This window comes from Indicator indicator, chromosome 9 (genome assembly GCF_027791375.1).
Source record: "Indicator indicator isolate 239-I01 chromosome 9, UM_Iind_1.1, whole genome shotgun sequence".
Taxonomy (NCBI): domain Eukaryota; kingdom Metazoa; phylum Chordata; class Aves; order Piciformes; family Indicatoridae; genus Indicator; species Indicator indicator.
In genome coordinates this window covers 3,965,515-4,036,652 of record NC_072018.1, presented here as the reverse complement: position 1 = coordinate 4,036,652, position 71,138 = coordinate 3,965,515, and the positions used below count along the sequence as shown (strand labels likewise).

At 42.4% G+C, this 71,138-nt stretch overlaps 1 protein-coding gene across 8 annotated transcripts; it reads left to right on the top strand.

The window, feature by feature from the left end:
- Positions 1 to 11,813: 11,813 nt before the first annotated feature.
- On the top strand, positions 11,814 to 49,364 carry AFTPH (aftiphilin). 8 transcript variants are annotated; one of them, XM_054383889.1, is made up of 10 exons: positions 11,826 to 13,583; positions 24,721 to 24,872; positions 25,369 to 25,495; positions 25,820 to 25,876; positions 27,562 to 27,684; positions 34,292 to 34,352; positions 36,021 to 36,104; positions 40,694 to 40,817; positions 47,680 to 47,682; positions 49,191 to 49,364. In XM_054383889.1, exons 1-10 carry the CDS (start codon positions 11,826 to 11,828, stop codon positions 49,333 to 49,335), a joined length of 2,634 nt encoding a protein of 877 aa, XP_054239864.1. In that variant the 3' UTR covers positions 49,336 to 49,364. The 8 variants fall into 8 exon arrangements, with proteins under 8 accessions (XP_054239871.1, XP_054239864.1, XP_054239866.1 ...); XM_054383896.1 differs by lacking the exon at positions 47,680 to 47,682 and having other exon boundaries at positions 11,814 to 13,583; XM_054383891.1 differs by lacking the exon at positions 36,021 to 36,104.
- Positions 49,365 to 71,138: the final 21,774 nt, after the last annotated feature.

The following is a 71,138-nucleotide window of genomic DNA, read 5'->3' as shown; positions in this document are numbered from 1 at the left end:
CTCCTTGCAGCGGGCGGTGTCCCGTAGCAGTTCCGGGCGGGGGGGGCAGCCGGCCTGCGGGGAGTGCCCCGCGGCGTTGTGAGGTTAGCGGGGCCGCAACTGGAAGAGAGGGCTCGGCTGTGCCGTGCAAGAAGTTAAGCTGTTCCGTGTGTTTGGTTTTTCCTGATAAGCTTTTTTCTTTTTTAAGGGACGTAAAGTGTGTCAGTTGCCAAATGCACCTGAAGATGACACGCTAAAGCAGAGTTTTTATTTTATTTTTCAGAAGGCGGCCAGCCATTCTGAAATGGGACATTTCTGAAATGCTTCTGAGGCCCTGACAATTAAGTTTGCTACTATAAGTGGTTACCTGATGAACCAAAATATTATTTTTCCTTAGAGAAGACAGTTTCTTAAAGGTTTAAACCTTGAGTCAGTAAGTTGCCTTCTTGATAGTGACAGCTCCTTCCTTCCAGCTCCAGCACAGAAATGGAAGCCTTCATAATGTCAGTGCTTCTTTTAAAGCAAACCTCAATTGCCAAATGAATGGAGTGTGTAGAAGCATTGTTGACAAGAGCTGCACAGTTTTGATCATTTAAGTTTTGTTTTCATGCATGGTTTACACATAATGTGCTTCATTGGAACTGGTTTGGGTTTGTGGTGAAGTGCTGGTTTTTAACTGGGCTGGCTCTTGGAGGTTGAACAAAATTTAAAATATTTTTCCTTGTTTTATTCTCTGGACCTATCAGCTGGACTTGGAAAACAATTAGCCTACTGTAAACATAAAAACGTTATGTTGCATTGTTGGTGCACACAGAAGTTTGTGTGCATGCTCATGCAGCTAATATGTAGGTCCTCTTCCTAAAGTTGGAGCTGTACTTGAAGGAACAGAACATTAATTGGAATAGGCAGGGGAAGAGGTGAAATACGTGTGCTTGGTTAATTTGGGGTTATTTTGAACCAGTTCTTTCCACACAGAAGGAAATAAATAGCATAAATTTGAGGATCTGAGCATTTAAACTTAAAAATACATATTAACTGTGTCTTCAGAGAAGCTAAATCTGTTATGGTTTTTCCATTCCTCATGATGTTTGCATAAAGTACATGTTGCACGACCTTCTCAGGTCACGTGAAAGTATGACCTCTTCTTTTTACTTCCTTAACTTGTTTATAAGTAAGCAGTTGAAGGATCTCAGCCGCAGCAGATCAGTTTGTGCTGCCTGGTTGTTTTGGTTTTGCTTGGATCATGGTTTTGCTTTGTGAAGGATTTAATAGTCTATGAAGTTCAGAGAGATACGCAGTGGATTGTATTTGTGCTGCATGTTTCTGTTGAGGAAGGCGGCGTGTGATCTTACGTTTATACTTAAAAGATTTCTTTAGCAACTTACTAAGTTAATGCCATAATTTTAACACCCTCATTACATAAAGTAATATTCTTAAACTTTCCATACTTTGAAAAGACTCATCTTTCACAGTGGAAATAATAGAACAGCTTAGTTGGACTTCTGTCAACTCTACCCTTTCCTCTTGAAATATTCATAGAGCTCTCCTTGCACATCTGTGGAGGTATCAATTGGAAACCCAGCAGTAAAGAAACTGTTGCTAGATCTAGTCATTTTCACCACTCAGCAGCATAATCTTCTTTCAGATGCTCATTATCTTTTCTGACAAAATGTTCATTCCTTTCTGTGCTATTGAATTGCTTGACAATTTAAACTCCTTTGTGAACGTTTCTGTGTAATGACATGCTAACCTTTTTGTGGGGATTCAAAATACTCTTAACTTTTCTGGTCGACCTCTTAAGAGAAGTGCCTTAGATCTTACTGGTTGCTAGGTTTCAGAAATACTCTGTTAATTTTATTTTACCTCTGTGCAGAAAACACAGTGTGAGCTGCTCCTATGCACACAAAAACGCCTTGAAGTGTGCCTTGTTTGAAAACTGGCAGTCTCATTTCCAATAGATTTTTCTTCCATGCTAGTAATGTCTTTAGCAATTAAAGTTACTGCAAGAACTCTTTCTGTATCAGTGCCAGTTGCAAGATGATGTATTTAGTTTGTTTCCATAAGGTAAATGATTTGGATTTGTTTTAGAACCACGAGGAAGGCAAATCTTGTCTTCACTTCAGGATGTTAGAAAGTACGTACCAGGAGAAAGGAAATATGAAACCTCAGGTTCATTTATCTATGGAAAAGTGATGGAAAATAAATTTTATCCTTTGGAGTATTAGGTAGCCCTCCTATATTGAGTTCTTAGTAGAGGTGGGATAAATGATGAATAATGTAAGCCTGTTCTTGCTAAGTGTGCTTAACTTGCTTCACTCAGATTTTTAAAAAAAAATGTTTCTCACCTACTTGTTTTCTGCACGTTGAAGAAAACATTTATTCACTTCAAAACAAGCAGAAGTTTGCAGTAATGGAACGAGGACCTGTGGTCGTTCTCTCTGTGCAGCTGTGTTTCCTCTGCCAAGTTGTGGGACAATCTTTCTTGTAAGAGTGCACTGCTGAGCAGCTGTAATCTGCTCTTTCCTGTAGTCTATGGGAAATTTGAAAGGTTTTGAATGGAAGACATACTGCTGGGTAAAGACATCTCTAAGAACACTTGACCTGAGGTAATCTAGTTCTAATACTTGCTAATCCAACATCTTTTCATCTTAATTTAGCACAAGTTCCCAGCTAACATGTTTCAGGGTAACATCCAGAAATAAATTTACTCACTTGAGTTGAAAATTGTTCTAAAAGGAATTTAAGATATTAGAAAAACTCGATATCCCAGTTATATGTTACCTATGATATCTGTCTTTACACATTGTGTGGGTGTTTGCTCTACATGGGACACAAATGTTGTGTTCTTGCAGAATGAGATTTTATACCTGGTTGTCTTTCCCAGCCAAGCATGTTTGTCTGTATGAATTAAAGCTGTTCTTATTCTTTATAACATTTCCCCCATTGTTTATGGATTTAGGTACAGTATCTGCAGTTGTTAAAGCAAGTCAGCAGACTTTGAGTTGAAACTGGTGATTTTTGCTTCTAGTGACTTTATAAAAATAAGCTGGACCTTTGATTTTTGGGGAGGTCATGCTGTTCTTGATTAAAAAAAAAAGAGTTGAATCCACACAAGATTTAAATTAATACTTTTTAAATTCACAGCTAAGCTACAAGGAAATAGGAAGAAGTTGAACAGCACAACTACTGAAACTACACGTTTGACTGCTTCTTTATGTAAGAAGGGCTGCCCAGGGAGGTGGTTGAGTTACCAACCCTGGCTGTGTTTAAAGGTCATTTGGATGTGGTGCTTGGGGATGTGGTTTAGGGGGTAAGCTTTGTAGAGTGGGGTTATCGGTTGGACTTGGTGATCCTGAGGGTCTTTTCCAACCTGGATGTTTCTGTGGTTCTGGGAAGATTTAAAGGAAGACACCTGTATCCCAGATCTGTTTAGATTTCACATTTGTGCCACCTATGTGTCTTCCTGTAGTGCCACTTGTCTTAGTCTTCGTGTATTGTCAGGGATGAGAGGAAGAGAGGCACTGTCAAATAATCTTGTGTAGTCTGGATTCTCTGATGCCTGGTGTTTATTGCTGGCCTGGATAGGGCAGAAGGACAGGATGAAGCAGCTGCCTGAGAAACCACAGAAATGTACAGTGGTATTGATTAACTCCAAATGCTGGGTAATAAGAAATGAGGCTTAGAGACATTTGCCTTATTGGAATTGGAGAGCATTGTTTTCCTCGACTCATACATATCCAAGTGAAAAAAAAAAACCACAAACGTTCTGAAACTCTTGCTTTGGGTAATGGACCTTCTGGCTGTAGCAATGTTAGACTGAAAATCGAAAACATTGGTTTCTTGGAGGCTTTATGAAGTAAAGATTTTCTTGCTGTGTTTTGTTTGTTGTTAAGCTTACTTTTTTTTTTAAATTAAGTTATTAAAGCAATTTAAGAACACATTGACTTCAGCCAGGACAGTGACTCTCCCCAGAGTGGATATAAGTTACAGAAATGCTATTTGAACAGGCAGGATCACCTCACTTAGAATGGCCCTTCTAGAAGTAAGTTCTCAGATGCAAAAAGACTTGTCAATCTGTTTTTCCCTTGTTCATAAGCCAATGAATAGGTAAAGTTAGAGGACAGCTTTTACTACTGACAGCTATCATACTACTGTAATGAAGAGCCTGAATCTGGGTCTTATTGTGGTATATTTGTGATCTGCTTGAGGAATTCCCTTGCAGTAGAAGAGTTAAATGTTATTGGAAGGACCTGGTGCTGGCACCTAATGACTTGAATGCATCTCCTTGCTGTAGGCCATTTCAGTAACATTGCTGGTTCTGTCACAGAGATCTTGATCATGCCATTTCTAATTATATTCTTTTCTTTATGCTTTAAGTGGTGGGTTGCTTAACTCTGCTTCTCTTTCAGAATAATCCACAGCTGAGAGGTTATCCATTGCTTTGCTAGTGTTTACCTTAAGTTAAAGGGAGCATTCTGCTCAACAAGGAGTTTTTTATTCTTTTGAATTTACATGCCTGGAGTATTTCTTTGGTTACGCTTTTTGTTTATGGCCTCTCATTTTTTTAGGTCTTATGTAAGAGCCAAACATGCTATTTTCAGTGTTGCTTTAGAAGATAGGCAGAGAAGGAGCTATTTATACCTGCTTTTGTGTTTTGTAATTACATTGTTCTCTTTGCTGCTCTGTCTTTGTTAGACTGTTACTATTATCCTGTGAAAAGGCAATGAAGAGGGATGTGATCTGTGTTTGAGGAAAGCAGATATTGTTCCCTATTTACTGCAAGTGAATAATATGATACCCTGGTTTTTGATAGTCTTTTAGAGTGACTTGAGATAAAAGAAAGATATGCATTTTGTCTTTCCAAATCCTTGCCCTGTCAGAACTTAAGTCAGCTACTGCTAATATCCTTTCTGCCATTACTGATTTCTATTTTCTCTCATCTTTTGAGTGTTTTAAATTAGCCCAAATTACAGTCTTAAATTCCTGTGACCTTAGAAAAGAGGTTTAAACCTTCAGTAGTACAATTGAATCTTACCTAATTAATAAGCAATTTTATTTTTTACTTCAAAGTAAAATGTCGTTGTGTATTTGCAAATGTATTGGGGAATTGCATTTCTAGTATGTCTTTAACAGTGGTCTTCCTTTTATGATACTGAAATTCATGAAATGACTTCATAATGAATATCAAAGAATGAATACAAAAAACATGTGGAAGCAAGAAGTTGACTAGCGTTTTCAGCTTTTTGGTTTTGCTTTTTATATATGAAAGGTAAAAGACTGCAGAAAACAGCATCTGAAAAAAAAATACAGTTATTTTTTCTGGAAAATGTTGCCCAATACAAATAGTGTGACAAGCAGGTCCAGAGAAGTGATTGTTCCTCTGTACTCAGCACTGATGAGGCCACACCTTGAGTCCTGCGCTCAGTTTTGGGTCCTTCATTGAAAGAAGGACATTGAGGTGCTGGAGCAGGTTCAGAGAAGGGCAGAGAAGCTGGTGAAGGGTCTGGAGAACAGGTCTTGCAAGGAACAGCTGAGGGAACTGGGCTTGTGTAGTCTGAAGAAAAACTGAGGGGAGACCTACAGCTCTGTGAAATGAGATGGGTGTTGGTCTCTTCTTCCTTTAATAAGTGATAGGATGAGATGAAATGCCCTCAGATTGTGCCAGTGAAGATTTAGGTTGGAAAGTAAATGAAACTTTTTGACTGAAAGAGTTTAGCACCAGACTTGGTACGAGTTAGGTAATGATTAGACTCAGTGATCTTAATGATCTTTTCCAACAGAAATGATTCCATGATTTTATGATTCTAACTGCATGTCATGAGGGATTGATGGAAATCCATCATCACACTAATATCAACGTAAATCTCTAATTGTGACTAAAACAATCCAGTATAAACAGGAACCCTTAAATTCTGTCACACTGATGCCAGAAACCTGAGTTTTTGTGTTACGAACCACAAAAGTAGCCACTTTATTATGCACAAGCAAAAACTGTTATAATTTTCTTCAAAGAAGAATCCTTACTATATAGTGTGCCGAAAAATTCGTGGTTTTCACTTGGTTAAAATTTCACATAGGAATGTTTTAAGTGAGGTGCAAAAGTACGTGTTCGTTTCATAGTTGACCTTTCAGTTTGGGAGCCAATTCCATAAAAGAAGGGGAGATAAAAGAAAGATAAAATAATCTGCATATAAATCATAGATTTGTTCAAGTTCTGCTTTGAATTAAATTGACTTTCTGGGCTGATCACTTGAAATAGCAGCTTTAGAAAATTATGTAGCCTACTGTATTGAGCAAGAATATGGCTGAACTGGGTATAAAGAGGTACAAAAGATGAAGGCAGAGTTCCATCTCTTAGGCCCTATTTGAGATGATGAACAAAGTGGGGATTAACTGAAGGAACTAATGAACAAAGGTGGTGTTCTGTCAGACCTGTGGGTTTTCACCATCTTAACGTTCCAATGGATTACAGCAAATGTGGTTCACTAGGTTATGGTTGGCAGAGGGAACACTTTTGGAAGTCGAGAAGGGGAGTTGTAATGAAATTCTTTCTGAAGAAAACTATATTAAGGTGCAAAATTCCCATGCTGTTTTTATATTGCAAGGAGAATTGGGAATACGTTCCATTTGAAAAAAATAAATTATCACTAATTAGTCAAGTGGAAGGGGAATACTAGTATGACTATTTTCCTTTTGTTATGTTTTGAGTGTGGTATTGAGTTCTGTAAACAGCAGTCAAATTGTGTGATGATAAGAACCTTATGCTCATATATAACACAGATTGATACGTTTTAGAGCTCTTTTACCTTAGTTTTTAAAATACAGCTGTAACATCACCAGAAATAGCTGGCATAGGGTCGTTATTCTGAAGAAAAGGAGGCTGAGGGGAGGCTTTCTTGCTCTCTAAAACTACCTGAAAGGAGGTTGGAGCCAGTTGAGGTGGCTGTTGGTCTCTTCTCCCTGGTAGCAAGTGATAGGAGGAAGATACCAAAAGAAGCTTCTTGACTGAAAGAGTTCTTAAGCACTGGAACAGGCTCCCCAGGGAGGTAGTTGAATCCCCATCCCTGGAGGTGTTTTAAAGAGGCAGAGATGTGGTGCTGAGGGACATGGTTTAGCCCTGGATTTGGCAGAGTTAGAGAATGGTTGGACTCTACAATTTTAAAGGTCTTTTCCAACCAAACAATTCTATGAAAAATCCAATTTATACTCGAGTTCATACAACTGATGCTGTGACTTCTTAAGGGATTAAACTGACTAAATATGTAGATTATCGAACCTATGATCAGATTTTTTTTAAGTGCAGAAGAAAATGCAGATCCTATTTTGACAACTGTTACTGAAATTGACCTTAAGCAGAGTATTGTGCTACTGGATTGTGCAGATGGTCCCTGTGATGTTGTAGACATGCTTTGAAATGAAAAAAATAAGGGAAGTTTCTTCTCCACTATGGTAGAAGTTTCAAGAGAGAAAATTTTCAGATGATCAGAGATATTCCTGCTTGTTTGGGCTTTGGAAGCCTGCTTCAGCCTGCAGGCAGTCTCTTCATATTATCTTTGTCCTGTGCTTGTCCCCACTCTTCTTGTTCCTTCCCTCCCTTTTTAATATTAACTGTAAAGAAAAGGAGCCTTGTAGGTGAATTCCCTTTCACTGTGGTTCAGTTTCTCTGAGTCCTGCATCCTGTCTTCTTTTTAGGTTATCCTTGCCTCAAAGTATTTTCTCAACTATCATGATTTATTTTTAGCTGAAGTTAAGGTAATAATAGAGTAAGTGGTCAACAACAAAAAAGAAGATAGAGTTGTTATGATGGATAATATATAGACATATGTCCAGTGAAGGTTAAGAATTGAATTTTGTTGGCATTTCTTGCATGGGATCTTGTGATGATGCAGTTACTAATACAAACCTAGACGTGGTATTTCAAATAACTCAGGTGAAAGCCAAGTTCTAGAAGCCTATAAATCTGAAAAGAATAAAAAATCAAGTACACAGACTTTTGGTGAAACCTACAGACAAATTGTGTTGTGGGAAAGTTGAGAGGTTTTTTTTTTTCCCAAGGCTTCTAATTCATAGTGTTAGGATGTGTCTTTGAGATAAAGCAAAAACCCCCACGTTTTAGTTTGGCTTCATTGTTTAGTCTGAATTGTGATGATGACTGTGGGGTTTTAATTTAGTTTAAGTAATATTGACCTATATAATGCATAAGTTAGGAGGCTTATCAACATCCCCTTATACCTAATTCCTGCCCATAAAGCTGTGGTAACCTAGGAAGACCACTGAGCTGGCAGTTCTTAGCCAAGCAAAAGAGTTGCAGCCGATCAAAGTACTTTTCAGAACTTTAAAAAAAACTTGAAGCTCTAGGAGTACAATGTGGATTTTCTTTATTACTGAAACAGCAAAATTATCCTTTGATGTAATTTTCTATGTGCAGGGCTGTAGGTTTTTATGTGCTTTCAAGCTGGAAACTAATTTGAGATTCCTGTTTCCTGTTTTTTCTTCCCCTTCTCAAGAATTGTCAATAAAAAGTTTCTGGGAGAGGTGAAGCTGGTCTGCCTAAGTGTAATTCTTTTTTACTTGAATATAGTTGCTTATATGAATTGATTATTCTAAAACTGTTTCAAAAGAAGAAATTCAGACAAATCAGATTGTGTGCATATAAAAATGCTTTGGGGTTAAAATTGGATCTTTAGTACTCATACTGCACTGAAAGCTTCGAGGCTTACATCTTGGTTTAAAAATCAAATGTGTTAGCTTCTTGGCTTTTGACTTGTGTCAGCACACAAGCATTTAACTTTCTTAAGCGTGTTTTATAGGCTGCCTGTAATTGCAATATTGAGGGATTCAGATTTCTATGGGTTTAGTTATATGGCCTTTTCTTTGCAGTGTAAATCAACATGCTGTAGAACTGTCATTTTCTATGTTAATAATCTTTTCTTTCTAAATGGCTTTAGAGATGTGTTTGAGGGCTTTTACATCTCTGTCTAATAAATAATGAAACATCTTACAGGATCACAGAATTGTCAGGGTTGGAAGGGACCATCTAGTTCGAACCCACCTGCCTTGGGCTAGGGATACTTCCCACTAGATCAGGTTGCCCAGAGCCACATCCAGCCTGGCCTTAACAAAGTCCAGGGATGAGGCTTCCACCACCTCCATGGACAATGTGTTACAGTGTCTCACCACCCTTACGGTGAAGAACTTCTTCCTAACATCAAATCTAAATCTCCCCTTCTCTAGCTTGGATCCATCCCCCCTAGTCCTATCACTACCTGACATCCTAGAAAGTCCCTCACCAACTTTCTGTAGGCCCCCTTCAGATACTGGAAGGCCACAATAAGGTCTCTCACAGCCTTCTCTTCTCCAAACTGAAAACCCCAACTCTCTCAGCTTGTCTTCATAGGAGAGGTGCTCCAGCCCTCTGGTCATCCTCATGGCCCTTCTCTGGACACGTTCCAGTGCTGTTCACTCATGTTGAGCTTGCTGTCTACCAAGATCCCCAGGTCCCTTTCCACAGCGCTTCTCTCCAGCCAGGTGGATCCCAGGCTGAGCTGCACTCCCAGGTTCCTTATTCCTAAGTGCAAGATCCCGCACTTGTCCCTGTTGAACTTCAGAAGGAAGGTTTTTGCTAGTCCACTCCTTCAGTAATCTGTGTGAACACAAAATTGCACTCTGCAGACATCTTGGAAAGGATCTTTATGTTCATATGTGAAATGAAACAGCAATTGCTAGACCTTTATTTAAAAGGGAAAGTGCTCTTGAAAGGTGAGGCCTTTGAGATAACAAAGTGAAGCTCTTCTCTCAAATACCTTCTTAAGCAGCTGGTGGTGAGTAAGCCTACATGGGAGCTTTTTGACAACTTATTCTTTATTCTAAACAAAATTTCTATGCAGTCGTCTTCAGTTTGCATGTGATAAGCATTATGTGCTTTTGCAACTGCAAAATGCCCATTAAAACAAACAAACAAACAAAAAAAATTAGATGTGTTAGTCACCTTAAAAATGTCAGACTTCCCTGGGAAATGCCAAGGGAGTTGTGTGGCTCAAGTGGTGTGCGGTCTGTCATGCTTAGGGACAACTGCAGAGCTTCATTTGTTGTTTGTACAACCTTTCGTGTGCTGCTTTTAGGTACAGAGTTGTTTGCTAAAGGTGTGGAAGTTAAGAGTTAGGCTTTATCTGAGTTTCAGAACTAGTAAAGTTCACATTTACTCTGGTGGTTAGAAATTAAAATACTTGCTAATACAGGTTGTTGCCACTCTTCCTGTAGATGATGCTTGTTGTTACAGTTTGTTCCTGACAAGTGTCATTTGAACCGGAAAGCACTCCAGTATAGCTCTCAGTTGAAGGGCTCTAAAGTATGAACTGGTTAAGTGATGTGTACAGCTGTGAATCCATACAGACTAGTAGTAATTACATACAATAATGAAAACAATCAGGAACACTCTTTAGGAAAGAATTTTTTATCCATACCTTGCATATTATTGCAATGCTTTGGAAAGATAGAAACAGATTAAGGATTTTATCTGGGCTGTGGGAATACTTTCCTTCCCCTCCCCCCCTGCCCCATGATTTAGTGATTTATATTTAAATTTTTCATGGATAATCATGCTGCTCTCTACTTTCACGAATAAGCTTTGATGAAGATGTTTATTTTGCTCTAGGCTTTGCTGGTGCCACATAATGGCATTTCCCAACTAGCAGGTCATAAGACAAAAGCAGGCTGGTGGCAGCAGCTGTGGAGACAGCTTTTGGCTCATAATTATGATATCCAAAGAATGAGGAGATGTAACAGCCACCAGTGAATTGGTAGAAAGAAACTTGAAACAGCAAGGCAGCAGATCACAGCTAGCGATTGTTAACAGCACTTCCTTCCTCTGCTGCTTCACAGCTTATGGAAACATCCTCCAAGTCTTTGACACTACTGAAGGTGCCTTGTGTACATGACAGTGGTGGCATAGTCCATGGAGTGACTTGGATTTCTGTCACACAGCTTCCCACAGAAAATGTGTGTGGTAAAAGGTGGCCGAGGGACATTTCATGAATTGGTGGTGACAGGAGGTAGAGAATTGATGGGTTAAAACTATCAGTGTGTTGCACAACACCTCAAGACAAGTTTCGTGTTCTGGCGATTCAGGACTGTTTACTACATGATCACGTTCCCAGCAGTTTTAAGAAGAGATTTAAACTGTCCCCAGTAGATTCTGTGTGACTTCTAAAACTAAAGCTGGAGTGGGCCCAGAGAAGGGCAATGAAGATGGTAAAGGGTCTGGAGAACAGGTTTTGTGAGGAGTGGCTGAGGGAACTGGGGTTGTTTAGCCTAGAGAAAAGGATGCTGAGGGGAGGCCTTTTTCTCTACAACACCTAAAAGGAGCTTGCATTGAGGTAGGTGTTGGTCTCTTCTCTGTAGTAATAAGTGATAGGACAAGAGGAAATGGCCTCAGTTTGCCCCAGGGGAGGCTTGAGTTGGGTATGAGAAGAAGCTTCTTCGCTCAAAGAATGGAACAGGCTCTCCAGGGAGGTGGCTGCATTCTCATCCCTGGAGGTGTTTCAGAGAGGCAGAACTATGGTGCTGAAAGGCATGGTTTAGCTCCAGACTTCATAGAGTTAGAGAATGTTTGGACTTGAATCTTTTCCAACCAAAACAATTTTGTGATTCTGAAATAATTGGTTAGAAACTGAGCTTGGGGAATGTCTCTTATCTAATATGAATATTGACCTATGCACGTGCTTTTAAAATCAAATGCCTAACAGTAAAAGTAAGAAACATGAAATGACAAAAGCTAGCCAAATTCTAATATGCTCTTTTTCCCCCCCCGTTACAGAAATACATTAACTTTGAAGTGGAACTAAACAATGGAACCAGATATTATTCGAATGTACTCCTCATCCCCTCCACCACTAGACAATGGAGCTGACGATGATGATGAAGATGAATTTGGAGAGTTTGGAGGATTTTCTGGCGTTAGCACATCTGGTGTAGGTTTTTCTGATTTTGATACACCAGACTATGGTCATCCAAAGGAAGAGTTTATACCCACAAACCATTTCATCCCACTTCATGATTATTCTGACAATGTAGCTAGCATTGCAGCTTTCACATCTGTTAAAAATGTTAAAGATAAAGACTGTATTGCAGAGCTTCCTACTCTTACTAAGGAACATCCTGACATGTCAGCTACTAGTACCAGCAAAGAAAAATCCAAGTGTAGAAATTCAGGTACTGCTCTAGAAGATGTAAACAAAAGAGAGGCACAAAGAGACAGCAGTGGGAAATTAGGAGGGTTTTCATCTCATGTGGTTAGAACTGGTAGAGCAGTTGAGAGCCAGAATGAGCAAGCAGATGCATGTAATGGTGAGAAACTTCCATGTCTAGAGATTCTAACAAATGGATTTGCAGCATCAGACCCTGTAAATCCTCAGGGAATAGAAGATCTAGACAGTGACCCAAAGGGACTGAAAACTGTTAGTGCCCTTAGTACTGAGCAAAATTTGAACTCAATGCCTAGCTCAGGTGAAGACTTTGCCGACTTTGCTACATTCTCAAACAAAAAAACAATCCATTTAGAGGGAACAGGACCTACCATATACAGTGTTGTTAATGAAAGAGACTGTCTGAGCATTCAGGAGAACAACAGAATAAGCAGAGTAACTCATACTGAAGAAGAGGTTTGCATTTCAGAAAATACTTGTGAACAGGGTCACTCAGCACTGGAAGATAATGAATTTGCAATTTCTCAAACAACTGGAAGTTCAATATGCACTACTGCAAATGGAGAACACAGTGAGAGAAGGCAACATGGCATAGAGAATGGCAAAGATTTTACTAGGCCTGATGACTCTTTGGAAACAGAGGACAACAAGGTTGATAAGATCCAAAGCCTGGGCTGTGATCTTGCAGGAGAAAAATTGGATGACTCTGAAGATCTTAAGAATGGTGGAAGCAGTGCTGAAGTTGTGGCTTGCAGTAACATGCATGATGATGATGATTTTGGTGATTTTGGTTCAGTCAGCAGTGCATCTCCCACCTTTGTTAATGTTCAAGAATCAGGAAATGCTCTGGATTTAGAAGGAACTCCCAAGCAGCCTGCATACATTAGTGAACCTAATGACGAGTTTGGTGAATTCAGGGACACAAGTACTGTTTCTCAGCAGCCAGCAAGGCTGGATCAAGCTGAACTAAATGAGACTGCTGAAATTTTAAAATGTCATACCACCAGTAAAACTTCTGGCTTAGACTTCCAGCAAACTACTGAGGTAGAAGGTGGTGATAATAGTGAATTTGGAGACTTTGATACAGTGCCAAAACCTCAAGACGAGAGTGCTGATTTTCAGGACTCTGATGACTTTGCAGACTTCAGTTCAGCAGGTTGTAACCAGGCTACAGACTGGAATGCTTTTGAAGATGAACAAGAAGACAGCTGTTCTTGGGCTGCCTTTGGAGATGAGCAAGCTGGTGAATCTCATCACAGAAAAGAGACGTGGCAGTCACATAGGACAGATGCATCAGCCGGGATCGATGGTTCAGTATTACACACAACTGATAATTTTGCTTTAGCATCTTCCCAAGGAACTACCAGTAAGCAACCTCAAGAGCCAGCACCTTCAGTTCAGGTAAGGGTGTCCTTGATTCTGTTCAGTCTTGTTCTGTGCTTGTGCATATGGCTCTGTCTTGTTCCTGCTTCTGCATTCAACAAATGTTTGCGTAGTCCTTGTTTGTCTTGTGGGAGAGATTTAATTTGTGGGGTAACAGGCTGGTATGAAACTCGTATGTTGTGTTTGCAGTTTGGATCTTTAGCACTGTTGCTTCCTGCAGAAAAATGGTATGGGTATGCTGGAATTTGTATCCATTCATTTTCACAATTATATTGTGGTCCTGTACATGAACTGATCAAAGAAATAAGCCATCATAAACATTTAAGAGGTTGTAATAGTTCTCCATTTGCTTCAAAGTTTAGTGCCTCTGAGGGGGAGCTCTGATGTTGCCATTTCATAAAATACTGCTGTGACTGGATACTGAAATTACTGGTTCCCAAAATTTTTCATCACTGTTCTCTATCGTGTTTTCAAAATCTGATTAAAAATGATGACTTGATTTGTAAATAGTTTCACTTGTTTGCTTCAAGCAGAGAGCATGATAAAATATGGTCTGTGGAGTCCTCTCCCTGGTATTCCAGGTTCTGGGAGGTTAACCATTTAAAAGCTATTTAAAAGTAAGTCCCTGTTATATATTAATTGTGGGAAGCTCCACATTACAACAATATAACAGATGCAGGACTGATGACTTCTTAAAGCTGCTGTTATTTCTAATTAGGAGCTATGGGTGATGTGGACCAGTTTCTTACCCTCACACTCTAGTTGATAGGCATGTAGTAATTCCCAATTAATTCCTTCCTACGACTTTTCACCAGTCATATTTGACATCTGTGCCTGTTCATACACAATTATTTTTTTTACTGAGTCTTTAATAATTGCTTTTACGGAAGTCAGGATAGCAATTTCAGTTTAAAATTCTCTTTGATGCTTCTTTTTATTCATGTCATCCCATGTGAGTAGAGTATGCTCTGTCTTTCTGAAGAGTGCAGCAACACCAGCAATAAAGGGTGTTAGTAGTAATATGTGTCTGAAAGTTTTGGCTCTTCTCTGGCAATAAAAGGGAATGAAGGAAGTCCTTTCTTCCAGGACCTTGCACAGGCCATGACAGCCTTGCCTTGTTCGGTTTCTTACCAGTGTGAGGTGAAATGGCTGTTCAGAGGAAGGTTGTGCCAACTGGAGCTCTGCAAGCATCAGCAAATAAAATGGAGCTTTTGGGACTCCGTGCTGATTTCTTGTCACAGTAAAAGATGTGAGCCTCCTGATGCTTCCTGCTTGCAGTTTTGTGCAGTGATTAACCGAATTTTCAAGTGGCCTCACAAGCCAAAAAAAGGCAAGGGAACACGCGGGTGGATTTTTTGTGAATCTGCAAAACTTTGCTCATCACCACATCGATGTGTGGGTCCACTGTTCAAGTTGAAACTACAAACCTATTGTTACCTGTTCTGCTGGTCATTCACCCATAGAATTGGAGAATACTCAGGTCATGGGTGCAATTAATCTAAATTGTTCCTGTTGACACTTGAAAGACTATCCAGAATCTGGCAAAGAAGTGATTCTAGTAAATCATCCATTTTTATGGTTAGTCGTGCTAGTAAGACATAGTCTGAAGGTTTCAAAAATTAATTTTATATTTACAATATTCTGTAATTTTATGGTGGATTTTCAGTAGAAAACGCTTCCCAATGTAGATGTTTTTAGAAGCAGAATCTTCAGAGGTTCTGTAAGTGACATCCCTCCCCAAGTCTGCCATAACAAAAGATAAAAGCCGCATCACAGTGGAGGCTCTTTGGTGGTCTGTCATAAAACCCTACAGTAGTTTGGTAAGATTGTAATGCCAGATTTAAGGCAAGTATTTTTGCATTCTTTATACTACAGCCAGTTGTCACTGGCTGCCTCCCCTGCTTGCTCAGAGAATGTATCACACAAATAAGCTGTAGAAGTTGTTGAGCTAGAAATGTTTTCTCTGTTGCCACAATTTTCTTAGCTTTCCAGAGCCAGTTGCCCCTTTTTTATTCAGTTAACTGTTAAAACGATAGTCACACGCTTTCAAAACTTACTTTCTATTCTGTAATCGCTTTAAATTTTGGAAGCATCTATTGAAATCTTTTTATATGAACTAAAAAAAAAATAAAAAAGGCAAGCTTTGTTTTTAGTAGTAGTTCTGGTTTTAAGCCATTGAGCCACATGTTAATAAATTGCAATTAGAAACTTAAAGATGACTTGAGTCAACGTGAGTTGGCAGTCCCAGTGCTTTGAGTGCAGAGTCTGAGAAAAATTAAACTCAGATTTTGATCGGCTTCCTTACTTTTGTGTAAGGGGATGTTGCTGAGGTCAAACCACAAAATGCGGAATTTTAAAGCATTTGCTGATCTGGATGGAGCTGTTTGATGCAAAAGCAGAAGCACATGCAAAATATGGCTAGGGAGAGATAAGCAAACAAATGTTTGTGGGTTTTGGTTGTTTGGTTTTGGTTTTTTTTATGACCCTGACCAAAGAAGGATCACTTGCATATGTTTCTGGCAATCTAAAAAGCACTTTCTGTAGCAACCTAAAGTGAGCAAGTTGTGCAGGTGAGAAATACTGCATGTATTAGACACTTGAGATAGATGTGAAAATTGAGACCTCAGCTTAGGCTGATGGTGAGCTGGGATCATTTACAAGATACTGTATATGCTTGATGTGTGATGTTGAGGCTAGGAGCATCAATGTAACGTGGCAGTGAGCATAGAAAGAGAAGGACTCTAATGTGATTCTTTACTTTCAGCTTTCTGCTTTTGTATACTTGACCAATATCATTACTGTTTAAATGTAGAATTGATGGATAGAGCCATTTTCATCCATCCAGAATCCAACACGAGAGTTATTCACCAGTAGCTTATGTTCCTTTGCGTGTTTTTCTTTGTTTACTTAGATTGTGTATTGTGGAGGAGGCAGCAAAATTTGTTGCTTTCTGAATGTGATCTTGATTGCAAGGTGTATGTCAGGCAAACTGTTTTAAAAAGATTGTTGATTTAATATAATGTTTAATTAGAAGTTAGACTTTGCTTGAATTCAACTAATTGTTCCAGGTTTTCTTATTTCCTTTAATATTCTATATTTTGTAAGGGGGAAAAAGATCAGCAAAGTGACCTTGTATAATGTGACATGTAGTGGCAAAGGGATCATTCTGTCTTTTCTCCTTGGCCTTTGGGCTTAACCTGTCTGAATCCGCACACAATCTGCAGTAGGATTTGTAGCATGCTGGCCTCTTCTTTCAGTATTGCTGCGGGGTAGGAGGGGGATGGAAAAGGGTACGGTTTGAAGTATACAGTTAAAACTATGGAAAGAATTTTTAACACCTTAGAGAAGGTTCAGTTTCAAAGGCTCATTGACACAGATACACAAACTCTTAACTCATTAATACTACTGTATACCTTCATCATTTATGTCTGTCTTCAGCTGAGAGGTATACCTGATTTCAGTTTGCACGAGACAGAGATGTGTCTTTGTGTTCATTAAAATAGGATTTAGGGTGGAGTGATGGGTGAACTGGTTGAACTAACAAGTTTTGAGTGAACCTGCATTCTACCATATGGATTAAATCCCCTTTATGTGATCACGTAGCACACTACTAAGTTATGTTTATAAGGAATGTAAGTCTTAGCACATATTTTTCCAGGAGATAATATTGAGCATTAGTCAGCTGAGGGAGTTGCTCTGCTGTGTTGTGCATTAAAACTATATATATAGGACTCAGGCAGCAAAGCACCTGAACATTTATTAGCAATGGCAGTTGTGTGGGTGGGTAATATGGCAGTGCCTAGCTGTGTTCAAGGAGTACTGGCATCTCTAGAGGAGGAGAAGAGGAACAGTGGCTTGATTGTGGAAGGCCAGAACTCTTACCCAGTTTAGCTGAGAGCTAGCAAACCCTGGAAAGGGAGGAAAGGAAACCCAGAGCATCCTCCAAGTTGGTCTTAAGATTCTCAGCTTATCGGAGAGCCTGTGCTCACAGGCTGTACCTCTTCAGATTAATCAGATGCTGTGGGTCATGCACAGTTACTAAGCTACAAGTATGCATCAGGACAAAGAAAATCCTAGATCACTGTCACTTAGAGAGTACTTTGTCAAGTCATCTGTTTGGGAAAAGGTAATTATGACCATAAAGATTTCAGCCTTGCAGTTCACTAAGATGAATTAAGATACTGTTGGCTAAATTAAGTTCAAACAGTTGGGTAGCATCTTGCAGTGTAAATATATCTGTCTGGCAGGGTTTGGGTTTAAGGCTGTAGCACAGTTCTTAAGTATGTGCAGACGAATAACAGTAAAAGCCAAGCCATTAAATGTAGCTCACAATTGCTGTATTTCAGAATAGACTTGCTAAGGGAATCCTAAAATGAAAACTGTTTGGGATAGGGGTTCTTTTAATATTTCTGTTAATATACCACAAACCAAAATTATTTTCCATTCTGTATACCTGAGTTTCATCTATTCCCTCTCAGAACCTGACTGAAAAATTAGTACAACACCACTAGATAATAATGTGACCAACTGAAATGGAAAGGTAAAGTTTTATGTACTCTAGAGAAATAACTGTTAAACTGTCTGTGTGGAAGGTGCCGGTTTTGATATATTCTTCAGCTGAGGGAGAACAAATGTGCAAGCCTTGCAGCAAGGAGGAGGGAGGCAGAGTCCCATTTCTCTGCTCAACTTCCCTGCAGTTTGTAACTCTTGTTATCAAGCAGTAAAAAGGGCAAAGAAATCTTGTGCTTCTTTCTTAAGCCACTTTGCAACTGATCTTGAGACCTTTATAGTTACTGTTTAAAAACATTTTGGGGATATTTAGAACTATGATTTCCATCTTTAAATCTTGAATATATTGTGAAAAAGAGTCTTACTCTGCATTTCATGGTGGTGAGGGTTTTTAGCTCTTGTGGCATCCTCTTCCTGGCTTGTCAGTCTAAGTTTAGGACCAGTGTTTCCATTAATAATAAACCAGTGTTTACTGGGTTACTGGAAACCAGTGTTTCCAGTAATAATAAAAATGAAACAATTCCAATCTATGGCACTATCTTAAATTTACTTTCTTTTTGAGGATGGATGGAGCAAAGCCATCAGAGTTGAAGCATAAGAAGTTAAACTAATGTTGTAGACCTTGCTTGTCTTTTTTTTCCCGCAGTTTTTCTGCCTGCAGCTCTTATCCCCTTGCTTTTGTGCTTTCTTTGCTAAGCAGAGCTTGCACATCAGAGAAAGAAACAAATTGTTGCTTTGTGGAAGGGAAACTGATTCTCAGTTTAAGCAGTCCACAAACTTTTCCAAAGGAAAAATTTACGTCATTGCACTAGGAACTTTGTGATTTGGTTGTTTGTTGTGTGTGTTTAGTTAACCATTCCACTTTACTTGAGTCCAGAAGATTGTGAGACCCACTGAGGGGATGTTTGTCATGGTGAGTTTAAATCAATTTTTCAGCTCCTCTTTCTTGTATGGTCATATAGTTTACCTCTTAAAAAAAAAAATCTCTAAAACCTGAAAAGTAGCATCATAATAATAGCAACCCAAACCAACCCATCCAGAACCCCTCATGTACATATGGTGAAAGTGCAGGAGTACATGTGACTTAGCTCCTCAAGAAAACCAGCAAAGGGAGTTTCTTATTTCACCTCTGCTTTACGATAGTCACATACCTGTTTTAGGCACTCTCCAGAGTAGTGGGTTCATAATTTAAAATAAATAAATAAAATCTCTCTAATCAGTTTATTTTCTTGGCTTCTGTCCCTGGGCTTTGTTCTGCTGTTTTTTTGAGTCTTCACTTGGATTCTGAATTCTAACTAGAAGCTGATCCTGTCCATATGGACTTTTATTCCTTTGCTAAATTAATACGTTTAGCATCTTGGATCCTTCATATGCTCGTTTCTGTCTCCTTTCTCATGTTTTTCTATCCAATAAGAATTGAATATCTAAATACCTAAATCAATAATTTAACTATTAACGCTGGGTTTATTTATTCTTAGGTTTTGTGTTTGATAGATGTAAACAGCACAGACTTTGAGTGTTGCTTCCTCTGTAGCCTCTTCCTGGCAGCAGGAAAAGGAGGGCTGAAGACACGCTCTGCTTTCTACTCTCCCCCTTCCTAAATGACCTCTGGAGACTGCCAGAGCAGAGATGCTGTGGGCTGTAAGCAAAAGTGGAGGAAATAAGATATTGTGTAGAGAAATGCAGCTATCCCCTCTGATGGAGAGCAGGGAGGAAGGAGGGAGAAAATATCACTCCACTGTACTCTTCAGTCTCCAGCATGAGGAGCAGTCCACTGGCTGAGCTTCTGTGCCTGGTCGTGCAGCTCATGTGAGATTGGGACCATGGAAAAAAGCAAGAAGACTAGAGGTTTTTCTCCCCTTGTACACAAAATTCCCTCAAACTTCACCAAGAGGAGTATTACAGCAGTTGGCTGGTGAAAACTCCAGTTCACTCCAGTTCTTTCTGTAGTGTGGCTCAAGTTATGTTGTCCTTATGGCAAATTTTACTATCTCCTCTTTTCATAGCTCTGAACAAAGGCAGTGGCTTGTTGCTGTTGCATTCACATGGAGGTGCCTGGAGAGGATTTAGTGTGCTGGGCAACCAGTGTAGAAGTGCTATGTTGGAGGAGTCTATTGATTCCTTAGTCTTGTGGTGGACAAAAGGAGAAAAACAAACTGTGTAAGCCAAGTCTTTCAGCTATGAGAGCTGAAACTTGCTCCCTATTTAACAGCCAAGGAGATAAATTCTAATCCTGTGGTTATCATTCTCACTTGAAAGTCTGTGACACCTGTGATATTTTGATTGTTCCAGGTGGTGGTTACTTAAGTGTTCACAAAAAAGCGTCTCTGCAGTCAGGGAAAGAACAGGGCTTTGAGTTCGCCACTGTTCAGAAAATCACCATGGATTTTTGGAATGGCAGCTGGAGTCTTTGTTCACATCTTCTGCCTTTTAAGAATTAATCCTCTCAAGTGGTGGTGGAGCACATCTGGGTATCAAATGCCTTTGGTGACGAAAAAAGTGGAGAAAAATTCTTGGGTTTTTTTCTGCCTTCCCACTCCAGGACTTTTCACCCTGAAACACATGACAGTACGGTGTATGTAATATTTCCTTACAGTTTATTTTATGCAAACAATAGATTGAGGTTTGTAGAAGGTGGGCATTTACACTAATTCAGAAATCTTGGGAACGCCCTTTCTACCTGGGAGCTGTGACCACAGGGTTTCATTACCAATTACAAGAGGAGGCACAGCCACTTCCATGGGACATTGTTACTGCTTGGGAGATGTGTGTAGGTAGGTTCATCCCTGTGCCCATTTGCACACACAGAATTAATTACTCTGGTTTGCTATGGAAACCTTCTTCTCTACCCTACAGAAAGGGCTGAGCATTTCTAGAAATTGAGAAAAGATGGAAGGAAAGTGTAAAGAACTCTATAATTAAACTGTTCCTGAAATTTTGGCATGATTCTTAAGCTCCAATTTGAAACTGGGTGCTGGGTGAGATGCTGCTTGGTTCTTAGAGACTTCCTGATCGTTGTTTCTTTACCCAAGAGCATGTTCCAGCATGTTCTCAAATGTGGATCCTTATAAAGAAGTGTGATGCCTTGCTGTCCTCATGAGCCAGTGCTTTTCATTCCTTCCTTTTCACTGGGGATGTGTATTCTTGCTGTGCTACAGAAATGAAGTGAGCATCACCTGTTCATGTAAGATAAGGGCAAGTGATAAATTTCAGGCAAAGTTAAGGATTAAAACATAAGAAGAGCATGCTTTTGTATGCTGAAATGTTAGGCTAGAATCTGGGATACTGTTCCAGTTTACTCACTAAAAATGTAAATTAGTATCTTAGTTCTGGTCAACAAACACAATCCAGTAATATCACAGCCATTGTAACTTACTGTGTGGCCAAAATGATTTGGCATTAGGAGATGATTAAAAGGAAGATTAAATGCTGTAGAACATGACTCATTATGGTCATGCAATACCAGTGAGACAATGAAGAAGAAAAGAAACAAAGTGAGTCAGGTGTGCTACGTAATTCAGATCCTTTGATAGTATAATAATTATGGTATTTTGACATTGTGCTTTGCAAATAACTGAATCAGGTGGCTGTCCCTGTAAAAAAAAAATTCTTTCACAGGTAGCAAAACTGAAGAGCTGATCTAATCAAGTTCATTTTCCTGCTTTTTGTGCATCTAGCAGCTGAATAGGGAGCGTAGACTAAGCAGACTCGATTCCCAGTTCCCAGCTCATCCTGACTGCACTCAAGATACTCTGATAACAGAGAGGCAAATGCCAGGTTATGTGTCCTGTAGTATGTTTGCTGATGTACATGGGCAGCAGTTTGCTTAGCTGAGATGAGACAGGCAGATTTTCAGATCAAAATTCAAATGAGAGATGTTGTAGACATCTGCTTCATAATACTAAGTTAATCTGGTGCCTAAAGGCTTTGTCCTCGCTGTATTGGTTAGTCTGATTAAAATATAATTTCCACCTACCAGCCTCGCTTCTGTGAACTTTGTATCATTTTGATTGTACCATAATTAGACAGAGGTCTGAGGTTTATGTCTGTAAATTCAGCATTGCTGCTGGAGTATGCTGCATCTCCACAGGAGGGCTCTGCTGGCATAGCTGTACTGACACACACTGTGGGATGCTCCTGGGATTTTCACCTACTCTGTTTCTTTTCCATTTCCCTGGTAGGAAACCTGGGTATTGCCCTGTGGGCAGTGTAGCAGAGCATTGGAAAGGTGGCTGTTGAGGAACTCCAGACTAGAAAGACAGAAATGCTCCTTTTGTGCCAGGCTTTCATCTTGTTCCCCTAAGCAGGAAGAGATTTGAGTGCTGCTGTTAGAAACAAGTACCTTGGGAAAAAAGGCTTTAATTTTAGTTTTGTGAGCATGTCTTGCAATGGGTACTTTTTAATAAATGATAAGAGATTGCTGCTTATTTCTTTCTAATGAGTTGAACTGGGAGGAAGAAAATATATTTCATGGCAGTGGTGCATCTGTTTGAGAGCTTCTAGAGCTATAATAAAACTGAAGTTCTTTAGCTATATGGAAGTGCCACAAAGAGAGGAGGTAGAAATGTAAGGGCAGAACTTCAAAAGATGAAAGCATACTAAGCTTGCAAAGGAAAAAGGAAAAAAAAAGGTTTTTTTGTATGTTTGTTTTATAGGGGCTGGAGGTTGCTTGAAGGGTTTGTTGGTGGTTTGTGTTTTTTGTTTTCATTTTGTTTGTTTTGTTGTTTTTTTAATATTAAATTCAGCTGCCAAGGCCCAAGTGGCAAGAATTGGAGCATTCTCCAGTGCATGCTGTGGAATCAAAATGCTTGGAAACCATTAGTACTGTTCTTTATGTTGCTGAGACCTTGTCCTACCCACCAGTGGTGATCATGGCACTGGTGGAGAGAAAAGTGGGAGACATTTGCTGTATTATGAAACCTAAGAACGCTGTCTACCTGCCATGGGTTAAGTTGAATATTTGCTGCTGTTACTCAAAAACCATCCTGCCTCATGCCTGCTTCAAAATGAAAATACTGTCTGGAACGAAGTGTTACAGGGCTTGAAGTTCAGATGGTAACATGAAAAGCTTCCTGTTCTAGATGCTGCTTTTGAGTTCTGGGGTTTGGGTGTTTTCTGCTGGAATGGCAGTGAGATGGGTGGGAGTTGGGTAGCTCATGGGGTTTCTGCTTTATGCTGTTTGGCTTTTTTTTTTCCCTGCATTTCACTGTGCTTTTTCTGCAAATAGGCTAAGCTAAGGTAATTGTGCATTGTGTTCTCGTTTTTATTAAACTCTTATCTCAGTCTCTTTGTCTCAACCCAGAGTTGGTGTGTGTTACTTTTCCCTCACTTCTGTGGTGGGGAGAAACAGGCAGGCTAACCCATTCACAGTGCTTTAACCCTTTACACTGCCCTCCTAAAATGCTGAAGCTTCTTTTCTCCCAAGGGCCACTGAAGTGGTGGTGACATCAAGACATGGTTGCAACTACTGTGGCAAGCAGGAAACCCCTTCTGCAAAACCTCTGAGGATTTATATTTACATAGCCTTGGTGTGAGCTTATAACATGAGGCAGCAGAAAGGAGGTCAGAGGAGAGTAACACTGATAAAGTTGTGGTTATGCAAACCCTGCTGCTGACTGTCTTGCTCCTAATTTGGCTAAAACAAAATTGAGAGGACATTTTCAATTTATTCTTTTTTTTCCCAAGTGATTTGGCTGGAATAGAAACATGCCCAAACTTGATTTTCACCCCTTGCAGGATTACAGCATTCAGCATCAACTGTCTGAATCATGAATGGGAAGGAAACAGAAATTGCTTGGAGGAAAGTAGTCCTTGTGTTTAAATTAAAGAACCTGTAACAGGTGAAAACACAAACGGGTTCCAGGGCAAAGAATTCCAACATGGAGTAATTCTTCTTTTTCTTTATTATGTGGGGCTGGAGAAGTACCAAACAAATACCACAGGTATTGTTTGTGGAAAAAAACCTAAGTTTAACTGTCTTAGACTTGGCTCTTCTGCATAATACCTGACTGTCATGTTAAGTGCAGCAAACGAAGCTGGGGATTATATTTTTGCTACATCTGAGTCATACTAACAGTTTTTTGGAAAGTGTGCAGTCTCTGGATTAGAAACAGGTTTTCCTTACCATTTTCAAAGTTGTTGTCACACCACAAGGCTGTTGCCATCAGGCTGAGTTTTGTGAAGCCTTTCACTGTGTACATCTTAAAAGAAGTGAAGCTGTGTTTTGAATCATTGTTATGACTCGAGTTCAAATGTAAGTGCATCATCACTAGGTGAAATTACATTGATTTAATCCTGAAATTGCTGAAAAACACGTGTTCAGTAAAACCCTTAATGTGTAGATTTGGAGACTTTAACATATACTGAGTAAATCTAGTGTAATACATGTTGCACATTGGTAAGAACTGTTCTGGACTCGTCTGTGACTCTTTGCAGAGAATGAGGTTCTCAGTAGCCTGCAGCTTCTCAGTAGACTGCAGCCCAGTGCCCAAGAAGTTGTCTGATTCTCCAATAGTTATGTATTTTGTAGTAAATGAAACATTGTATTAGCTACATATTGTTTTCTGTCTTTATTTTTATCCTTTTGGAATCCTTTTCTTGAAAGCAGTTAACAAAACTTGACATAAATAATTTCTCTTTGATGTAGACAACATTGCTAAGTCGTCTGGAACGAATATTTGAAGTCTGTTTTCCTTCCATTCCTGTTTTTGAAATTGAAGAAGAAATAAGTTCCCTGATTGACTTGTTGGAAGCAGGTGAAAAGCAGATGACAACTGAGGAGACCTTAGCAAATACTGGGTAAGAAGCAATAATGTGTCTTGTAAAGGAACTTGAAACATCTATGAGTAATTCAAAATGAGTTGTTTGCTTCAAGTGTTGTGAAAAACTCAAGTCAGAATTAGGTATCTAGCAGAATGCTTGTTTTCACTGACTACACATGCCAGGAGCATTGCACTTAGCATATCAATTTAGTCAGCAGCATATCATCTTCTTTTAAGTGATGTCTCTGAGTTAATCAGAAAATTAATTGTTAGTTACGCATGATACGAATTGCTATGTTTGTTCCTGTGATGAAGTCTGGGTCTTGTCCTGCCTGCTGTGGACATCATTTTCCAGTCTGAACTATTAACTGTTCTGAGAATGCTGTGCAGCTTTAGTTCCCCTGGGTACTGTGCTTGGGCATAAGTTTAATGGGGATGTATAAGAAGTCACTTGCATTAAAAACTAACATAACTATTCAAGGCTGCTAAGCTGTTATTCCTGTTGATAACTTGATTTATGATGGGTTGTATAGGGAACTGATGGACGTGTGGACAGAACTGCAGGATATCCATGATGCATATGGGCTGAGATACCAGTGGGGTGGCTCCCACAGCAACAAGAAGCTTTTGTGCTCCTTGGGAATCGACACAAGAAATATTGTGAGTCTCTCAGTAAAACTTGCTTTCTAAATAATGGAGCTGCTTTAAATGGAGAATCAAATGGAAGTCTTTTTTATATGAATGCTTGTCTTGTCATTGCATAGCTGCACTGAACAGGGCTGTTCATGACAGACCATCTGACAGCTTAACTTTTTATCAATATTAAAAGTTACATTGGGTTTTAATCAAAATATTTGAAATACTGTGTTTTATTTAACATAGTATTCTCTGATGTCAATTTTATACGAGTTATGCAACACTGAAAACATACTGCCATTGCTGACACAGAAACCCTGAAGTAAATTGTTGTTCTTGTTTTATCAGCTCTTTACAGGCAACAAGAAACAGCCTGTTATAGTACCCATGTATGCAGCAGGACTGGTAAGCTTTTTCTTTTAGTGTTTTTTTTTTTTTTTTGTTACAATTCCAACAACGTAATGTCATGAAATATATTTAAAGGACATTAAGCACCACGTATGTTGAAAGATACTTTTCTACGTACGGTTATGGCTCAGGCATCAGTAGAAATGATGGAAAAGAATCATCAGACAGATCATTTTCATTATGTGCACAAGCAGGTACTTTCTTTTAAATGAAAGCAGTATTGATTTCCTCATTTCATAAAGCAAGCTATTTATCAGATAAGGTGGGCTAGCTAGGGTAAGCTCAGTTGGAGGCATTTTCTGAAACCAAAACTGACTGAAGTAATGCATTGGTGTGTATGCAGCAATCAGAAGTTCTTCTTGTTGTGTGCTAACTATTCAATATATAGATGTAAAAACGTCAGCTAAAACTTGACATGAGAAACTAGCTGTCAGAAGTGACAAGGAAAACATCATTTTGCATCAGCACTTGTGGGAAGTCCTGGCTCTATGACAAGAGGGTTCAAAGGAAGGTTACGAGCTGCTAGATAGTTGTCCATGAAACGTGCGTAGGAAGTTTTCTCAGCTCGATGGAGCATTTCTTCTTTATGCAACTGTTTCTCTGACACTGTTTGTTAATTACTTTGTTGCTTGTCAATGTCCCTAGGTCAAAACAGGTGCATGGTAACGCTTTGCACCCTTATTGGCATCTAAATAAAGGCCCTACACGTGTATACTAGACCATTTAAGTGTGCAAAAAGAATTGCATAGCCGATATTGTGTTCCTGCAACGAGGAATAAATGAAAATTTTGCTAGATAAAAGTAGCAAAAAAAACATATAAAAAAATTGGTGAAATGCATTCAGAATATAAGGTGATGGTAGGAGTGAAGTGGCTTGTTGCTTTCTATTACCGTACTGCTGCAAGTGTATCTCCACTGCCCAAAAGAACTGATTTAACTGGTGGTTAAGTTCTAAGTCCCCCTAAGATAGTGATGACACTTTTATGGGGCAGCTGACCTTGGTGGCCAGCTTCCTGGAATGATTGTGGTGGTTTTATTTTAGGGTTTTTTCACATCCTTCACTTTCTGAGGTACTTTGCATGTCTCAGTGGAAACTTAGGTCCTCAGGAACACCAGATATTTCAGACCTTTTACATAGTACTGTCCAGCTTTGAATCATTTATAATAAAAAATGTGGGTTTAATGATTAATGCTATTTTATGGATTTATTTCCATGTCAGTAATTACTGTTCTTGGTATTGCTCTGCAAACTGGTAACTTGTTTCTTTGGAGTTAGTTCATTGTTGAAATGGAGTGAAGGCACTTGTGTTTTTCTGATGGGCCATTTGGCATTTCTGGAGTAGTCTACACACAACTGGGAGGAGATGTCACCTTATCAACTGTTTCCTCCAGTCTAAATTACATTGTTGAAAGTAAGCTTCAACTAAGCGCTTGGCTTTCTGTCACTGGCTCTAAAATGTTGCTTGGGTGTAAGGAGCAAGGGTGTTTCTCTCTCCTGTCCCATCTCTTTCTGTCCTTCTCCGTTAGTATGTCCCGGAGATACATGGTTACCCCCAAGGCCCTAGTTTGAGCGTAGTGCTACATAGTAGTGCATGTCCTAATTTTTTTGCATCTGCAGCTTTTAGAATGTATATAACTGCATGTTTCTGATTTTTCTTTTTCTTCTGTCTTTTCTTCTTTAGGGTATGTTAGAGCCTACCAAGGAACCTTTGAAACCAGTATCTGCAGCAGAAAAAATAGCTTCAATAGGACAGACACCTCCTGTATCACCAGAGATGAACACATGTACATCTGATCAGTTCCAGGTAAAAACAGAGAAGTGGGAGGACAGGAAAAGAATGAGGGAAATGATGGGATGCTTTGCTTCTGCCTTCATATTTAAAATATCTAGATGCTGTATTCAAAAACACCTGTATGTAAAATGCAGGTGTTCATTCTGTCGGATTGAAGTCCTGCTCTTGGTTCTGCTTTTCATGTGTGACTGGAAGAGAGTCCCTATGATAAGACTGATAGTAGTTGGTGGCCAGCATTTGAGAGTCCTGATGATACCTAGTTGTTATGCAGCAGTTTGCTTTGAAAGGCACTGGATGGTTACTCCCAGAAATTTTACATGTAGCTTTAGACTTCTCCCTCCTCTGGCTAAGGTTCTTTGTCTTTGCTTTTTCTGGAGATTACTGTAGTAGATCATTGTGGTGGGTTCTGCCTGTTGGTTAGCAGTTGTTCTTCTGAATTGCCATATTTATTTGTATATTGTTCCATCTTTTTCCCTTTCCTCTCTTTTTCAGAGTAAGATGAAATGCAGCCCAGCTGCCTGAAAAGAGTTTCTGGGTGCAGTCATCACTGGCATAAGGCCCTGACTTTTTGGTTGTACACGTTCTGTTGGCCCTTTGTGTCAGGTTTTATTGAACAATTATCTGTTGAACAGAAAGTTGATTTGCTGACTTTTCTGTCTTTCAAGTCTTACACAAAATGAGTTCAGAGGAGTTAAGGAGTGAGCTTTTGAATTTCACTAATTCTCTTTTGTTGTTGTTTTGATGTTATGTTAGAAAACCACTGAAACACCATGGATGTGGCAATGCGTGTGGTTGTCCACAAGCTACAGGGATGTGCAGAAACTTTTCATTTTGAGTGTCACTAGGTTTCATTTTCAGTGTTACTATGGTACACAGCACATATTCAGAGTTGGCTGTGTTTCTTCTTAGTGCAGGTCTTGTTTCATCTGCCTAAGATCTTCAGTTGCTTGCTACCATTTGGCTTCTAACAGATGGCATTCAAAATTGAACTATTCCTGTGCTACACCTGAACTTAACACTAGCTACTTCTCAGTATAGTGACTTCCTTGTACTCTTTGGGTAAGCAGTTCCTTTCTTGGAGGAAAAGGAGGCTGAGTGGAGACCTTCTTGCTCTCTATATCTCCCTGAAAGGGGGTCAGAGACAGGTGGGGGGGCTCAGTTTCTTCTGCCTAGTAACAAGTGATAGAATGAGAGGAAATGGTTCAAGCTGCCCCAGGAGAGGTTTAGGTTGGAGATTAGAAGAAAACTCTTGACCAAAAGGATTCTCAAAGACTGGAACAGGCTTTCCCTGCATGTGTTTTAAAGAGGCAGAGATGTGGTGCTGAGGAACACTGGTGCTCGTTTAGCCCCAGGCGTGGCAGAGTTGAATACTGGTTGAACTTGATGATCTTGAAGGTCTTTTCCAATGGAAATGATTCTGTTGTTCTTCACCATTAGAGATCTGCAAGATGGCAATGTGTTTGTACCACAGAAGGTGGGTTTTTTTCATTGTAGAACAGCAGTATGTCAGTGGGCTCAGAACTGAGAGATTTTTAAGGAGTAAGAGTCGTGTTTGGTAATGCTGCTTCTCATGAGCACCAGAGTAGAATTGGGCAGCTGAACTGGGTATTAGAAGAGGTAACCATACTGATTGTTGCAACCAGTCTGAGCTGAAGAAATACCTTCTGAACTAAGAAAATGGGTTTCTGCAGCACTCAAAGTTCCCTTTTTTACAGATGAGAAAACATAAATTAAACCATTCACTAAATAGAGCTGCAAGAGCCTGAAATAGCAGCATCTCTGACATGTGCCATTTCCTCAGTTGCTTAACAGTCACAGTGCTGAAAATAATCAGAGGCTCTTTTTGGTGTTTTGTGTTTTGTTGTTTGTTTTTTTTCCCTCCAATTGTGAATGTATACTTTTGGCTACTCCTGCAGCAGAATTTCCCATTACTTATTACAGTTCGATAAGGTCCCATAGCTTGTTCTCAGTTGAGTCATTTAGGCCCATGAATACAGAGGAGAAGCTCTTATGCCACCTGTCTGCACTGCTGACCTTAGGTTATTTTTTTTTTTTTTTGCCAGGCAAATAAATATTAAAATAAGGTTTTGGGAAGACATGAGAAAGAACTCTAACCACTGAGAAAGCTAAGAGGCCACAGTTAAATGACATTCAGAAAGTTGCAGGGCATGGTACAATCTGTTCTCCACCTCAGAGACCTTGTTTGTTTCTTGGCCTCATCTTCTGTTAATGTTTGGTTACTTCTGTTTGTTGTTGGGGAGAAAAAAAAATGCAACTGCACTTCACTTGTGCAGACTGCCTGTTAGGAATGTTCCAGATTGTAATGGTATTAAAATGATGTGGCCAGATTTTGGTAAACATTTCATCAGGAGTTGTGTTAGAAACATTGGTCAATATGCCATGGAAATGCAGGCAATTTTAGTGGAGCCTGAAACTACTTCTTCTCAGTGCAGGTAGTTTAGACACAACATTTTGGGTATCTTTAAGCTTATCCAGTTAATTATTTAGCTAAAAACTTTTTAAAATTCCTCCATTGTCAAATAGGGTCAGTAGGATCATGGGTTGTTCTGACATTCAGAAGGTTTAGACTGTTGGCTTTCCTATTGAAAGGGGAAGGCTCTGGTTGACAGATGCCTGTGTTTTGCTTAAGGAAAGGAGTTCTCCTTTGTTCAAAGCCCAGCATTTATGGACCAGAATACAGATCCATATCTGTTCGTGTACACATGACTTCCTGCTGAGGGACTAAAACTTGGGAAGAAAGCCTGTGGTGATGCAAAAGTAGGAGTGGAAAGAACATTTGTAGAAACACAGAAAAGCCTCCTAAGTTTTTGGGTTGTAGGTGAACAGAGGGAAGCATGCAGAGATTTAAAATTGAGAGCGTTAAAAAGTGAAAGAATGAGGGCGAAAAAGCAGCAAATAAACTGCAATAATTTTTCCTAGTTTATATAACAACTCTGTGTGTTTTGGCCTCATTCCCTGCAGAGGATCTTGCTGGGTTGGTTAGGCTGTGGAGGTAACAGTAGGCAAGTTTTCATCTGAGCCATCTAAGTGGTAAGGACAAGGTTTTGAAAATGGTTTATCCTCTGAAGCAAGTTGAGTGACTTCTCTATCACATTAGTTGTTGTATCATGATGACTTTTGGAGATTTGTTTTATATTTGCAACTAGTGTCTAAATCCTTCTTTGATCTGTTGTTTATACTGACAACTGGGAGGAGGTTATTTCTCTTTTCCTCTGTGCTCATAAAGGTAAGGCAATAAACAGAATATGAAATAATCCCCTGACTATTGTTGCCTTTAAGGCTGGTGCCTCAAAGTCTTTGCAAGCCTGAGGTGAAAGTGTTTATCAAGGCACATCAGATGTAAGTGAGAATGGCTGGTCAAAGAGGCAGGTACCCTTACCCATGGCCAAAACACACTTGACTGCTTGTTAGAAAGGTTGCTGTCTGAACTTAGTGTTGCTGGCTTTCTCTTGATTTGATAGTGCTCTTTAAGGTGCTTTAAAGTTTATTTACCTGCTTCTCTGACTTTCTAAAAAAAAAAAAAAAAATCTACGTATTTCTGCACTTCTACTGCTTCCAAGCGTCCTCTTCTCTCTGACTGGGAGTATGTGTATTCAGTAGATTCTGGTGGTAGCTTCGTCCCACCTACCACAGAGATTTCTTGCCTAGTTTTGCTTAGTAGTTTTTCTATGGGAATAGAAATCTACAGTTACCCAGACTGCTGCAGAAGAAAAGGATCAGTAATTCTTTTTCTGTGGATGCCCTTTACAGCGCATCTGCATGCCTGTGAGCCACCGAATTAGGGATAAGGTTAAAACAGAAATAGGTGTCTTACACTTGTGGGCTATTACAAACTGAACCTTAATTAAACCCCGTGGGGTGACAGTCTTTAAAAACACTTTTAATTACATAAGGGATCATCAGGACTTCTAACAATGACAGGTGCAAATTATCATATTATTGGCCATCAGCCAAAGGTTCTATCATGGAACTGCTCTCCAGTTACACATATGAGGAGGATCCAAGACTGCATGTAGATTTGTTGACAGCGTAAGAAAGAAAGATTTTCAGGTAAGAGATGTTATAGAACTTGCTATTGCTATAGATGTGACACAGTTGCTTAAAGATGTCTGAGAAAAATAATTTTCAGAACTGTTGTACCCTTGCCAGTGAATGCACACAATGGAGTGTGTGAATTACTTCCTTGTATACCTTTTCTGAAATGTTTATGATGGTCATTTATGGGATTTATCTAAATACTAATACTATATTTGTATTACAAGACCTTCAGTTTTAAGACACCAAAATACTTCCTTTTTTTTTTCTTCTCTGTTTAATTGTCCCTGGGTAATTACTGGAATGGAGAAAAACATTTGCATTTTACTCTTTTTGCATTCTAGAAGCTCTTACATAATACCTGTCTAAAATTACTGTGTGAAAACATCTCTCCCTTTTATCCAAGTGAAATGTGATGCAGTAAAACCAGCAAGCATTTTACTTTTCCTATTTCTCACTTCCCTAACATTCAGAGTAGTACACTGACAGCTGGCTATGCTTTTTTTCATTTGTGTCCTGTAATCTAAGATGGAGGGAAGAGTAAGTGTACTTTGCCCCAGCTCTCAATCTTCTGCTAGATTGGGCACCTTCCCTTAAAGCACGTTATTAAAATTACAGTCCTAAAATACAGTGGTCTGGGAACCTTACAATCTTTGAGAGACAAAACATGGTATTGCCATCTGCAGGGCAGCTTCCTGAGAGTTCAGATGTCTCAGTATAGTCAGTCTTCTTTTCTTTAATGGGCTTTTGCCTCTACTCTCTCACTTTGTCTAGACCAGAGCTTGCCAGCATCCTTTATAGCTGGGGTTTGCTTACCTGGCCATCCTCTGCTTTTACAGTTGTTGAAGTCAGTGAAATGGTCTCATCCCTCAGGCCAAACTAATATACTTAGTAAACTTTTACTGAAGTGGAGTCAGATTTTATTCCCCCTCCCCTTGCCCCATTTCAGGAAGAATTCATCACATCCTTTGTCATCTTCTTGGCAAATCTGAGAATCAAATCATCATTAAAGGAAAAAGCTTAGCCAGCCATTAGTACCACATTTTCCATGCAGTTCTGTCACACTCATGAGTCCTGACTCAGTCCTTTGACTCAAAATGTAGTGGGTGTTTTCTCCAGTGAGAGTTGGAAGGAAGTCACTTTGTTTCTACTTGAGTACATTTTCCTCAGGGCAAGAAAGCTACTCAATTGTCATACTTAGTCCTTTTAATATTAGATGTGACAAACTTTAAGCAAGCAACTGGTGACCGTGATCATTGCTTCATCAGGTGTAGCTTCCACACTGCTAGCATTTGTGTTTCCATGCAAATAATTTCAATGGCAGTAATTTCATGACCAAAGGAAAAAGGGTAGCATCAGCATCTTAATCTCTGTGAATACTGTTCTAGATGTGTTCGGTGGTGGAAATAATTCCAAGCTGTTAGGTAAGAAAGATTTTTCTAGGCAGGCATTTACTGTAAGTAAATACAGAAACCTCCATCTCCGTTTTTTCTTCCTGTTACCTAGTGAAAGCCTCTTAAAGTTAGCTTGATTGTTCAAGCTAGCTGAGGTTGCTGCTGTCTTGATTCATGAATGTGCATGTTTTTTCAGTGTTGCATAGTTGAAAGTTTTGAAAGTGGGGGGGGAATGTAAAGCCTGACTTCCTACATAAAGCAGAGGGAAAGTTAAGTGTCAGCCACTGGAAGCTTGACAGCTAATGATGCTTTTTGAATGATGCTGCAGAGAACTTCCGTAAGTGTGGTTGTTCTGTTAGAAGCTGAGGGGACCTCCTTTCCCCAGTATTTCTTGACAGTTGACTTCACTGGGGAAAGAGCAGAAATGTAATGCACAGAAGTAGAAATATGAGCTTACTTCAGACATTTCCAATACTGTCTTATCAGTCTGTGCCCTGAGAGCACAGGAGAACACAGCTTGCAAGCTACACAATCAACAAAAGCGTGGTCCTTGCTGCTTGCTTGATTTACCACTTGTGTGCAAAAGACTAAAGATGAAGAGGCAACAGTGGGCTCCTCTTGTTCAGGCACTGTTACTAAGGATTTGTTAAGTATTGGAGTGAGTTAATCATTAAAGGATAACAGTCATGGGCTGGTTGATGGTAACTACCTGGTGCATGTGTGTTTCGTTTGTTTTTTTTCCTCAGAGCGAAGCATAGATGTACAGAGAGCTCTCAATAATAACTTGGTTCTAAATTTGCCCTATAATTGTGTGTACATAACATTTTATGCCAAATACCTTGTCTTCCTTCAAAGTAATAGTAGTTTAACTTTCACCTCAACTTTTAAGGTGTTTATCAATTTATGTTTTAGTTAATTTGCAAATCCTGTTTGAGTTAGAAGTTACCTAATCTGTACTGCTCAGAACTGAATGAGACTTCCTGAGGTAGAACAAATCTATTTGGAATCTTTAGTGCATATTATGAAAATACACCTCCCAAACGTTTGAGCTTGCTCATTTAGTTAATCTTTTTAGTATTTAGATGCTAAAGAATCTGTTGTTTGAACTGCTTTGCATTGTTGTAACCTGAACTGACTATGAAATCTGATTTCTGACTTTTCAACTCTAGGAATCTCTACCACCTGTCCAGTTTGACTGGAGTAGCAGTGGCCTTACTAACCCTTTAGATGGTACGTCTCTCCGTAGAGCCTCTAGCACCAGAGCTAGAGATAAGAAAGCTACAAAATTCAGACAAACTTCTATCTGCTGATTATTTTTTTAAGAACACACGCATACACACAAACACACACACACACACATATATATATATAAAATAAATATTTATTTCTTACTCCTAACTTTGGAAATTCAGGCTTTCTTTCTGATTAACTGTGCTGCCCCTCCATGAAGTATTATAGTCAGAAAAAATCCAAAATTAAGTATTATTTCAGATTTCTGCCATATGCTAGTGACACACTGGCAATATTAACACTTAATTATGTATAACTGCAGATTATAAACAATCTGAACAAATGAGCATTTTAGGTTGATGAGTTTTACTTCTTAAAAGTATTTTTGACCACTGAACTACCTGTTTAGACATCCTTTGAATGACAAACTTGTGCATAGTGGCTACTTCAAAGCACAATATTTTACCCACAAACTGTTTGCAAAAGATAGTCTTCTTGAGCTGGAAGTTTGCAGATTTACAGATAATTTTGTATTTTAAAAAAAATGACTTCATCTGGTTATCACTTTTTTTGCTTTCAGTCAAGAGGTAATTATACTTACTATATTAAAATAAAGAGATAGCTACAAGCTTATTTGTATCTCTACATGTATATAGTTATCACATAACAGACCTTTCACATATGTCTATTTTAATAGCAAAGTGACTTGTGCCACTGCCTCCAGTCTCAGAAACGTTAAGTGCATAAGAATGGAAATAAAACAAGTTTTGGAAGCTCGTTTGACTGACAGCTGTAAAGAAACAGATACCTTTATGAGGAGCCTGCTAACTGCAGTTAATACATGAGACATAAGTTGTTCAAAAGCAGGCTAGAATAAACTGCATCTCTTACCACACTGGTGTTGCCTCACGGTGTTGTTGAGGAACATGTGGGCTGTAAGAGTCTGGCTAGTAATATCATGGTGCTGAAGGAAAGCCTGGATGGACCCTTTTGCTGTTGTCTGGTGTCTTATTACTTCAGTCAATCATCATGCTTTCTTTTTAACAAACAACAACTTTAAAATGTATCTTGGTTTGATTTCTGGTTTAGTACTAAAGGGGAACAGTATAATTTAATCAGTGAGGAACCACACATAAGAGTGGTGTTTGTTACTCTGTATTGACACTGCTTTAAGGTAATGATAATTAATGGCTTAAAGCTACTAAATGAAACTCTAAAGGTTTGGGAGATTTTTGTTGTTGTTCTTTGCTATTTGGGGATCTGTTCAGTCTTCCTTTCAATTTCAGTGAGGGGAGACAAAGCTCACAATACTCTATCAATTGACTTATATATTGTTTCCCTTTAAGTGATCACACCTTTCTCTCTGGGTCATGTCGGTTCTCTTTCATTTTTAGCCTGAAATAAATATTCCTATTTTAAAGTTACTAGTGTTGATTTCCTTGCTGCATTGTACATGAGGAAATGTGCACTGAATTAAGTTGTTGAAGTTTTTAGAAGATCCAAACTAATACTGTAAGCATTGTTTTCATGTCAATTTTTAAATTGCCTTCTGAGTACTAATTATAACTTGCATGTTCAAGTGTGTGTCTTACCCCTTTTTACACATAAACCCCTCCCTTGGCTTACCTTCTATATGGCTGCCTACCAACACGGTCACTGAATTTCAAGCTAGTGGAGGTTCCACTCTTCTGAACCTTGATTTCTTTGGGCCCGTGGATGACAGTAGCTCTAGCAGCACCACCACAATCCCAGGTCAGCAGAGTGTTAAAACCACAACTGTAATATTATTACGACTTACTAAAAGCATGAGCACATCACTTGACTTTCCTATAAACAAGGAGAACTTTTACCTTGCCTTTCTTTCTAAAATGTCTTTCTACTGCGTTTTTTTCTTTGATCTGATTTCTGTTTTCTGATGTTTTGTATCGAGTGCCAAGTATTTAAAAGGTACTGTCAGCTCTGTGTTTGTCACCTGCTTAAGGAACGAATGGCTCTTATGCTCTTGCAAATAAGTTGTTAAAACACTTGTTTCAGATGAGAAATGTGAAAGTTAACCTTTCTAACTCCTGAAGAAACACTCAAAAATGCTGTACATGTGGCCAGTCCCCAAAAATGAGGTTTATTCTCTCTCTGAATGAGTGCCTCCAAATTATAGGAGTTTTCTGTTATGTGAAGTCCTTTGTGAAAATACAAGTTACAGGGCTTAACAGACCACAACCACTCTGGGGGTTGTCCCTGCTAGGAGGCTGTAAGTTTGGTTTTTGTGTGAACTACTGATATTAATGATAAGTTGGAACAAGTGTTTTAACAGCGTTCATAATAGAAAACAAGGATAGCTGCATGTTTGTGGGTTGTTAGAAGTTCATGAATGTTAGCGATAAAACCAAAGCACTTTATCTGCAACTTATTCCCTTAAACAGGAGATAAAAACACCCCCCCCCTCCACTGAATAATAAGTAATTGAATTCATTGATCTCAGGGTTTCGACATGCTCTGAGCATTTTGCATGAGCTCGTGAAAACCTATCGTTTCCGCGGGAATTTATGGGAACGTTTTGGAGATTTATCCCAGTGTAGTTTGAGTAGCTAAGGCAAATACTTTGTCAGTACAGTCCCTGAAGCCATGACAATCACTTTCTTCATAGGAGGGAATATTTTTCCTCTTCGTGATTTTCATTTTAAAAATCACTATTGAATAGATTTTGGGGTTTCCCACGTTTTAAAGAAGCATTTGTAATTATTATTTTTTGGCTTTTAAAAGCCTGGGGTTTTTTTTCCCCCTTGATGTTGTTTTTGTTTGGGTTTTGTTTGTTTGGGGTTTTATTTGGTTGTTTTTTTGTTGGGTGGGGTTGGTTGGGTTTTTTGGGGGGTTTTTTTGCTTGTTTAGGGTTTTGAGGTTTTGTTCTTTTTCAGTTTTGAAATCTGATCATTGAAGGCAGCACATCCCAAATGTCTTTTCTATTTTTTCCCTTTTTTTAATTCTACCCTTGAGAAATGTCATTATCAGCTGAATTATGGCAGAAGGGTTAGTAGGCAAATTTAAGATGCTCGAGTCTCACAGATTCTGTAGTAAATGTGTGCAAGTCCATTGACAGAAGCTGTCAGTACCCAGTACATGTAATGCTCATGCAGTTGGGTATGTTCTTGTGTCCTGATGGTGCACACACTCAAACTGATTTAAAGAGGGATGCTCTATTAGCCTTTTATTGCCTTTTGTTGTTGTTTCATCAAGTTACAGGTATCATCACCTTCCTTGGTATGCCCTATAGTGCCTATTTTTTTTGTTTTTGTTTGTTTGTTTTGGCTTTTCTTTCCTCCTGACTTGTTTCTGGGAAAGTCATTTGTTTCTTGGCTTGCAGCTGGTGTGTTTGTGTGTGTGTTTAGGAGCTTTGTGTGGGGTTTGTTTGGCTAACTTTCCTTCAATATCTCATTAAGGTTTTGCGGTGCTTTCCTGAAATATTCTGTAATTTGAATAAAACAGAAAATATGCAACTCTTAAAAACAAATAATTGAAAGGCAAATTGTTAGATCTTTTGGCTTAAAGAAGAAACTTTTATCAATAGTTGAAGTTTGTTCTTTCTCTGAAGACCTTAGTTTTACTTACTATAAATCTGTGCTGTATTCTTCTTAATTTAATTTCATCAGTAGCCAAAATAATGTGTTTTCATTCTACATCATCAACAGGGTGTTACTCATTTTTAGCATGTTACCACAGATTACTGTATCGTTTTATTTTTCATGTTAATAGTTTAACATAAATGTAGCTGAGTAAGAGGTGCCTAAAGAACAGTAAATTTGAGCTGTGACATCACACAACAATGAAAATGAATTTGGGACCATAAATGTGAATATCTGAATGATGTAACTTACAAGGTTGCATTTAACATTTGTTACAGAGTTGCATGTCAGAGGACTCCTGGTTTCAATTAGTTTTACCATTTGTACCTTAATGGGATTTCGCAGGCTTCTGCAAGTCAAAGTGTATTTCTTCAAGTCTTCCTTTCCCTGACTGAAAGTGGATATTTTATGTAATAGTTGGGTTCTTCCTATTTCCAAGTTCTGTAAACATCTGACAGTACTTAAAAGTCTTGGTATACTGGTCTCAGGACAGCATACATTTTGATGTTTTGCGTGAAACCAGATGAAATTCACTCTGAAAATCCAGACTTAAAAAAAAAAAAGTATGTTGAAAAAAACAGATGATTAATTTCAAGGCAACTCATTAAATGGAGCAAATCTTCTCCCTCCCTCCCCTTGCAGCTTAACCAGATTATTTTCTTAATTTTACTTTTTGATCAGCTTAGTTTCCTGACAATGAAAGAGTGCTTAACTTCTACACAAATGACACTGAAGATACTGCTTTGGGCAGAGGTCATGCAAAGCAGACATGAGGGTTATTAACCTTGTCTGTTTGCACACATACTATTGTAGTTACCTGGTAGAAAAGACAGAACAATAGCAGAGCCATTTTTTGTTGGTTGGTTGGTTGGTTTGGGGTTGGGTTTTTTGGTAATCTTTCAGTATTTCAGGAGTACTTCTGAAAGTATTTTGATCCAGGCAAGTAATCTGGGTTAAATCATCAGCCCATCAGTTTCTAGGTGCTCTTTTTATATCGTAGAACTGTCAGGGTTGGAAGGGAAGGATCATCTAGTTCCAACCCCTCTGCCATGGGCAGGGACACCTCACACTAGATCAGGTTGCTCAAGGCCACATCCAGCCTGGCCTTAAAAACTTCTAGGGATGGGGCTTCTACCACCTCCCTGGGCAACCTCTTCCAGCATCTAACCACCCTCATGGTGAAGAACTTCTTCCTAACATCTAAGCTAAATCTCCCCTCTTCTAGCTTGGATCCACCACCCCTAGTCCTGTCACTACCTGACATCCTAAAATATCCCTCACCAGCTTGTTGAATAGCTACATGGGACTCCCCTGTCCAGATATTTGCAATATTTGTTCTGCAGTGATGTAAATCCTATTCTGTCCAAACTAGCTGACACTAGTGTCACCATTGTTTAGAATGCAGGTATCCTCAAAATACAGTGTTTCTGTGCAAAATGTTGACACTGGTTTTGAAAGTCATTTATCATTGTGGACTGTGCATAGGCACGCTTCATTTAAACCTAGGAAGCATAAAATACTTGTAACTGTAACTAGAAGAATTTCTGCAATTTAAAATGTTTCTGAGCAACAGAATGTGTTGTAGCAGTCTTTCCTCTTGATTTGTTTTGATAATTCTAAATCCTAGTAACTTTGAAGGAAAACTTAGTTAATATCTGGAAATTCTAGAGCCACTTCTTGCTGAGGTGTGATGCTTGATGTTAAACAGGTAGAATTTGGGGTGCAGGCTTCCACCATCTGCATTGTTTCAGAATGACCTCTGCTGATCCACTTGCAACATATGTGATGTCAAAATTCAGCCTTTTAGTTAAGATCTTTGCAACTAGGAAACCAAGGGTGAAACATCTAGATACTTCATGTTCTATAAATACTTCAGAAAGATGGAAAAGGATCATCGGATAGGACAAGGAACAATGGCTTCAAACTGAAAAAGAGCAGATTTAGATTGGATGTTAGGAACAAGCTCTTTACCATGAGGCTAGTGGAACACTGGAACAGGTAGCCCAGGGAGGTGGTTGGGGCCCCATCCCTGGAGATACTAAAAGTGAGGCTCAGCAGGGCTCTGGGCAGCCTGATCTAGTTGGAAGATGCCCCTGCTGACTGCAGAGGGGGTTGGACTAGATGACCTTCAGAGGTCCCTTCCAACCCAGACCATCCTATGATTGGCTAGAAATTTTGGTAGCATTATTAGACATTAGCATGGAACTTTTTAAATGCCATTCCACTTGTATGTTTCACAAAAGCTGCTTTTCCTCACTTAATTTTTTTTACCATAACCTTTTATCAAAATCAAGGTACTAAATGCACTCTAATGCATGTCAGTGTACTCTCTTGTTGAGGAGTTCATCTGCTAGCGTGCAGCAGTGTTAACAAACAGTTGAGTTACAGTGATGGAAACAATCCACTGTATGTAACACAGCTGAAATTTTTACAGGTGCTTCACTCTAAAAGGTACATTCTTGTTTGCTGTTAGACTGAGACCTTGTATGCCAGACTTCACACTGTGTGTGCATTTTGGAGCACAACTGTAAAAGCTATGGAAAAAGGGTAGGGAGAGAGGATGGTGTTTCAGAAACAGACATCTTCTGCCACGTTCTTCTCATGTATCTTGAAACAATAAATGATTCAGATGTTTACAGAACACCGTGTCTAGCAAGTTGGTCTGTGGCTAATTATGGCTGTACTTGCCTGCAACCATCACTGATTATCATTTTATACTATAAGGTGTGGATCCTGAGTTGTATGAATTGACAACCTCAAAACTGGAAACTTCCAATGCCAGCAGCAAAGTGACTGATGCATTTGCAAGGCTGATGTCCACAGTGGAGAAGGCAAGCACGTCAACAAGGTAAATACTCTTCTGTTCTTCTTAAGAGTGGCATGTGATGAGGCGTGAAGGTGTGTGCTGGTTTAGGTCAGAGGTTCTTGAATGATCAAAAGGCTTAAACTGAATAATGACATTTTAATATGAAATTCATAGTGCTGTAGTTCATCTTTCAAATTGGCATAGAACTCTAAAATAACATTGGAAACAGTTCATGAACTGAAAGAAAAGATCACCACAGCGTAAGTTGAAGAGCTGGGTGTAACAACTTTCTAAAGAACAGGGCTGCTTCCTAAGAGTGGAAGAGTAAACTGAACCACATAGTTCAAGGACCCAGGTCTGTGACAGAGCACTCTTAGTCCTCTGTTTAATTTATAGATACCACAGTTCCACATAGTTCCACAAGTAAAGTGATAAAACTAATGACATATTTCTTCCTTATATATTTATCACACCTGTCAAAACTTCAGTGACCAAACATCAGGTTGGTTTTGCTGTTGCAAGCTAAGGAGCAAGCATTGTAGTTGGTTTACTGCTGCAGGGATCTCATGGGAAGTTCTGTCCTTTTTTCATAGGTAAAGCCTATATTAAGGTGCTGCGATGCAGCTGTTGTTCCCCTCAGGATTACAATGTTAAGGCTTTAAGAGTCAAATGTCATATCGTAGAATGGCTTGATTTGGAAGGGACCTTAAAGATCATCTAGTCCCAACCTCCCTGCCATGGGACACCTCCAACTAGACCAGGTTGCTCAAAGACTCATCCAGCCTGGTCTTTAAACACTTTCAAGGGATGAGATGTCTACAACTTCTCTGGGCAACCCGTTCCAGTGTCTCACCATACTCACAGTAAAGAACTTCTTCCTAATGTGCAATCTAAATCTTCCCTGCACTAGTTTAAAACCATTGCCCTTTTGCCTGTCGCCACAGGCCCTTACAAAAAGTCACTCCCCAGCTTTCTTGTTAGGTCCCCTTCAGGTACTGGGAGGCTGCTCTAAGGACTCCCCAGAGCCTTCTCTTCTCCAGGCTGAACAGCCCAAACTCTCACAGCCTGTCTCCATAGGGTAGATGCTCCAGCCCTCTGATCATCTTTGTGACCCATCTATTGACCAGCAGATCCATGTCCTTCTTGTGCTGGGGGCTCCAGAGCCAAACACAGTACATCAGGGAGAGTCTCAGCAGAGCTGAAGGGGAGGTTCACCTCCCTTAACCTGCTGGCCACACTTCTTTTGATGGAGCCCAGGATACCATTGGCTTTTCAGACTGCCACTGCACATTGCTGGCTCCTGTCAAGCTCCTCATCAATCACTACTCCCAGGTTCTTCAAAGCTGCTCTCAATCCACTCAACACCCAGCCTGGATTTGTGCTTGGGATTGCCCCAACCCAGGTGCAGGACCTTGCTCTTTGCCTTGTATAAATCCATGAGGTTGGCATGGGCTCACCTCTCCAGCCTGTCAAGGTCCCTCTGGATGTCATGTCAACTGCACCACACAGCTTGGTGTATTTAGCAAACTTGCTGAGGGTGCCCTCAATCCCACTGCCCATGTTTGTGACAAATATGCTAAACAGCACTGGTCCCAGTACCAATCCCTCAGGGATGCCACTTGTCACTGGTCTCCATGAGCCTTTGATTGCCATCTAGCCAATTCCTTATCCACCAAGTGGTCCATCCATCAAATCCACGTCCTTCCAACACAGAGAGCAGGATGTTGTGTGGGACAGTGTCACACGCTGGCCATGGCTTTGGTTGGTGGTTGGACTTGACGATCTTGGAGGTGTTTTCCATCTGCAACAATTCTGTGATTCTATGGTAAGGTCATGCCTATTACACAGCCTCACTCCTGAGTGAACTGTAGGATTTGTTCAGTACTGGATGCTTATGCATGGCGGGTAGAGGGGAGGCACAGCTGAGGAGTTGTAGCAAACATACTGCTTTGTAATGGTGGAAGACAGCTAGCTTTCTCAAAATGACTAAGCCCATCATTTGCAAGAGCTCTTTTAAACCACATTCTTTCATTGAGAGGACTAGCATGCAGGCTTTCCTGCAGTGAAGATGTTACAAGTGAACATTGAATAAAATAAAAAATATCAACAAGCCCTGAAATTTCAAGGGAGAACCAGTAGAGGGAACTCCACACTTCAAGGCTGATTTTTCTCTCTGGCCTATTTTGCTATTCATGGAGTGCCTATACTCTTTCTGAAGATACACAAACGGGGCGTTTGACTTTCTCTAACTACATTTGAAGTATTTTTGCAATATAGTCCAAGTGTAATTTAAAAGTAACCACCAATTCACAGCATTGGATACGAAAACCTCAAATGTATCTTTATGAATTATTTCATCTCCACTTACAGATTTGTGCCTGCTAGGTTGTTTTAAGATGTCTTGGCTTGTTTTTTCTTTCCAGAGGAACAGACCAGTCTGCTTTGCTTACATGAATCTTGACCTTCATTTTATTGTATCGGGTTTTGATGAGAGAATTGCAGAATGTTAGGGGTTGGAAGGGACCTCAAAAGATCATCTAATCCAATTCCTCTGCCAGAGCAGGATTACCTAGAGCATGGAAACACATCCATTTAACTTTTTTTTCCAGTGCTGTCACAGTGCACTTGAAAGCTCTTACTTGCACTGTTAAAGCTCCTTATCCAGATGTCAAAAAGTCCCCTATTCTGGAGAGCATTGCTCACTGATAAGAAATAGATCAGCTTGAGGGTAGGAAGGTTCTGCACAGGGAGCTGGACAGACCGGATCAAGGGCCGAGGCTTATTGTATACCAAGTGCTGGGTGCTGAACTCAGGTCACAACCTCTGCTCCAGCCCTGGGAAGCTGCTCTGCAGAGAAAGACCTGGGGGTGTTGATTGACAGCTGGCTGAAGATGAGGCAGTGTGTGCCCAGCTGATCGAGAAGGCAAACATCCTGGCCTGCATTTGGGACAGTGTGGCCAGCAGGGCCAGGGAAGTGATTGTGCCCATGAACTCAGCACTGGTGAGGGCCCACCTTAAGTCCTGGGTTCAGTTTCAGGGCCCTCACTCCAAGAAAGACATTGAGGTGCTGGAGCATGTCCAGAGAAGGGCAAGGAAGATGGTGAAGGGTCTGGAGAACAGGGCTGGTGAGGAGTTGGATGAGGGAACTGGGTTGCTTGGACTGGTGAAAAAGAGGCTGATGGGAGGCCTTCTCACTCTCTACAGCTTTCTGAGAGGAGGTTGCAGCCAGGTGGGCACCAGTCTCTTCTGCCTAGTAGCAAGTGATACAGGATGAGAGGGAACGGCCTCAAGTTACACCGCGGGAGGTTTAGGTTGTGTATTAGAAAAGCTCTTCCCTTGAATGGATTCTCACAGACTCAAACAGGCTTCCCCAGGGAAGTGGTTGAATCCCCATCCCTGGAGCTGTTCAAAAGAGGCAGAGATGAGGTGCTGAGGGACGTGGTTTAGCCCCAGCCTTGGCAGAGTTAGATACTGGTTGGACTTAGTCATCTTAAAGGTCCTTTATGACCAAAATGATTCTATGATTCTCTCTGTGAGGCTCTAGAGAGAGGCTGAGGACCTCAGACGTGGTGGTTAATTTCAGACCCAGAAGGATTAGGTGTTCTAAAGCAGCTCTTTTCAGTGTTCAGTACATTTTATGTGTTTTTGTCAACCCTGAATTTCAGACATTTCAGGTGTGTTTTCCTTTTTTTGATTTCATGCCATCCAAAAGAGAAGCAGTCTGTTTTTACTCTAGAAACTTCCAGAGAAATAAGGTCTTATTTCAGCTGTATGCCTGATGCGCTGCAGTATGTTAACTTTTTATTTTAAAAATTGGTTTTCTTATGAAAGAATTAATAAAAAAAAGTCAAAATGAACTGAAGACTTCCAAATAGGAGTGCCTGGGTAGAGCCAGCTCAACAAGGATGACATTTGTGGCCCAACCTGGAAACAAGCACTGTATCTATTCATGATAACTGATGGGGGAAGATGCAGTCCATGGCTTAATGTCACGTTGATGAAGCTTCAGTTGTGTTAAGTCTGTCCCATCTCTCTAACTTGTACTGAATGCAGAATCTTTAGCGTGCAGTTTAGAGTGAAAATTCTGTTGCTGAAGCCATGTGAAGAGTCTTTTTTTGCCTGAAATATCCCCATCTTTTGCTTGCAAGCCCATATCTTGAAGCTGGAGAGTCAGTTTCTCAGAAGGAAGGTTTTGGGAGGGGAGGGGAAATTTATCCCTCAGCTTGAGACTGAAACCTTGATGGCTGCAGTCAGTGGTGAAAGTCAGGGATCCAGTACAGCATTTCACAGACTTTGCAGCCCTGCTCAGTTCCATAGAATTGGCAGCAATCAAAATTTCATCTGCTGTCTTTTTGAAGGCAGACAGAGCACTGATACCTCTCCAATAAATGGCTGAAACCCTCACTGAAGCTCTAAATACTGCTTGGGGATAGTGTTGGATGGAGCAGGCTAATTCATTAATTAGAGAGTGATTTTTAAAGTGCATTTCTCTAATCAACTCGTTGATCTTAGAGCCTGGCCTTGCTGGTGCTATCCACAAAATCCTTTGCAAATGTGGGAGATGACTGAAGTCCTGTAAGACTTGAATGCTGCAGGAAGGGGTTGGAATGCCAAGCAGAACTTTAAGGTGTGACACCTTGACAAAACATTCCCTATTTCATGCTGATTTTCTTCCAACAACTTTTCCTGCCCATCAGTCTGGCTGATTTGCAGCTTAGCACCTTTTGAAAGAGAACTCCGTGCCAACAGGTAGAGGGAGTGGCACAATTGCTTGGGTGAGGGCATCCCTTCTGTACTTTGTTTTGGGAGGAAAGCTGGTATAAGAGAAGAGATGGATAGGGGCAAAGTGTTCTGTAGAACAAGTGTTCTGTACAACCTGAATTAGGCAGAGACCTTGTTTTGAGCCAGTGCTGGGTCTTTTTGTCGTTTAGTAATCAAAAGTTGTGGTTGCAAAGCAGACATAGTGAAGGTGTCTGCTCACTGGGTGTCCATTCTGCAAGCTATGGTATCTAGAAATTAAGAGTGCATGAGCAAGAGAAACTCTGTAACTACCCCCACAGACCAGCGTTTAGCAAAAGAAGCTCTTGAAAATGGGAACATCTTCAGCAGAAGTTAAATTAATGCACCTGACAGGGTTATTTCTCTTGCCTATGTCAAAAGACACTGCAGACAGGCAGTCTGGGAAATTTTCAGGGTAAGAGGAGCCTGAACTGATGTTACGTTGTCTTTCAGAGAAGTGAGTACATTTTCCAGGATTGCTTTAGAGATATTTGCTTCCAAATGTGCTGGCTATTACTGAGAGAGGACACTTGCAGTGTCTGGAACTTGCCTCTCTCCATTAAGGAATGAAGGCTTTAGGTTGTCTTGTTCCTCTGTGTACTGAGATGACTTTAAAAATGTTTTGAGCCTCATTACCAAGTGATTGTACCTATAGCTGCATCTATGTAATGTTTGTTGGATTAGCGTCCTTCTTTGTGGATACTTCCTACAGAGTAAATTAAGTGGGGATACCATTAGTTTATCTTTGGCCAAATCCCCATCTCTGGAGGTGTTGAAAAGAGGCAGAGATGTGGTGCTGTGGGACATGGTTTAGCATCAGCCTTGGTAGAGTTAGATACTGGTTGGACTCAATGATTTAAATGTCTTTTCCAACCAGAATGATTCTACAATTGTATTGCAAAGGGCAGTAACTTCAGCCAGGAGGGGAGCATTCAGTAACTGGGTGAGAGTCACATCTGACTGTGCTCACTGGTGTGCGTGTCCCACAGTGAAGCTGCAGAGCCCAGCTAGCACAGCAAGAGCAGTGATAAAGAGCTGTAATAGAGGTCCTGTATATGACCATCAAATCAAACACAGTGCTGTCTCTGGGGCCTTGCAGTGCCATTTATGAACATGCCACAGCTGAGCAGAGGAGGAAGAGGCATATAAATAGCAAGGAGTGTGTGAGCTCCATCTCAGTGCCTGATTAACAATTACAGGAACTCCTTTAATGCAGGTCTCTGAGTCAGCCCCCTTCCTTTGGCTTCCTCTGTCAAACGCTCCTTTGTTAGCTCTAAGTCCTTGGTCACCAGGAGTTTTGTACTTTAAAGAGGCTTGTGGTAAGTGATTACTAATAGTGACACCAGATACTGATAACACAGTGGTGGGTGACAACCACATTTCAACAGCTTGAAGATAGCCCTTCAAGTGCAAGCAGAGCTGAGTAAAGTTGTTAGAGGCAGCACACATTGGCTCTCTGCTGCTTCCTTCAGTAAATCCAGCACACAGCTTTGTTTATCCTCCAGAATTTGGTAATCTGCCTAGGCAGTGGCTCATGAAATTCCACTGCAGCAGAGAGAGGAAAATACTACTCTCCTAGTGACGGAAAGTCAGATTTAGTATCTAGGCTGCCTCATCTAGAGATCTTTTATCAAGTGGAGATTTTAAGTAGCAAACAAAAGTGATAGGTCAGTGTCAACACAATGATCAGCGATGTCAAGGATGAGTTTGACTTCCAGCTCCTTTTTTCTTCTATGGTAAGAAGTTGTGACGCTGCTGCTGAGGCAAATGTGTAGCCCCTATTGCTTTCCACTGATCAGCTCAGGAAACAATCCTGATAGACTCAGAGTGGTTTGGATTGGAAGGGACCTTAAAGATCATTTAGTTCCAGTTTCCCCTTCCATGAGCAGGGACCGGGATAGGTGGTGATAAAAGAAAATAGAAATGTATGCTGCCTCCCGATCATGAGTGGTCATTGATTGCCATCTCACGGGCTTGACTGAAAGCTTATTATTAAACAAGGTACAGAAAGAAAGTTTCTGAAGTATTTAGGAGAAGGTAGTTTATTTGGTCCAAGCCTTTTGTCTCCTCTTTTTGCTCCAGAAACTTATTTCACTGGCACTTCCACTGTGGGTACAGGGTGTAGCAGGTGCCTCTTGGGAACTGAAGTAATGGTTGATGGAAAACTGAGTATATCTAATAATAGGCAGTGTTTGTCAGATAAACCAGATGTCTGTCAAGTCTGGATGTTTGGAATGGAATGTTTGGGGGGTGTCTTCTGGAGCAGTCTGAGCCAGGTTTCATTTTACGTAGGAAATCTGAGGTTTTTGCATAGTAGTGAGAACCAAGCAACATGGGATCCAGACCTCTTCATTCACTTGTGCTCAGTAATTCTTGTGAACGATGCCAAAGGTAGACACCAGTGACTCCCAAACTGCATGCGGGTCGTGCCGGCGGTCTGTGCCTCCTCACTTCCAAGCCAGTAGCTAGAAGTTATGCGATACCATTCTACATGGTGATCCGCAACCTCTTTACCCTCCCTTCCCAGGGCTCAGCAGCAGCAAAAGGTCTAATCATAGGATGGTCCAGGCCAGAAGGGACCTCCAAAGGTCAGTCAGTCTGACCTCCCTGCAGTCAGCAGGGACTCCCCCAACTAGATCAGGTTGCCCAGGGCCTTGTCGAGCCTCACTGAATATCTCCAGGGAGGGGACCTCAACCCACCTCCCTTGGCAACCTGCTCCAGTGTTCCACCACCCTCGTAGTACAGAACTTGTTCTTAACGTCCAATCTAAGTCTGCTCTTCTCCAGCTTAAAGCCATTGCCCCTCACCCTGTCACTACAGGCCCTTGCAAACAGACTCTCCCCATCCTTCTTGTAGGCCCTCTTCAGGTACTGGAAGGCTGCTATTAGGTCTCCCCAGAGCCTACTCTTCCCCAAGCTGAACAACCCCAGCTTCCTCAGTCTGTCCTCGTAGCAGTGGTGCTCCAACCCCCGAGCGTTCTTCTGGCCCTCCTCTGGACCTGCTCCAACAGGTCCACGTGCATGATGTGTGTACAATCTGAGAATGATGGTGTTGGAAAAACAGCATAAGTATCGCGTTATTTTGAAAGTATTAAGTAACGTAGCAACTTCTAAACATCTTTTCAAGTTTTCTTCCACTTAATTTTGAAAGATTGTATTGTATTTAGGTAGTTTAAAAGTGATGCTTCACAGAACTGCAGAACGGTGAGGGTTCTGTTGAAGAAACCTCTGACGGTCATCTCTTCAACTGCTCTGCTAGAGCAGGATCACCTAGAGTGAATCATAAAGTAAATCACACAGGAAATTCTGTTCTCATATCCTTAGAATACAGGCATGGTTGTTTCCTCAAGTGAGTCTCTTCAGTGGAACCTACCAAAAAAAAAACTTAGCATCTGAATAAGAAATCTTCCCTTTTTTTCCCTTATTGCAACAATGTACAGGAACATTTTGCTGACTTTGTGTTAACATTTCGTTAGGAGGTAGGTATTATGCCATGAGGTAACTTTAAGTAGCTTACAGAAGTGCCTGTCAGTGGGAGACAAACAGACAGAACCTTGCTTCAATCAGTGATTCTTTCAGTGATCCAAGGGATATCAGCTGCTGGATTAATGCACTTTGTTCTTTTCTTCCCAACAGGAAGCCTAAAAAGGAAGAACATCTTAGTGAAGAAGCTGCCAAGGTGATTTCTAGCCTTCCTGACTTAACTTTCATGCATGCCAAGGTGTTGATGTTCCCAGCCACATTAACACCTTCAACAAGCTGCCAAGAAAAGGTAGACTAAAGTGATGTGAATTGGACAATTTTTTATTGATTTTTTTTTCTTTCTTTTTGTTTTTAATTTTTTCTTTTCTTCCCTCGATGGGTCGTAAAAAAGCAATCCTGCTTAAATTAAAAAGAAAACAAGTTCAGATGATTTGTTGGTAAGCAGCACTAGAAAGGTATACATAGTAATGTATATTTATTTACATACTGGAGTCCTAAATTTATATTAGAGAAAAATGTAAGTAATTGGGGGTAAATCTTTTTGAAGATCTATTCTTTTTTTGTTGTGCCGGGGTGTATACATTTATGTCTTTGTGAAATACACTGGTGGTGTCCTTCTTACAAAACTTGAAAAGTTTTAAAAAAACAAAACAAAACAAAAAAAATTTAAAAAAAAAGTCCTAGAAACACATCATGAAAACTTCACAATCTGTGAAGTTCCCCCCTAAAGGTTTTCGGCTTGCATTGAGCATCTTCTTTTTTTCTTACCTGCATATATTAAAAATATTTATTGCTGGGGAAAAACAAAAGCAAACAGCAACAAAGGGTTCCATTGTCCCTTTATGGGTTTGCAGTTACTGTTTCTTTAAAACCCAACAATTTCTTTTGTGTTTTAAGGAGCTTAATGTGTGCTTTTTCCTTTTCTCTCCCCTTGTTTGATTGTTTGGCTGATCGATTTTTATGTTTTTAAAACTTTGATGGTATATGTCACTATATAGCCTTTTGAAAGGTCTGCTGTCAGTAGCTTCTTGTTCCAGCTATGGGTCACTGTCAAGACACTTGATTTTTTTTTTTTTTCTTTAAATTATGTTTTTTTCTGGGGGTCATTAGAAGGTTGTCTGCTTTTAATCAGTTTGATTTGGAAAAGAAGGACCAAAACTATATGAATGTTTTACAATGAAATTTACCTGTTCAATTTTTTTTAATGTTCTGTTGTACCACTATTTCTGTTTGATTTTGCACAGTGTAAAATGACATAATCATAGATTGCTATGGTTTTAGGCTGTATATACAGTAAAAAACTATGGGTTGTAAATGTCTGGGGAAATTCCTATGGAAAAAAGAGAGCTATGTAGAAGAACCTCTGAAAAAGGTCAATGTGCATGCCCAAGGTCTTTTGAGATTTAAGTGTGTAAATTTCCTTTTAGCTTACACAAAATAAAATAATTTAAAAGATACATATGGATACAGTCTGCTATCTTTTGGTCTTTCTCTACAGGACATTATTCGCATGGCCAACCGCTGTAGAATCCATGCCCTGCGTTAGCAGCAGAACCTTCTAATCTGTGTTGCTCAGTCCCACAAACCAAGCTTGTCAGGGTCCTGCAGAAGGAGAAGCAGACCTTTCTGGAATTGTCCTGCCTCTTTCAACGTGCTGTGATGTAGGCTTTTGTTTGTCTCCAGCTTGCCATCTGGCTCGTAGGGCAATGGGGCTCAAGAAGTGTCAGTATTTTGGGTTACAGACATCTTCAAAATCATCAACAGTACTCAGCTGTAAGGAAGACAAATGGTGAGGTGAGGAGGGACAGCTGCTTCTGCTTGTTTCTTAGCTAGAAATAAAAAATGTAAGCCTAGCATTTGCTTAAATTTTGTAACAGGTTAGTTTGCACTGTAGCTCTTCAGGAGGGTATCAGTGGATTGTATGCAGATAAAGCATGCTTTGGGTGCTGATATTTCTTGAGGGCGCTCGGCATGAGCACAGACTGTCCCACGTCTAATTTTTACTATGTGCACAGCTCTTCAAGTGCTCAGTAGTCACCAACAACTAGTTCATCAGTTAACATTTAGTTCTGAGAAATCTCCACTTCATTTTCACAGAATCGTAGAATCATTTTGGTTGGAAAAGACCTTTAAGATTATCGAGTCCAACCATTTTCTAACTCTGCCAAGTCTGGTGCTAAACCACATCTCTGCCTCTTTGAAACACATTTGGGGATGGGGATTCAACCACCTCCCTGGGGGGCCTGTTCCAGTCTTTGAGAACCCTTTCTGTCAAGTTTCTTCTAATATCAAACCTAACTCCTCTGATGGAACTTGAAGCCATTTCCTCTCATCCTATCACTTGTTACTAGGGAGAAGAGATCAACCCCTACCTGGCTCCAACTTCCTGTCAGAGAGTGGTAGAGAAAGGTCTCCCCTCAGCGTCCTTTTCTCCAGACTAAACAACCCCAGTTGTTCTTTTATTGAATTCTTTATCATCTGAAAGTCCTTGACTCAGAAAAGTTACATTTTCAAGTTTGTCACTAGATGGTTAGCTGAAATGTTGTCTTAGCAAAAGGAGGCTTTTTCCTTCTTGAAATGTCCTCAAGAGGTGAGTTCTATACAGATTTCCTAGCTTTGTGAACACAGGAATTTCAGTGAGTGGTGGATATGGAGGATTGAGAGAGCAGCTCCTATGGTTGTCATAATGTAAATTTGTGGAGGCTAAATTGGTTCCTTTGCCTTTTAATTAGTACTGCAGAGTCCAGTGCTGTGGTGCCAAACTGTACCCTGTGGGAGCTGAAAAGGTTTTATGCAAAAGCCATCAGCTTTACCATGTAGCCCCAAACCCACTTCTGTTTGCTGCTTCTGCAAGTTTTTCATTGGGGTACTGAACTTCATGCCTGTTACATGGCTAAATTAGCTTTGCTAATCTCACAGGTTTAGCGTGGTATTGGTTAGAGCATGCTGGTTGCATTGTTCCGTTCTGGTGTGGGGCTGCTGCAGGTTAAAATCAGCCCTGTTGTTTTCCCAACTGTGGTGTGTCCCTTAAAGCCATAGTGGTAAAGCTGCAGCAGAGAGCTATAGCTATTGTTTCAAGGAGAATATGTTTAGGAGCTGACTCACGATCCTTGTCTGACAGCCAGTGGACTCAAGTATTGAGGAGAGGTGGGGGTGGAAGTGCCAGCTGCAAGTTGATCTTTAGTCTCCTCACAATTGCCTCTAGAGGCAGCTGCCCATTTGTCTTCCAGTCTCCCAAGTGCAGTGCTGGTGGCCTGCTGTAAATGGGGGAGGGGGGAGAAACACCAGGGAGAAAAGGAGATTTCTCGTGTGACTGATGTCCCAATCTGAAACTTTGTGAAACCAGGTAGTAACTAGAGTGTATTTATGGGATTTTTATGTCCTTTCTACCACAAAAAAAAAAAAAAAAATTTCACACTGCTGAAAGTCATAAATCTTCCATCTAAATTCAGGCTTCTAAGGTGGGTGCTGCTTGCCTTAAAACATAACACCGCTTTTTTTTTTTTTTTCTTCCTATCTTAATTCCCTTTCTTTGTCGATTGTGAGATGGACAGACAGGCTGCTCAGCCTCTCTTTTCCTACCTTGTACAAGAAGCTTTCTTCTTATGCATAAAGTTTTGCCTGGCAGATCAAGCAGCCTCAGGGCTGTCCTTTCATGCTGTGTGCATTGCCACACTGTGCCTCACCTAGTTTCATCTTGCTGACAGGTTTCTGAGCGGGCTGGAGATTGATGCTTTCTGCACATACGTGTTGCTGTGTGTTGTCATCAGGCTTGTCAACGTGTGTCACCCACCACTGTCACTGAGTGGTGAGGTGCTTGTGTGCTCAGCCAACAGAAGCAGCAGAGGACACTGGGTTCAGATGCAACTGCCTGAGTTGGAACACGGCCATGAGGCAAAGTCCAAAGCTCCCACTGTGAAGCGAGCTGCAGGGCCCTGAATGACTGCTAGGAAGAGCTGGACTCTGCTTGCATTATCCAAAAGGCTACACTGTGAGGCTCCATGGTTCAGTGCTGACTTAGTGAGAGCATTACCACCTGCAGCAGGTGTTAGCAGCCCTGTATTTCCCATGTTGAGAGCTTCTCAGAGTATCGTTAGCTTGACAGATTCATTTTGAGATCCAAAAAATAAAGCTTGCAAATAGCACACGCAGGTGCCCTCAAACACCATCAGTGTGTATTCAAGTTAACCCTTCAGCACACCAAATGGCACAGGATTTTATCTACTGCTGAAATCAGCATGTGGAAGGTTCTGTTGCTGGACTGCAGGACTGCTGCACTTGGGCTGGATATCAGAGTCTGTATAGGATGGAATGGAGACTTAGCTCAGTCTGTAAGATGGATCAGCCTTGGTCCAACTGCTTACAACTCTTTGGTGCCAGTTCTGCACCTCTGCATAATAAGAAGGGGCACACTCTTTACCCTCATCTAGTCATACTTGGCAGCAAACAATTGGTCACTTTCAGAATCACAGAATGGCAGGGTTTGGAAGGGACTGTTGGACATCATCTAGTCCAACCCCTCTGCTAGAGCAAGATCACCCAGAGTAATCACACAGGAAATGTTCAGGTGGAAATGATGTTTAAAATTCCAGAGTGATCTCAAAATACAGGATAGTTGCAAAATACACCTGACTCTCATTTATAAAAGCATCTGGCATCTAATAATTGCAGAGCACCTGCTTGGAGTGTCTGCTACAAAAGCAGAAAAGTTTTTTTTATAATCTAGTCTCCATGGCACAGCCACTAAAGGCAGCAAGCAGCCTGGTCTGCTCACTTAGGTGAACCTTGGACCTTGAATCCCCATCCTTGGAGGTGTTCAAAGGAGGCAGAGATGTGGTTTTGAGGAACGTGGTTTAGCACCAGCCTTGGCAGAGTTAGAGAGTGGTTGGACTCCATGATCTTAAAGGACTTTTTCAATCCAAATGATTCTATGAAAGGGTCCAGGAAGAAACAGCACATTCAGATTCAGAGGGCTAAAAAACAGGGTAAGGAGGAGCTGGAAGGAAATGTTGAGGGGAAGGTCTGAATAGGGGAAATGGGAAAGTGAAGCAGGACTTGGGAGTGTAAGCAGCTGGGATAGCTATAGGAAGAGCAGGTGGTGGAGAAAGTGGGATACAAGCATGAGGAGCCAGGGCATTTGGAAAGGAGAGAAAGCCTGGGGTGGATTACAGGCACACACACTGTGTCCACTGGCTGCTTGTCTCCAAAACCTGGAAGTGAGCCTCAGAAGCCCAAGTCTCTGTGTTACTGTGCTGCAGATAGAACGTGTCAGCCCCACTGGGTGGGCATAAGTTGCCTGTGTGACAACAACCTGCCTTTGGTTATTTTTGGTAGAGAGCTGCACTGCAGGCACAGGGGGGTTAGATGCAGCTGCTGGTGCCTGTTTTAGCATTCAGACAAGTCCAGCTGTTAGAAGACCTTTCTTCCAAAATTATTTTTACATAAAGAGGTGCACTGTAAATCAAGGCTGTAGGTGTAAAATCCCATTCTCAAAAGCAAAGCTCCACTGCTGTGATTTGGAACTGCAGCTTTAGCCCTGTGGTGCTTCTGCAATGTGACAGTCATTACTTACACATCATCCTGTCTTCACCCAATCCTCACCTCATGCCCTTTGCAGATTTATTCTTCAATCAGCCCAGCACAGTGAAACTATTCTCTGCAGGGCCTCTTTTTCATGTGGCTGAGGAGAAAGGATGGCCTTACGTGGAAGCCATGGAGCAGGCACAGTGAAGTGTGATGCTCTCCTGGTTTGAAGCAGCTGGCCATAGCAGCTTTTTTTGTAGGAGGTCACTTGTGCAATGCTGTCATTTGGTGCTCAGCATGGGATGTACAGAAATGCTAATTCTCCTGGAGGCAGTTGAAGCACTTAGGAGCTTTGTTTATTTGATATACAATCAGGGCCCTGCAACATCAGGGGCCAGGTGCCTGTGCTAAGCACCCGAAACTGATGGAGCTCATGTTTGCATCTTGTCAACCTGCTGTTAAACCTGTAATACCAATTGTTACCCACTGTTGTTAGACCTGTAGTATCCCTTGTTACACTGCAAAGCTGTTTGAAACGCCCTCTGCTCCTCTCTTTAGTTTGTCAGTGATAGCTGAGAAGGACTCAGCTGACAGAGGCATCACACACATCTCAAAGGCATAGGAGAGTGCTCACTGTCATACATCTGGATTCAATATATGGCCACCAGAGAGAAGTATGATCCTAGGTTAGAGGCTTTGAATCTCCCTCTGGAGATCCAGTGGTTTTGTTAGGATTGTACTCACCTAATACTAGGGCCTATATCTGCAGAGGTTCCTAATAGTGTTCTCCTCAGAGGAATTGGATTGTGTGCATTAACCAAAGCTTTGGACTGCTTGTAGAATGTGAAGGGGTAAAAAAATGCCTCTCATGGAAATAAAAAAGATCTGTGGCCCTTTGGAAAACGAAGGAGATTCTGTAACTGAAGACTAATTCAAAGGAGGATACAAATTAAAATGGTGTAGATATTTTTTGCTGTTTGCCTAAGCAGACAATGATCTTTCTGACATGGTTTTCCACATGCTTGAAGGTTTTTTTTGGCATAATTTTGTATCATAGAATTATTTTGGTTGGAAAAGGCCTTTTAAGATTAAGTCCAGCTATTATCTAACTTTACCAAGTCTGGAGCTAAACCATGTCCCCCAGCACCACATGTATGTTTAAAACGTTCTTGTGTGCAATCAGCTCAACACAGACATCAAAATGAAGCTGAGCCTCTCAGGCTGTATGCCCAAAGGTGCTCTACTGGGCTCCCATCTGTGTCTTCACTGTTTGTATGACCAAGGTGGCATTTGCTGCTCACCCTCTGCAATTGTGTGTACTGCTGTGGCTGGTCCTTGTTAGGTCTCAGTCATTAGGGGTTCGTTGGTGTAAAGGCATGGCCAGTCCCATGCATTTGCAAGGCTGACACCAGGTCTCACAAGTAAATCCCATCAGAATACAAGTAGGTTTCCTGCTGTCCTTGTGTAAGCCTCACCTCTCATGCTTGAAGCAATGAAGCTCTTAAGTGGGGGAGGTTGGGGAAGCAGAGGGGCAGCTTCAGATCCACAGCCCTGTCTGTGCCTTTGTCTCTGCTTTTTCAATGAAATGTGCCTCAAGTGTTTCTTTGCTCTGTAAGTGATAAAACACTTGCTGTTTGTTTCCCTCAGACAGTGAAGAACCACAGTGAGGGCAGCTTGCTGAAGCCAGGTATGGTTTTCAAGATGGCCTTAATCTTATAAATGACAGGAAATGTTGTCTAACCTGAGCTTTACACAAGGAGAGAAAAGCCAGATTTTTGGATCAGACCTTCAGCTGTTGACTGGCCTCCAGCTACTCGGGAGGATGTCTCATAGGAAAAGAAGTTGTCCAGCATGCCTCAGGTAGTTGTCTGTGTGCTATAGTACAGAGAGCATTGAAAACCTTGCTGCAGTGCAAACCCTGAAAACCACTGTGATGTTCAGCTGTGTCCTCGTGAGCTGTGTCACAGCTGGCCTGGCTTTGCAGAGGGGAAAAGCCTTTTGGACTTCTAAGTGGTGGTGAAGGGAGTTAAATCCAGCTGGTGGCCAATCACAAGTGGTGTTGCCCAGGGCTCAGGGTGGAGCCAGTCCTATTTAATATCTTTATTAATGATCTGGACAAGTGGATTGAGGGTACCCTGAGTAAGTTTGCACACAACACCAAACTGGATGGGAGTGTTGCTCTGTTTGAGGGTAGGAACCTTCTTCAGAGGGAGATGGATGGGCTTTTTTGATGGGGCAAGGCCAATTGTATGAGATTCAACATACAATTGAATCTCATTTGTACTCAGGTCCCAACAACTCTATGACTGCTCCAGGCTTGGAGCAGAGTGGTTGGAAAGCTGCTCCACAGAGACCTGGGGGTGCTGATCGACAGCCAGATGAAGATGAGGCAGCAGCGTGCTCAGGTGGCCAAGGCAGCCAACAGCATCCTGGCATGGATCAGCAGTAGTGTGACCAGCAGGGCCAGGGAAGTGATTCCTGCCCTGGACTCAGCACTGGTGAAACCACACCTTAAGTCCTGGCTTCCATTTTAGGGCCCTCACTCTACAACTCCTTGAAAGGAGTGCTCTGTAGTTGCATCTACCTATGCAGCTTCTCAGTCTCTTCTTCCTGGTAACAAGTGGAAATAGCCTCAAGTTGCCCCAGGGGAGGTTTAGACTGGACATCAGAATAAAATTCTTGACTGAAAGGTTCTCAAAGACTGGAACAGGCTCCCCAGGGAGGTGGTTGAATCCCCATCCCTGGAGGTGTTTCAAAGAGGCAGAGATGTGGTGCTGAGGGACATGGTTTAGCAACAGACTTGGCAGAGTTGGAGGCTGGTTGGGCTGGGTGAGCTGAAAGGACTTTTCCAACCCAAATGATTCTGTGATCTTGGGGAGAGCAAGCCCTCCCAGCCCACCCATGCCAGTTGTGGTGGCACTTGGTGTCTCTGAGGAATTTCTGTAACATCCCAACTCTAGGAGTAAAAGAAACAGACAAAATGAATTCTCCCTGATGATATTTCTAATTGGTAACTGCAGTCTCTATCAGTATCTAAAGAACACACTAGTCAGAATCTGCCTTTGTTCTTGGGATAGCAACAAGTCTTGGCCACAATGATAAAGGGAAAGGGGGGGCAGCCCTGCTGCTCCTGCCCCAAAAGTCTATCCCAGCTTGCTTTTCCAGAGTCAGTGAACAGCTATATTGGAGGAGCTGGCTGATGTATGGTGGGCTATGCAGAAGCCATGTTGTGCTCATGGCAGACCTGGTTCTGTCTGGTGTCTATGCTAGTGTCCCCTTGGGCTGTCACTCAGGTCTGCAGATCTGTGATACTGAGTGAATAGTAATTTTTCCTGTGGTCAGAGCTGGTTTTTCAGGTCTTGTTCAGCTGGGGGAAAAAAGGGTGTGAGGAGACTGCCTGGAAAGAACAAGTGAATGCTGGCAGCTGTGTGCAGGCACTTCATGAGCAGCTGGACTGCTGGTGTTCTTACTCCCTTATGCTCACTAGTCCAAGGAGTTTACAGAATACAAGGCAACAGGTTTTGCTGGATCACTTCCTAAGGCCTTCTAGCTCCTCACAGCAGCCTTGGAGAAGAATCAGGGAGCAGCTTCCACAAGAGTTCAGAGCAGAAAGTATCTAACAGGCTCTTTCACAAATGCAGAGGCTGGCTCAGGGTCCATCAGGTCTCTTCTGATCATGTTTTGGCTTTAAACTACAGGGAGCCTTAGTGTCAATACAAAAGCGTGGCTGTTTTGGAAATAAATTGAAAGCAAGCATAAAGTGTCCCACACACACACAAACCTTGGAACCCTCCTTTTCCTTTCCTCTCCTCTCCCTCCCCAGCCCCAGATCTCGTCAGATGTTTTGTCCAAATCTCAATAACTTGTACTCAAAACCTGTTTGCACATGACTTCTACTACCAGAAAGGTTGTTTTTTTTCCCCATAGCTGTGTTATTTTATTGAGTGCAGGGAGTGTGTTTTCATTAGGAGCACTAAAGCCTTTTGTCACTTGGTTAATGCAAGTTAAGAATCAATATGCAGCTGGTGACAGGTGTTTTGCAGCTGGTGGCACTATTGCAGGTTACTCCACTTTCTCTTGGACTGAGCTGCCTCCTTCTCTGACAATGGCAAAGTGAACATTTGTATGGCTGCTTTGTGCTCTTAAGTGTACAATTTGCCTTCATTTTCCATTTTGAAGGGGTCTTCTCCCTTTCTTTCTATCTTTGTCCACTTAAATGAAGGCTGCTTTGGCAACTTTCCTCCTCCGTTGGCCAGGAAGGAGGGTGCAGGGTGGAAAGAGAGGACAAACAGCTGTCTCTTAGGTTTCAAATCAGTGCAGCTCCTTAGCAGGCTGGCAATGTGAGTTCAGTCATTAGGAAAGCTGCTCTTTCATTCAGGAGGCAGCCTGAGCCAATTCTCTCCCAGTCCAGGACCAAAGAGGTAGGAAGATTGGTCCTTTCCAGCTTGTAAGACCATTGCAGCTGGGACAGGCTTCTGTTGCCAGTGTTTCATTCAAGCAGTGCAGTGGAGGACCGTGCTGGCAGTTCAGAGGTCAGCCTGTCTCACAAAACTGGTGGAATATACCCATGCCTTCTGTGCTTGGAGTCCCTCTTCTTGAGAGAGCCACCTTCCACTGAGACTGAGAGTGGATGGAGGAAGGAGATCTGGATTTTCTAATTGAGCTCTGTTCAGGTTCAGCCTCTGAGTTGAGCAAGAAAATGAGTTGGATGGAGTCAACCCCTCAGGTGCTATTAGTACATCAGAATCATGGAATTTTGTGTGAAAGAGACCTTTAAGATCATTGAGTCCAACCATTCTCTAACTCTACCAAGGCTGATGCTAAACCATGTCCTTCAGCACCACATCTCTGTCTCTTTGAAACACCTCCAGGGGTGGGGATTCAACCACCTCCCTGGGGAGCCTATTCCAGTCTTTGGGAACCTTTCAGAAGTGTTTTTTAATGTCCAACCTAAACCTCCCCTGGGGCAATTTAAGGCCATTGCCTCTCCTCTTACCACTTGTTAGTAGGGAGAAGAGATCAAACCTTGCTCCAACCTCTTTTCAGGGAGCTGTGGAAAGCCTCCTCTTCTCCAGGCTAACCAACCCCAGTTCCCTCAACTGCTCCTTATCAGACCTGTTCTCCAGACCCTTCACCAGCTTCATTGCCCTTCTCTAGACCTGCTCTACCACCTCGGTGTCCTTCTTGTACTGAGGGGCCCAAAACAGAACCCAGGACTCAAGTAAGGTGTGGCCTCACCAGTGATGAGTGCAGAGGGGGATAATCACTTTCCTGCTCCTGCTGGTCACACTATCCCTGATCCAGGCCAGGATGCTGCTGGCCTTATGGCCACCTCAGCACACTGCACGAGCAGTCCTGCACATTGGGCTAGTGTATACCTGAAGCTCCAAGTGATTTCTGCAGGACTTGCAGACCTTGCTTCAGTGTCATAGAAGATGTTTGCACCTGGGCTGTGGCTCTGCCAAGCTGTTGTGTTGTATGTTGGGTTGAGTTGTGTCATTTATATGCTGGAAGATATACAGAACCCCTAGGAAAAATGGTCAGACCAGAGCAGGGTTGATGCACACTTAGCTAGAGCCTAACTAGCAGTGGTGAGGTGTCACCTAGCCCAGACCTGCCTAGTGGCACTGCAGCATTAGGGAAGATAGCTCAGGACTTACTGTCAGCCTGTTCCTGAGTGTTCTGACCTCTGAAGTGTGTTTTGGTTTCAGGGATGTGGGTGGGGAGGATGGCAGCTGAAATTTCATTAGCAAACCCTAGCCCTTGCATGCAGGCATCTGCCTCGCTGGCCTCGAGATCTCATCCCTCCACTTCTGATCAGCAGTCTTGTTTTGCAGGTGTGAACACAATGTCACTGTCCTGCTCTACAAGTGGCAGTGGAAGGAGCCGTGGCATGCAGTGGCAAGGAGGACTGACATGTGGACATGTTGTGCAGATTTCCCAGTGTTGCTGTTAGAGAAGTTTGTCTTCTGAGGGATACAGAAGATGCTGTCTACATCTCTGGGGTCTGGAAGATGAATAGGCCTGTAAGAAGGCAGCAGATACCAGTTAGCTGCAGGAAGGTTAGTTAGTGGGAAGAGTCCTTTTTTCTCAGGTGCTCTGTTGTTTTCTCCATGAATTTTAATGGCTAATACCCTTCTGCTACTGCTCAGTGGTCCTCCAACCTGAGAGCTTGCAGGGTGGTGCCATCACTACTGACAACAGATCAGAAAACCCAAGTAGTGCAGTGCTGGACTTGATGACCTTAAAGGTCTTTTCCAACTGAAACCATTCTGTCATTCTGTGACTATGCTACCCCAGATTAAATATTTCCACCTTCAAAAGAATTAGTCCTACCTCCAAATGTTAAAGAAACGTTTCCAGATGCTGTGTTGTGCTGCAGGCAGGGGCATACCTGTGGTGTGCTCAAACAGCACGAGGTATGTGAGGAAGCCTGGACCTGTAGCTAAGCATGTGTGCTTCCCAAGTAAACTGGGAGGGGAAACTGCACAGTCATGAGATTTTTTTTGGCCTTGCATGCCTCTTGGGAAAGTTACACTGCTGGAACACGGGTATCAGTAGTGCCATTAGCTACAGGTAGGCTTCCCTTGAACCTGCAGGGTTGTAAAGTGAAGGTGGACTCTGCAGACACGTGGGATTAACAGGGTGGTTGTGACTGCGGGGAACTCCTGTCAGCAACTCTCCAGAAGTCTTTAAAAAAGAAATTAAAAAGGACCAAAGCCAGAAAAATAAAAAGACAAGACAGTATTGGGGAGGCCTGGTTTTGCCTCTGTAAGGGCTGAGCTGGTTTTGCAGTGACAGTCATGTGACAGGCAGAATACAGCAAAGATGCACTGAGGTCTCTCTTAGCCTGCTTCCTCCTGCACTGGCTTCCTTGGAGCAGAAGCATCAAGGTAAAGCTAGAGCAGGAGAAGGTGGGGAAGACTTTGATTTATGTACTAGTAGGGTCCATTCAGTCTTTGGTCTGTCTTCTTCTCTGATAGTTTTTTGTGTGCAGTGGTTATTTTTTTTCTCCCTAGCTACTTGTCCCAAGATTTTTTTAGCTCGTTTGTATTTAATCTTCCCGATTGGTCTCCAGCCTGGCTTGCTCTAATCCCTGCAGGTCACTGCAGTTTGTGTGTTTGTTACTCTTTGGCTGTTTGCTGCCATCAGCACATTTGATCGTGGTGGAGTTTACAACAAAGAGAAAACACCTGACAAAGAAGCAGACCTGACAGCAGGCTCCAGTTTCTTCTCAGCAACCCAAAGGGGTCGAGGTGGCCGAAGGAACACTGGCAGGATCACAAGGGACTTCCTGCTCTGCTTTCAGCCTGGTGTGCTTCTCTTTTCTGGAAGATGGAGCACTGCAGACCCCACTGTGGCTGTAGGTGCCCCCACAGAGTGGAAAAGAGGAAGACAAGACAGAGGTAGGCCTTGTTCTTCTCTTGCACAACAAATCCCAAAAACTCTTTAATAACTAGAGAGGAGGAGGAGGATGAGGCTCTTCTGCAGTTGCTGCTGTAGCTGCAGAAGTGTAGCTCACAAATTGTAGGTGCCCTTTCCCTGCAAGGAGAGTTGGCTCAAATGCCAGGGTCAAGAGAGGCAATGTGATTGTTTCCTGCTTTTTCACAGTTGGTCAAAGGAGAGGCTGGTAAATTCAAGACTGACTTCTCTAGCAAAACACTTCAACTTCAGTGTCTAAATAAGGAGTTTGCAGTTGCTTTTTGTTTATGTCTTTGATGGTGGCCAAACCATTCTCCCTGCCTAGAGGTTGCTGGTAGCAGTTGATTTGATAGAAGGATCCTGTATAGTGATGTATGGTTATGCATACACAAGGATAGATACAAGGGATAGATAGAAGTGACATTTGGTGCAGCTGAGATGATTCTGCAAGGTACTGGATGCTATTCAGGTTGGTGCCCAGGGGCCAGGACAGAGGCATCTCATGAGTGCACTGCTCAGGGCTTTGCAGCACATGGGAGATGCCCATCTTGGGTGCTGCACTGGTGGTCGAGGTGCTTGCAGAATCTCAGCTCTTTGTCCTTTGCCAAAAGAAAAACCAGAGGCACCACATCATGTCTCCTGGAGGTTCCACCTGGGGAACAGCAGCTGCTGTTTCCTAAGGGTTAACTGAGTATCTAAGTGCTGATGGATCCTGGGAGGGTGTTGTCACCTTGGCCTGGGGACCTCTGACAAGAGGAAAGCTCAACTTCCAAGAGGTGGTAAGGGGAGACTTGGAACATGGGGATGCCTTCACTCCTCCAGCACAGCACACAGCAGCAGCTTTAGGATAGGAGGAGTGGAACCAGGAGTAAGTGGAACCAGACAGTAAGCCAGTCTGTCTGAAAGGGCAGGAATCAGTGTGCTGCGAGCTCCCCACAGCTCCTCTGTCCTCCTGGGATGTGGCCAGGGACTGCAGAGGTCCTGATGTTCATAACCACAGCTCTCCCCACTCTTCTGCACAGGACCAAGCTTTTGTATTCTTTCGTTTAACTCAGACTAGCAAGCTGCTGTCTAAAACCTGGGTGGTTTGTAGGGTGCTGTGAACTGGAGGGGGGGATAAGGTCCTGTCTTCTTTGGCTGAAAGACAGAAGTAATAGCTGGAGCTACTAGAAACAACTAGGAGCTCCCTGGGCCTCCACTCTTCAGCATGTGCAACATCCCCCTTGGGAGGGATTTCCAGCTCCTTTCATTTGGACGGACGTTGGAGATGGCTGGTTTCTCCCTGGTGTGGGAAAGGAGGGAAAGCTGAAGATGGTCAAACAAGACAGCCCTTCAGACCTCATCTGCTGGAAAACACCATTGCCTAAGGACCAGAGGTGCCATGCTGCCCAGCTGCTCCACTCTGGTGCCACTGGACCAGCCATCCAAGCAGGAATTAAAGGCGCTTTTAAAAGTAGAAATAAATCAGACCTGCCTGCAGCCTTGTGTAGGGCCTGCAGTATTCAGATGAACTTGTGATAAATGGAAGTGCTGGCTCATTAAATCTTGCTTTGCAGTTTGCCCTTGGGAAGGGCTATGCTTTCAGAGTGTGGTTGTGATCTGAGATAGTCCTAAGTCTAATCTGTTGGGTGGTTTTTAGTTTGTTTCTTTTTTTTTTTTTTCCTTCCAAGGATTTCTGTGGGTTCAAATCCACTTTCACTTGGGAGCTGTTAAAACAAATTCTAGCAAACTCTGGCTGCCCATACTTGTGTATTTGTGGAATAGGAAAACCAATTCTATTTTATTTGCTGTTGGTTTAAAACCAAGGCTTCAGTGAGCCTGTCCCACTGGTTGAGAACCCTTCCAGTCAAGAGGTTTCTTCTGATACCCAACCCAACCCTCCCCTGGTGCAACTTGAGGCCATTTCCACTTGTTACTAGAGAGAAGAGAAGAGAAGGAGAACTTGCACAGGTAGATGCAACTACAGAGAGCACAAACAAGCAGAGTCTTCAAATGAGACACATCAGGAAATGAGAATCTCACTGTGGTATGGGGTTAAATCCTGGAATTACGTGAATTTGAGTGGAAAATCAGAAACCTGCATAGAATCATGAATGGTCTGGGTGGGAAGGGACCATCAAAGGTCATCCAGTCCAACCCCCTCTGCAGTCAGCAGAGGCATCTTCCAACTAGATCAGGTTGCCCAGAGTCCTGTCAAGCCTCACTCTGAATATCTCCAGGGATGGGGCCTCAACCACCTCCCTGGGCAACCTGTTCCAGTGTTCCTCCAGCCTCATAGTAAAGAACTGGTTCCTAACATCCAGTCTAAATCTGCTCTGCTCTATTTTGAATCCATTGCCCCTCATCCTATCACCACAGGCCTTTGTAAACAGCCTCTCTCCATCCTTCTTGTAGCCCCCTTCAGGTACTGGCAGGCTGCTATTAGGTCTCCCTGGAGCCTCCTCTTCTCCAGGCTGCACAACCCCAGCTCCCTCAGCCTGTCCTTGTAGCAGAGGTGCTCCAACCCCCTGATTGTTTTCATATCCCAAGATTGGAAGTACCACTGCCTTTACAGAGTGCCCTGCTAATTGTTGCTTGCAGGAGAGAAGCAGCAACAGGCTGAAGAATTGGCTCACAAGAGCAGTTGCTGTATCATAATCTCTCAGTTCCTTTTTTGCCTTGTTAATAAGAAATAAGACTAATTTAATTTTTACAACGCTCCAAATCTGTGTCTATACGATTCAGAAGCTTAATAAGATTCTCCTGCTGAGCCAAGGAAAGCTTAGTAGTGCTTTTTAGCTTAACTTTTTCTAGGTTTTAGTTTCAGGACATTTGTGCAGTGGCTGAGACCTTTGTTTTGGTTTAAAGCCTGCATTTCATCAGGATTTACTAATGTCTCTGTTTAAGTTATTGTGTAAATTAGTGGTGCTGGAGCTGGGCAAAACCTTGAGAAAAACAACAACAACAGCAGCAGCAAACTAACTAAATTTTGTCAAAATTTAAATGTTTTATGAGATGTTTCTCTTTGCCAATGTTTTTTGGGATTTGTTGGTTTGGGTTTTGGGTTGGTTGGTTGGTTTGTTTTTTTCTGGAGAAGAAAAGAAAAAAAAGACCCCTATTTTGTTCCAGCATTTTCTGAATGAAAGGCTTTGAGACGTTTCTCCTGGAGGCAACTAGCCATGTTGAGTGATCCTTCAGTGCTAACTTTTGTCAGGGGCTGGAGAGACTTTTTTTTTTCCCCCAGAATCACCAACAAACCAAAAACTCAGTTAACTCACCCAGCTTGCCATCACAGAATGTTAGAGGCTGGAAGGGAGCTTGAAAGCTCATGCAGTCCAACCCCCCTGCCAGAGCAGAATCACCTAAAGCAGATCACACAGGAACTCATCCAGGTGGGTCTGGAATATATCCAGAGAGGGAGACTCCACAACCCCCCTAGGCAGCCTGTTCCAGTGTTCTGTCACCTTCACAGTGAAAAAATTCTTCCTCATGTTCCCATGGAACTTCCTATGCCTCAGCTTCCCCCCACTGCCCCTTGTCCTGTCACTGGGCATCACCCAGCAGAGCCTGGCTCCATCCTCTGGGCACTCACCCTGCACATCTTTATAAACATGTAAAATATAAACTGAGAGGTCACCTCTCAGTCTCCTCCAAGCTGCAGAGCCCCAGCTCCCTCACTCTCTCCTTGTAAGAGAGTACAGGCCGTGTACTGACCAAAACCTGGGAGCACCCCAGTGCTCATGGCTTCAAGTCCAGATGGAGAGCAGGGACAAGTGTGTCCCCAGGGGTCTGTCCTGGGACCTGTGCTGTGTGGTGTTTGTATCACTGCTACAGGCAGTGGGGTCGAGGCACCCTCAGCAGGCTTGCAGAAGACACCAAGCTGAGTGGTGCTGGTGGTACACCAGAGGGGGATGGGCTGTCACCCACAGGGACCTGCACAAGCTGGAGAAGTGGCCCAGGTGAACCTCATGAGGGTTCAACAAGAGCAAGTGCAGGGTTCTGCACCTGGGCCAGAACAATCCTCATTATCAAGACAGACTGGGGGATGAGGTGATAGCAAGCAGCCCTGAGGAGAAGGACTTGGGGGTGCTGATGGATGAGAGGCTGGACACAAGCAGACGGTGTGAGCTTGCAGCCCAGAAGGCCAAAGGCATCCTGGGTTGCACCAAAAGATGTGTGGCCAGCAGGTCCAGAGAGGTGATCCTACCACTCTGCTCTGGTGAGACCTCACCTGGACTGCTGTGTACAGGTCTCAAGCCCTCAATACAAGAAGGACATGGACCTGATGGAGTGGGTCCTGAGGAGGGCCACAGAAATGATCAGGGGGTTGGAGCAGCTCTGCTATGAGGGCAGGCTGAGGGAGCTGGGGGTCTTCAGCCTGGAGAAGAGGAGGCTCCAGGGAGACCTAATAGCAGCCTGCCAGTAGCTGGAGGGGGCCTACAGGAAGGATGGAGAGAGATGGTTTGCAAAGGCCTGCAGGGACAGGACAAGGGGCAATGCTTCAAACTAGAGAGCAGATTTAGATTGGGTGTTAGGAACAAGGTCTTTACTATGAGGGTGGTGGAAGACTGGAACAGGTTGATGTTGGCCTGAAGATACTCAGTGACTCTTTCTGTGGTGCAGCTGTTGCCGAGCCCTCCCTCTATAAGTTGGTAAATCATTGTGCCTCTCAGGGCAGGGGGAGAGGGTAACCTGTGGGTTAGCACCTGGTTTGTCCCCTTGGGTTAACAAGGAGACAATTCTCACAAAAGCATTTTCTGTCTTTGTTCTTCTTGTGGCTGATGGACAGCTGCAGGACCTGTTCCCCATGCTGACCTCTTTGGAGACTTGGCTGCACAAGAACATTGGAGCTGGTTTAAAGCAGCAGAGTTGAGCTTGGTTTTGGGGATAGCTTGACTTCCAAAAGATCTTTTCTTGATTATTGCACTCACAGAGCCCCAAATTTCAGGGGTAAGCACAGGCAATATCCCACTTATAGGATGTATTTTTCTTACGGTTACTCTGGGAGATAGATTGCTGGTGAAGGGTCTGGAGAACAGGTCTTCTGAGGAGTGCCTGGGGGAATTGGGGTTGTTTAGTCTGGAGAAAAGGAGGCTGAGGTGAGACCTTCTCACTCTCTACTTGTATATCAGAGGTTGGAAGGGACCTCAAGAGATCATCAGGTCCAACCCCCCTGTCAGAGCAGGTTGGAGTGAAGTGGGGGTCAGTCTCTTCTTCCTAGTATCAAGAGGCAATGGACTCAAGTTGCACCGGGGGGGTTTGGAGTCTTTCTCCTTCCCTGCTTCTCATCCATTTCACCCTCTGCACTTCCACTTCCCACAGGGCCCTGTTTTCTAGGCTCCAGTTTGATCTCTGGATGCCAGCTCCTGCCTGGAGGGAGCAGCTGTGTGTGCTGGGAGGAAGGTTGTGGCAGGAGCACACCGCGTGGGAGGGGAGGCAGGAAGAAGAGTTTCTGGCAGGAGGGAGCAAGCTGGGACTTGCCACCTTTTCCAAGCACATCCCCAGGGCCACATCAGAGAGCCACCCCTCCTGCCCAGGATGTTTTTCTCCCTTTCTCCCCCACTCCATTGCCTGGGATTATGGAGTCCCAGGGGGTGTCTGATTTTGGGTGTGGGACTTCAAAGTGGTTGAACCAATTCGTAGCAGATGATTCACTGGATGGATTTTGGCCCTCGCTTTTGTTCCCACAGTGTCTGTCTGCGAGTGGTTCTGGGTGTCCTGGTGACCCCTGAGCCATTAAATTGAAGCTTTCCAATATCCCAGCTTGAGTGGCAGAGGGGGGAGGGTTATTCATTGATTGGTCTATTAATTTTGTTGTTGTTGTTGTTGTGTTAAAGGCTGAGAGGTCGACCTGGAGCTGTTCAGCTTGGAGAAGAGCAGACTGAGTGGGACTCTTCTCTATGCTCAGCAAGACCTAAAGGGTAGAGGTCAAGAGGATGGGGCTGGGCTCTTCTCAGTGGTGCCCAGTGCTAGGACAAGGGACAGCAGACACAAACTAGAACACAGCAGTTTACACTTGAACTGAAGGAGAAGCTTCTTCCCTGTGAGGGTGCCAGAGCACCAGACCAGGCTGCCCAGAGATGTGGAGTCCCCATCTCTGGAGACTCAAAACCCTCCTGGATGCATTCCTGTGCAAACAGCTCTAGGCATAACTGTGTTAGCTGGGGGTTGGACTAGATGATCTCCAGAGGTCCCTTCCAACCCCCCAGGGTCACCATGCTGTGATTGTCATGAGGGTTATTCACTTGGATTGGCCAAATGTAACCATCCAGAACTGGGCTTACAGTAATAAGCAGTGAGACTGGTGAGGCCACAGAGTGTTTGGGGAGTAATGTGTGGCTGGAGGGATGGAGGTGGTGTTTAGAACTCTGCTTAGAGCTGCTGCTTCTCTCTGTATTTGAGGCTGCTGCCAAATGGTGATGTGAGGGGGTCATCTAAACAAGGGTGGCTTCACTACTAGCATTGCTTCTCCCAGAGATGTCACCTGCATCTGAGATGGAAAAAGAGCAAACTGCAAGTGCAGCTCTTTCCCTGCTCCCCTGCCCTATTGCTTCCCTGAATTCTTTTCTTTTCCAAAATGGGAGCAACCTAGTTCCCACTGCAGCAAAATCCAGCTGAGGCAGCTGTGAGTCAGTGTGCTTGTGGGGTTCATCAGCAGGAGGAACTGGTCTGAGGAATCGTGACTGTGACGTTGTTGGAATGCAGCCAGCTGGGATCTGTGCTGATGGTGCACTCTGGGCTTTGCTTTCTCTGTGCCTGACAGTGTTGGAGAGGAGGAGACAGAGCAGCTGCTGCTTGTGTAGGCCATTAAGGTCCACAGGTAACCCCCAAAGACTTCTGAGAACTTGGAGTTGGGCTGCTCCTATCTTGCCCCCCACATTCCTCCTTGGATGGGGATAAAATCTTGCTACTGGAGCCAGAGTCTCTCTGGACTGCACTGAGCAGCTGCTGGGTGGGTTTTGGGTATTGCTGCTGCTTCCATTTGAATGTATTTCCTCTTGGGTCCAGACCCTGCTGTTGCTTTCATCCAGTGAAAGCTGAGGTCTCAGCTCACCAGACCTTCCTCAAACCACCCTGGTGTAGCCTAAAGCTGTGTCCTTGCAGCCATATTCACAGAGGTCCATACCTGTAGCTTGGAGGTAAGTAAGAATTTCAGGGGCACCCATGCTGGGTGGTCTGGCACTTTAAAAATGGAGTTGCATACCAAATCACCAAAGGACAGGGGTGAGGAGGGACCACCAGAGACCATCTACTCCAACCCCCCTGCCCATGCAGGTTCACCCAGAGCAGGTTGCACAGGAATGCTTTGAGGTGGGTTTTGAAAGTCCTCTTTTTTTGAAAGTTTCTCCTTAAGTTCAAGTGAACTCAAGTGACCTGGAACTCCTGTGTTCCAGTTTGTGCCTGTGGCCCCTTATCCTTTCACAGGGCCCCATCCTCTTGACCTCCACCCTGAACAGGACAGAAAGAGGATACTGATGTTCTCCAAATCGAGAAACAGTGCTCCTCAGCCTGATGGGAGAGAGTTAACACCTCTGTCTTCTCCAGCTGGGAGCAGCCATCAGTGGCAGAAGTGACCCCTCAGTCCTGTTCAGGGTGGCAGAAGCAGCTTGCAGAGGGCTGTGCTTAGAAATGGCTGTCTTAAAACCCATAGTCCCTTGCCTTGGTGTCCTGAGCCAGCTGCTCGAAGCCCCTGCTCATACACAGCCCCACATTTCCTGGCTCCTGATGCTAAAGTTCCTCTTTGGATTCTTCACAGTAAGGTCTCCTGCTCCTCCTCCACCTTTAACTTAAGGTTCTGTTAGGAAGATGAGCTTCACAAAGCCTTCCTTCTAACATCCTGACTGGGGTGGGCAATAGTGTGACCAGCAGGACCAGGGCAGTGATTGTGCTCCTGGGCTTGGCACTAGTGAGGCCACACCTTGAGTCCTGGGTTCCCTGTTGGGGCCCTCACTCCAAGAAAGACATTGAGGAGCTGGAGCATGTCCAGAGAAGGGCAAGGAAGGTGGTGAAAGGTCTGGAGAAGGGGTCTTGTTAGGAGTAGCTGAGGGAACTGGGGTTGTTAGTGTGAAGAGGATGAGGTTGGGGGGGAGACTTTGCTCTCTACAGCTGCCTGACAGGAGGCTGGAGCCAGGTGGGGCCTGGTCTCTTCTCCCTGTTAACGAGTGATAGGATGAGGGGAAATGGCCTCAAATTGCCCCAGGGGAGGTTTAGGTTGGACATTACAAGAAAATTCTTGGCTGAAAGGATTCTTCTCAAAGACTGGAACAGGCTCCCCAGGGAGGTGGTTGAATCCCCACCCTTGGAGGTGTTTCAAAGAGGCAGAGATGTGGTGCTGAGGGAGATGGCTTAGCACCAGACTTGGTAGAGTTAGGGAATGGTTGGACTCGATAATCTTGAAGGTCTTTTCCAGCTGCAATGATCCTGTGATTTAGGAGGAAACCTTTGACAGAAGTAAGGTGCCACCTTGGCTGCAGTGGGAGTTGCAATGGGTCCGGCCTGAGGCGAGGCAGGGCAGGGCAGTGGTGGGTGACAGCATTAGAGCAGACAGAAGGGGGTTTGGTCCCTCCGTGCCTCCCAGCCCAGAGCAGCGCCCCCAGCAGGCAGCGGGAGCTGGCCGGCCACGTGGGCTCTGCCGGGTGGAGCAGGGAGGGCAAGGCTAATACTGCTCTGCCCCAGTGTCCTCTTCTAGCAAACTCCCAGAGTTTCATGGTGCTTCCTTTTTTTTTTTTTTCCTCCTCCCTACTAAACACAGAGCTTGGCAGAGGCACAAACTCCCATCTCATCCCTGCTCGCAGCAGAAAGGGAGACGCAAAGGCAGCAAGCAGGGGAGGCTGGAGCCAAACTGTGCAAGGGAGAGAAAGCAAAGGGGGAGGAAAAGGGGGAGGAAGCCCAGTGAATAGGGGGAAAAGGAGAGGAAATGGGAGAGGAAATAGTCCAAAGAGAGTATCAGGAGGTGTGCAAGGCAGGGCCAGAAGAATGGAAGGAAATCCTTGCAGAAATGGGTGACTGAAAATCTGTTCCTTCTGTGCCCTGTGACATGCCTCCTCCTGGCAGATGCTCTGGATCTGGCAGCCTTTGGGGAGGAATTGGCTTGGCTTTTGGAGATGTCTGTTATGAAAGGCACAGGGAAGGAGCACTAGAAAAACCCTCCCTGCTCATGACCCTGGAGTACCTGGG

What these genes read in the sequence shown, in the direction of transcription:
- AFTPH (XM_054383889.1), top strand. Translation starts at nt 11,826, where the DNA reads ATGGAACCAGATATTATTCGAATGTACTCCTCATCCCCTCCACCACTA. An exon ending in GTACATCTGATCAGTTCCAG is followed by an intron (nt 27,685 to 34,291) that starts GTAAAAACAGAG and finishes TTTCAACTCTAG; the next exon opens with GAATCTCTACCACCTGTCCA. An exon ending in CAGCACCACCACAATCCCAG is followed by an intron (nt 36,105 to 40,693) that starts GTCAGCAGAGTG and finishes TTATACTATAAG; the next exon opens with GTGTGGATCCTGAGTTGTAT.